The sequence below is a fragment of the Dreissena polymorpha genome, chromosome 10, assembly GCF_020536995.1.
Source record: "Dreissena polymorpha isolate Duluth1 chromosome 10, UMN_Dpol_1.0, whole genome shotgun sequence".
Classification (NCBI taxonomy): domain Eukaryota; kingdom Metazoa; phylum Mollusca; class Bivalvia; order Myida; family Dreissenidae; genus Dreissena; species Dreissena polymorpha.
The window spans coordinates 73627623-73699711 of record NC_068364.1 but is presented as its reverse complement, the minus strand read 5'-3'; the positions used below and the strand labels follow the sequence as shown (position 1 = coordinate 73699711).

The window sequence follows — 72089 nt, the reverse complement described above, 5'->3', positions numbered from 1 at the left end:
CAACAACAAACTCGGACTTTATGCATGTGCGTACATTGCCGTCACAGTTTAGCTTGTGCTTGACTTGGATGACACTTCCCGCATTAACTGGATTTTGGCTAGGAAAATACTATATTTAAACATACAATTTCATAAAGCGGAAAGTGTCGCACCTGGTTAGCCTGTGCATACTAAACAGGCTAATCTGGGACGAAACTTTACGCCCATGCGTTAGCCCAGTTTTCCAAGTACGCGGCTCTAGTGAACAAATAAGTTGAAAACAACTTAAGTATACATTTTGTCCGTATCATGTGATGCTACTATATAAATATCACTGGCAATAGAGGGCTGTGAACTGTATTATAAACCCTTGAATGGTGATGTAAACCGCGACGTTAGTGTTTAACCCATTTATGCCTAGTGGACTCTCCCATCCTTTTAAATTGGATCAATTTATTTCAAAAATAAGGGATGTCTAGTATATTTTTTCTATATTAAGAATATTTCTTACATAATTTTCTTTTAGCAAACAGCAAAGACCCCGATGAGATGCCGCATCATGCGGCGTCTCATCTGGGTCTACGCTGTTTGCCAATGCCTTTTTTCTAGACGCTAGGCATAATGGGTTAACATACATGTATATTTAATAGCACTTCGAGGCTGATGTCGGCCCGATACAAAGGTGCCTGATTATTTTTATATCGAGTGAGTGTGCGTTGATATAATTGAATGTTTGGAGGTATGTAAAATAACTCGGAATAACCTATAAAAGTTTCATTTTCGGTAGAAACGAATAATATTTAACAAGACAAAAAATCTTACACGACTAAAAGTCGACAGATATATCGTATTTACTATTTATCAAATATTATAGCGCAAGTGTTAATGGCGTCATTATTAATAAGTCAAACGTCATTTAAACATACTACTGGGTATTAGTCATTCCCACCCACAAAATCAGGGCATTAACGATCATATTTACAAGTGGGGACCAAGAGGTATGGTGAAAAAAACATGTCTCTGTCCTTTCGATTTGAAAAGTTTCATTAAAAAAAATATGCAGAGCTATTAAAGTTATCGCAGGATCCAGAAAAGTGTGACAGACTCACAGGCAGACGCACAGAGCGCAAACCGGTAGGGGACAACAAAGAAAAAAGGTAACCCTCAGCAGGGCTCGAACCACTGACCCCTTGAGTCCTGGAGTAAAAATTCTACCACCTTAACCACTCGGCCATTCTTCCGAATACAATGTTCAATGTATTTTATACTTTATATAAGCAATCCTTGTACCAGCTCTGACATCGACATTCGGCACTAGTCCCAAATATAGGGCTGGGGCGAATATTGAGCAAGCTCTGACATCGACATTCGACACTAGTCCCGAACATCGAGTTAGGGCGAATATCGAGCCAGCTCTGACATCGGCATTCGGCACTAGTTCCGAATATCGAGCTCGGGCAAATGTCGAGCCAGCTCGGAAATCGACTTTCGACACTAGTTCCGAATATCGAGCTGGAGCGAATGTCGAGCTAGTTCTGACATCGACATTCGGCACGAGTCCCGAATATCGAGCTGGGACGAATATCGATCTAGCTCTGACATTGACATTCGAAACTAGTCCCGAATATCGTGCTGGGGCCAATGTCAAGCCAACTCTGACATCGACATTCGATACTTGTCCTGAATATTGTGCTGGGACGAATGTCGAGCCAGCTCTTACATCGACATTCGGCACTAATCCCGAATACAGTATCAAGCTGGGACGAATATCGAGCTAGCTCTGACATTGACATTCGGCGCCTGTCCCGACTATCGAGCTAGGGCGAACATCGAGCTACCTCTGACATCAAAATTCGGCAAAAGTCCCGAATATCGAGCTGGGACGAATATCAATCTAGCCATGACATCGATATTCGGCACTAGTACCGAATATCGAGCTGCGACGAATTTCAAGCCAGCACTGGCATAGGCAGTCGGCGATTGTCTCGAATATCGAGCTGGGACGAATATTGAGCAAGATCTGATATCGACATTCGGCACTAGTCCCGAATATCGAGCTGGTGCGAATACCGAGCAAGCTCTGACATCGACATTCGACAGTATTCGCGAATATTGAACAGGGGCGAATGCTGAGCTATCCCTGACATCGATATTCGGCACTTGACTCGTATATCGAGCTGGGGCGAATGGCGGGCTAGCTCTTACATTGACATTCGTCACTAGTCCCGAATATCGAGCTGGGGCGAATGGCGAGCCAGCTCTTACATTGACATTCGTCACTAGTCCCGAATATCGAGCTGGGGCGAATAGCGAAAGCTCTTACATTGACATTCGTCACTATTCCCGAAGCTGGGGCAAATGGCGAGCCAGCTCTGACATTGACATTCGTCACTAGTCCCGAATATCGAGCTGGTGCGAATATCCAGCCAGCTCTGACATCGACATTCGACACTAGTCCCAAATATCGAGCTGGGGTGAATGTCGAGCCAGCTCTGTCATCGAAAATCGACACTAGTCCCGAATATCGAGCTGGGGTGAATGTCGAGCCAGCTCTGACATTGACATTCGTCACTAGTCCCGAATATCGAGCTGGGGCGAATGGCGAGCCAGTTCTTACATTGACATTCGTCACTAGTCCCGAATATCGAGCTGGGGCAAATGGCGAGTCAACTCTGACATTGACATTCGTCACTAGTCCCGAATATCAAGCTGGTGCGAATATCCAGCCAGCTCTGACATCGACATTCGACACTAGTCCCGAATATCGAGCTGGGGTGAATATCGAGCCAGCTCTGACATCGACATTCGACACTAGTCCCGAATATCGAGCTGGGGTGAATGTCGAGCCAGCTCTGACATTGACATTCGTCACTAGTCCCGAATATCGAGCTGGGGCGAATGGCGAGCCAGTTCTTACATTGACATTCGTCACTAGTCCCGAATATCGAGCTGGGGCGAATATCGAGCCAGCTCTGACATCGTCATTCGACACTAGTCCCGTATAACGAGCTGGGGCGAATGGCGAGCTAGCTCTTACATTGACATTCGTCACCTAGTCCCGTATAACGAGCTGGGGCGAATGGCGAGCTAGCTCTTACATTGACATTCGTCACTAGTCCCGAATATAGAGCTGGGGTGAATGGCGAGCCAACTCTGACATTGACATTCGTCACTAGTCCCGAATATCAAGCTGGTGCGAATATCCAGCCAGCTCTGACATCGACATTCGACACTAGTCCCGAATATCGAGCTGGGGTGAATATCGAGCCAGCTCTGACATTGACATTCGACACTATTCCCGAATATCGAGCTGGGGTGAATGTCGAGCCAGCTCTGACATTGACATTCGTCACTAGTCCCGAATATCGAGCTGGGGCGAATGGCGAGCCAGTTCTTACATTGACATTCGTCACTAGTCCCGAATATCGAGCTGCGGCGAATATCGAGCCAGCTCTGACATCGTCATTCGACACTTGTCCCGTATAACGAGCTGGGGCGAATGGCGAGCTAGCTCTTACATTGACATTCGTCACTAGTCCCGTATAACGAGCTGGGGCGAATGGCGAGCTAGCTCTTACATTGACATTCGTCACTAGTCCCGAATATCGAGCTGGGGTGAATGGCGAGCCAACTCTGACATTGACATTCGTCACTAGTCCCGAATATCAAGCTGGTGCGAATATCGAGCCAGCTCTGACATCGACATTCGACACTAGTCCCGAATATCGAGCTGGGGTGAATATCGAACCAGCTCTGACATCGACATTCGACACTAGTCCCGAATATCGAGCTGGGGTGAATGTCGAGCCAGCTCTGACATTGACATTCGTCACTAGTCCCGAATATCGAGCTGGGGCGAATGGCGAGCCAGTTCTTACATTGACATTCGTAACTAGTCCCGAATATCGAGCTGGGGCGAATATCGAACCAGCTCTGACATCGACATTCGGCACTAGTCCCGTATAACGAGCTGGGGCGAATGGCGAGCTAGCTCTTACATTGACATTCGTCACTAGTCCCGTATAACGAGCTGGGGCGAATGGCGAGCTAGCTCTTACATTGACATTCGTCACTAGTCCCGAATATCGAGCTGGGGCGAATGGCGAGCCAACTCTGACATTGACATTCGTCACTAGTCCCGAATATCGAGCTGGCGCGAATATCCAGACAGCTCTGACATCGACATTCGACACTAGTCCCGAATATCGAGCTGTGGTGAATGTCGAGCCAGCTCTGACATTGACATTCGGCACTAGTCCCGTATAACGAGCTGGGGCGAATGGCGAGCCAGCTCTTACATTGACATTCGTCACTAGTCCCGAATATCGAGCTGGGGCGAATGGCGAGCCAGTTCTTACATTGACATTCGTCACTAGTCCCGAATATCGAGCTGGGGCAAATGGCGAGTCAACTCTGACATTGACATTCGTCACTAGTCCCGAATATCAAGCTGGTGCGAATATCCAGCCAGCTCTGACATCGACATTCGACACTAGTCCCGAATATCGAGCTGGGGTGAATATCGAGCCAGCTCTGACATCGACATTCGACACTAGTCCCGAATATCGAGCTGGGGTGAATGTCGAGCCAGCTCTGACATTGACATTCGTCACTAGTCCCGAATATCGAGCTGGGGCGAATGGCGAGCCAGTTCTTACATTGACATTCGTCACTAGTCCCGAATATCGAGCTGGGGCGAATATCGAGCCAGCTCTGACATCGTCATTCGACACTAGTCCCGTATAACGAGCTGGGGCGAATGGCGAGCTAGCTCTTACATTGACATTCGTCACCAGTCCCGTATAACGAGCTGGGGCGAATGGCGAGCTAGCTCTTACATTGACATTCGTCACTAGTCCCGAATATAGAGCTGGGGTGAATGGCGAGCCAACTCTGACATTGACATTCGTCACTAGTCCCGAATATCAAGCTGGTGCGAATATCCAGCCAGCTCTGACATCGACATTCGACACTAGTCCCGAATATCGAGCTGGGGTGAATGTCGAGCCAGCTCTGTCATCGAAAATCGACACTAGTCCCGAATATCGAGCTGGGGTGAATGTCGAGCCAGCTCTGACATTGACATTCGTCATTAGTCCCGAATATCGAGCTGGGGCGAAGTGCGAGCCAACTCTGACATTGACATTCGTCACTAGTCCCGAATATCAAGCTGGTGCGAATATCCAGCCAGCTCTGACATCGACATTCGACACTAGTCCCGAATATCGAGCTGGGGTGAATATCGAGCCAGCTCTGACATTGACATTCGACACTAGTCCCGAATATCGAGCTGGGGTGAATGTCGAGCCAGCTCTGACATTGGCATTCGTCACTAGTCCCGAATATCGAGCTGGGGCGAATGGCGAGCCAGTTCTTACATTGACATTCGTCACTAGTCCCGAATATCGAGCTGCGGCGAATATCGAGCCAGCTCTGACATCGTCATTCGACACTTGTCCCGTATAACGAGCTGGGGCGAATGGCGAGCTAGCTCTACATTGACATTCGTCACTAGTCCCGTATAACGAGCTGGGGCGAATGGCGAGCTAGCTCTTACATTGACATTCGTCACTAGTCCCGAATATCGAGCTGGGGTGAATGGCGAGCCAACTCTGACATTGACATTCGTCACTAGTCCCGAATATCAAGCTGGTGCGAATATCGAGCCAGCTCTGACATCGACATTCGACACTAGTCCCGAATATCGAGCTGGGGTGAATATCGAACCAGCTCTGACATCGACATTCGACACTAGTCCCGAATATCGAGCTGGGGTGAATGTCGAGCCAGCTCTGACATTGACATTCGTCACTAGTCCCGAATATCGAGCTGGGGCGAATGGCGAGCCAGTTCTTACATTGACATTCGTAACTAGTCCCGAATATCGAGCTGGGGCGAATATCGAGCCAGCTCTGACATCGACATTCGACACTAGTCCCGTATAACGAGCTGGGGCGAATGGCGAGCTAGCTCTTACATTGACATTCGTCACTAGTCCCGTATAACGAGCTGGGGCGAATGGCGAGCTAGCTCTTACATTGACATTCGTCACTAATCCCGAATATCGAGCTGGGGCGAATGGCGAGCCAACTCTGACATTGACATTCGTCACTAGTCCCGAATATCGAGCTGGTGCGAATATCCAGCCAGCTCTGACATCGACATTCGACACTAGTCCCGAATATCGAGCTGTGGTGAATGTCGAGCCAGCTCTGACATTGACATTCGGCACTAGTCCCGTATAACGAGCTGGGGCGAATGGCGAGCCAGCTCTTACATTGACATTCGTCACTAGTCCCGAATATCGAGCTGGGGCGAATGGCGAGCCAGCTCTGACATTGACAATTGTCACTAGTCCCGAATATCAAGCTGGTGCGAATATCCAGCCAGCTCTGACATCGACATTCGACACTAGTCCCGAATATCGAGCTGGGGTGAATGTCGAGCCAGCTCTGACATCGACATTCGACACTAGTCCCGAATATCGAGCTGGGGTGAATGTCGAGCCAGCTCTGACATTGACATTCGTCACTAGTCCCGAATATCGAGCTGGGGCGAATGGCAACCCAGTTCTTACATTGACATTTGTCACAAGTACCGAATATCGATCTGGGGCGAATATCGAGCCAGCTCTGACATCGACATTCGTCACTAGTCCCGAATATCGAGCTGGGGCGAATGGCGAGCCAACTCTGACATTGACATTCGTCACAAGTCCCGATTATCGAGCTGGTGCGAATATCCAGCCAGCTCTGACATCGACATTCGACACTTGTCCCGAATATCGAGCTGGGGTGAATGTCGAGCCAGCTCTGACATAGACATTCGGCACTAGTCCCGTATAACGAGCTGGGGCGAATGGCGAGCCAGCTCTTACATTGACATTCGTCACTAGTCCCGAATATCGAGCTGGGGCGAATGGCGAGCCAGCTCTGACATTGACAATCGTCACTTGTCCCGAATATCAAGCTGGTGCGAATATCCATCCTGCTCTGACATCGACATTCGACACTAGTCCCGAATATCGAGCTGGGGTGAATATCGAGCCAGCTCTGACATCGACATTCGACACAAGTCCCGAATATCGAGCTGGGGTGAATGTCGAGCCAGCTCTGACATTGACATTCGTCACTAGTCCCAAATATCGAGCTGGGGCGAATGGCGAGCCAGTTCTTACATTGACATTCGTCACTAGTCCCGAATATTGAGCTGGGGCGAATATCGAGCCAGCTCTGACATCGACATTCGACACTAGTCCCGTATAACGAGCTGGGACGAATGACGAGCTAGCTCTTACATTGACATTCGTCACTAGTCCCGTATAACGAGCTGGGGAGAATTGCGAGCTAGCTCTTACATTTACATTCGTCACTAGTCCGGAATATCGAGCCGGGGCGAATGGCGAGCCAACTCTGACATTGACATTCGTCACTAGTCCCGAATATCAAGCTGGTGCGAATATCCAGCCAGCTCTGACATCGACATTCGACTCTAGTCCCGAATATCGAGCTGGTGCGAATATCCAGCCAGCTCTGACATCGACATTCGACACTAGTCCCGAATATCGAGCTGGGGTGAATGTCGAGCCAGCTCTGTCATCGAAAATCGACACTAGTCCCGAATATCGAGCTGGGGTGAATGTCGAGCCAGCTCTGACATTGACATTCGTCATTAGTCCCGAATATCGAGCTGGGGCGAATGGCGAGCCAACTCTGACATTGACATTCGTCACTAGTCCCGAATATCAAGCTGGTGCGAATATCCAGCCAGCTCTGACATCGACATTCGACACTAGTCCCGAATATCGAGCTGGGGTGAATATCGAGCCAGCTCTGACATTGACATTCGACACTAGTCCCGAATATCGAGCTGGGGTGAATGTCGAGCCAGCTCTGACATTGACATTCGTCACTAGTCCCGAATATCGAGCTGGGGCGAATGGCGAGCCAGTTCTTACATTGACATTCGTCACTAGTCCCGAATATCGAGCTGCGGCGAATATCGAGCCAGCTCTGACATCGTCATTCGACACTTGTCCCGTATAACGAGCTGGGGCGAATGGCGAGCTAGCTCTTACATTGACATTCGTCACTAGTCCCGTATAACGAGCTGGGGCGAATGGCGAGCTAGCTCTTACATTGACATTCGTCACTAGTCCCGAATATCGAGCTGGGGTGAATGGCGAGCCAACTCTGACATTGACATTCGTCACTAGTCCCGAATATCAAGCTGGTGCGAATATCGAGCCAGCTCTGACATCGACATTCGTCACTAGTCCCGAATATCGAGCTGGGGCGAATGGCGAGCCAGTTCTTACATTGACATTCGTCACTAGTCCCGAATATCGAGCTGGGACGAATGGCGAGCCAGTTCTTACATTGACATTCGTAACTAGTCCCGAATATCGAGCTGGGGCGAATATCGAGCCAGCTCTGACATCGACATTCGACACTAGTCCCGTATAACGAGCTGGGGCGAATGGCGAGCTAGCTCTTACATTGACATTCGTCACTAGTCCCGTATAACGAGCTGGGGCGAATGGCGAGCTAGCTCTTACATTGACATTCGTCACTAATCCCGAATATCGAGCTGGGGCGAATGGCGAGCCAACTCTGACATTGACATTCGTCACTAGTCCCGAATATCGAGCTGGTGCGAATATCCAGCCAGCTCTGACATCGACATTCGACACTAGTCCCGAATATCGAGCTGTGGTGAATGTCGAGCCAGCTCTGACATTGACATTCGGCACTAGTCCCGTATAACGAGCTGGGGCGAATGGCGAGCCAGCTCTTACATTGACATTCGTCACTAGTTCCGAATATCGAGCTGGGGCGAATGGCGAGCCAGCTCTGACATTGACAATCGTCACTAGTCCCGAATATCAAGCTGGTGCGAATATCCAGCCAGCTCTGACATCGACATTCGACACTAGTCCCGAATATCGAGCTGGGGTGAATGTCGAGCAAGCTCTGACATCGACATTCGACACTAGTCCCGAATATCGAGCTGGGGTGAATGTCGAGCCAGCTCTGACATTGACATTCGTCACTAGTCCCGAATATCGAGCTGGGGCAAATGGCGAGCCAGTTCTTACATTGACATTTGTCACAAGTACCGAATATCGATCTGGGGCGAATATCGAGCCAGCTCTGACATCGACATTCGTCACTAGTCCCGAATATCGAGCTGGGGCGAATGGCGAGCCAACTCTTACATTGACATTCGTCACTAGTCCCGATTATCGAGCTGGTGCGAATATCCAGCCAGCTCTGACATCGACATTCGACACTTGTCCCGAATATCGAGCTGGGGTGAATGTCGAGCCAGCTCTGACATAGACATTCGGCACTAGTCCCGTATAACGAGCTGGGGCGAATGGCGAGCCAGCTCTTACATTGACATTCGTCACTAGTCCCGAATATCGAGCTGGGGCGAATGGCGAGCCAGCTCTGACATTGACAATCGTCACTAGTCCCGAATATCAAGCTGGTGCGAATATCCAGCCTGCTCTGACATCGACATTCGACACTAGTCCCGAATATCGAGCTGGGGTGAATATCGAGCCAGCTCTGACATCGACATTCGACACTAGTCCCGAATATCGAGCTGGGGTGAATGTCGAGCCAGCTCTGACATTGACATTCGTCACTAGTCCCAAATATCGAGCTGGGGCGAATGGCGAGCCAGTTCTTACATTGACATTCGTCACTAGTCCCGAATATTGAGCTGGGGCGAATATCGAGCCAGCTCTGACATCGACATTCGACACTAGTCCCGTATAACGAGCTGGGACGAATGACGAGCTAGCTCTTAAATTGACATTCGTCACTACTCCCGAATAACGAGCTGGGGAGAATTGCGAGCTAGCTCTTACATTAACATTCGTCACTAGTCCCGAATATCGAGCCGGGGCGAATGGCGAGCCAACTCTGACATTGACATTCGTCACTAGTACCGAATATCGAGCTGGTGCGAATATCCAGCCAGCTCTGACATCGACATTCGACACTAGTCCCGAATATCGAGCCGGGGTGAATGTCGAGCCAGCTCTAACATTGACATTCGGCACTAGTCCCGTATAACGAGCTGGGGCGAATGGCGAGCTAGCTCTTACATTGACATTCGTCACTAGTCCCGTATAACGAGCTGGGGCGAATGGCGAGCTAGCTCTTACATTGACATTCGTCACTAGTCCCGAATATCGAGCTGGGGTGAATGGCGAGCCAACTCTGACATTGACATTCGTCACTAGTCCCGAATATCAAGCTGGTGCGAATATCCAGCCAGCTCTGACATCGACATTCGACACTAGTCCCGAATATCGAGCTGGGGTGAATGTCGAGCCAGCTCTGACATCGACATTCGACACTAGTCCCGAATATCGAGCTGGGGTGAATGTCGAGCCAGCTCTGACATTGACATTCGTCACTAGTCCCGAATATCGAGCTGGGGCAAATGGCGAGCCAGTTCTTACATTGACATTTGTCACAAGTACCGAATATCGATCTGGGGCGAATATCGAGCCAGCTCTGACATCGACATTCGTCACTAGTCCCGAATATCGAGCTGGGGCGAATGGCGAGCCAACTCTGACATTGACATTCGTCACTAGTCCCGATTATCGAGCTGGTGCGAATATCCAGCCAGCTCTGACATCGACATTCGACACTTGTCCCGAATATCGAGCTGGGGTGAATGTCGAGCCAGCTCTGACATTGACATTCGGCACTAGTCCCGTATAACGAGCTGGGGCGAATGGCGAGCCAGCTCTTACATTGACATTCGTCACTAGTCCCGAATATCGAGCTGGGGCGAATGGCGAGCCAGCTCTGACATTGACAATTGTCACTTGTCCCGAATATCAAGCTGGTGCGAATATCCAGCCTGCTCTGACATCGACATTCGACACTAGTCCCGAATATCGAGCTGGGGTGAATATCGAGCCAGCTCTGACATCGACATTCGACACTAGTCCCGAATATCGAGCTGGGGTGAATGTCGAGCCAGCTCTGACATTGACATTCGTCACTAGTCCCAAATATCGAGCTGGGGCGAATGGCGAGCCAGTTCTTACATTGACATTCGTCACTAGTCCCGAATATTGAGCTGGGGCGAATATCGAGCCATCTCTGACATCGACATTCGACACTAGTCCCGAATAACGAGCTGGGACGAATGGCGAGCTAGCTTTTACATTGACATTCGTCACTAGTCCCGTATAACGAGCTGGGGAGAATTGCGAGCTAGCTCTTACATTTACATTCGTCACTAGTCCTGAATATCGAGCCGGGGCGAATGGCGAGCCAACTCTGATATTGACATTCGTCACTAGTCCCGAATATCAAGCTGGTGCGAATATCCAGCCAGTTCTGACATCGACATTCGACACTAGTCCCGAATATCGAGCCGGGGTGAATGTCGAGCCAGCTCTGACATTGACATTCGGCACTAGTCCCGTATAACGAGCTGGGGCGAATGGCGAGCTAGCTCTTACATTGACATTCGTCACTAGTCCCGAATATCGAGCTGGGGTGAATGGCGAGCCAACTCTGACATTGACATTCGTCACTAGTTCCGAATATCAAGCTGGTGCGAATATCGAGCCAGCTCTGACATCGACATTCGACACTAGTCCCGAATATCGAGCTGGAGTGAATGTCGAGCCAGCTCTGACATCGACATTCGACACTAGTCTCGAATATCGAGCTGGGGTGAATGTCGAGCCAGCTCTGACATTGACATTCGACACTAGTCCCGAATATCGAGCTGGGGCGAATGGCGAGCCAGTTCTTACATTGACATTTGTCACAAGTACCGAATATCGATCTGGGGCGAATATCGAGCCAGCTCTGACATCGACATTCGTCACTAGTCCCGAATATCGAGCTGGGGCGAATGGCGAGCCAACTCTGACATTGACATTCGTCACTAGTCCCGATTATCGAGCTGGTGCGAATATCCAGCCAGCTCTGACATCGACATTCGTCACTTGTCCCGAATATCGAGCTGGGGTGAATGTCGAGCCAGCTCTGACATTGACATTCGGCACTAGTCCCGTATAACGAGCTGGGGCGAATGGCGAGCCAGCTCTGACATTGACAATCGTCACTTGTCCCGAATATCAAGCTGGTGCGAATATCCAGCCTGCTCTGACATCGACATTCGACACTAGTCCCGAATATCGAGCTGGGGTGAATATCGAGCCAGCTCTGACATCGACATTCGACACTAGTCCCGAATATCGAGCCTGGGGTGAATGTCGAGCCAGCTCTGACATTGACATTCGTCACTAGTCCCAAATATCGAGCTGGGGCGAATGGCGAGCCAGTTCTTACATTGACATTCGTCACTAGTCCCGAATATTGAGCTGGGGCGAATATCGAGCCAGCTCTGACATCGACATTCGACACTAGTCCCGTATAACGAGCTGGGACGAATGGCGAGCTAGCTCTTACATTGACATTCGTCACTAGTCCCGTATAACGAGCTGGGGAGAATTGCGAGCTAGCTCTTACATTTACATTCGTCACTAGTCCCGAATATCGAGCTGGGGCGAATGGCGAGCCAGCTCTGACATTGACAATCGTCACTAGTCCCGAAAATCGAGCTGGGGCGAATGGCGAGCCAGCTCTGACATTGACAATCGTCACTAGTCCCGAAAATCGAGCTGGGGCGAATATAGAGCCAGCTCTGACATTGACATTCGTCACTAGTCCCGAATATCGAGCTGGGGCGAATGGCGAGCCAGTTCTTACATTGACATTCGTCACTAGTCCCGAATATCGATCTGGGGCGAATATCGAGCCAGCTCTGACATCGACATTCGACACTTGTCCCGAATATCGAGCTGGGGTGAATGTCGAGCCAGCTTTGACATCGACATTCGGCAAAAGTCCCCCCGAATATCGAGCTCGGGCGAATGTCGAGCCAGCTCTGAAATCGACATTCGACACAGTGTCCCAAATATCAAGCTTGGGTGAATGTCAAGCTAACTCAGACCTAGGCATTTGACAATAGTCCCGAATATCGAGCCAGCTCTTACATCGATATTCGACACTTGTCCCGAATATCAAGCCGGGACGAATATCGAGCTAGCTCTGACAACGACATTCGGCACTCGTCCTAGTTTCGAATATCAAGCTGGGGCAATGTCGAGCCACATCTAACATCGACATTCGGCACTAGTCCCAAAAATTGAGCCTTGGGCGAATATCGAACCAGCTCTGACATCGACATTCGGCACTAGTCCCGTATAACGAGCTGGGCGAATGTCGAGCTAGCTCTTACATCGACATTCGGCACTTGTCCCGAATATCGAGCTGGGGCGAATATCGAACCAGCTCTGACATCGACATTCGGCACTAGTCCCGAATATCGAGCTGGGGAGAATGTGGAGCCTACTCTGACATCGACATTCGGCACTAGTCCCAAATATCGAGCTTGACCGATTATCGAGTCAGCTCTGACATCGACAGTCGGTTCTAGTCCCGAATATCGAGATGGGACGAATATCGATCTAGCTCTGACATCGACATTCTGGTCTAGTCCCGAATATCGACCTGCGGCGAATGTCGAGCAAGCTCTGACATCTACATTCGGCACTAGTCCGGAATATGGAGCTTGGGTGAATGTCGAGCTATTTCTGGCATCGACATTCGGCACAAATCTCGATATCGAGCTGGGGAAATGTCGAGTCCGCTCTAACATCGACATTCGGCACTAGTCCCAAATATCGAGATGTGGCGAATGTCGAGCCAGCTCTAACATCGACATTCGGCCCTAGTTCCGAATATCGAGCTGGAGCAAATTTTGAGCCAGCTCTGACATCGATATTCGGCTCTAGTACCGAATATCAACCGGGGAAAATATCGAGCCAGCTTTGACAACGACATTCGGAATTAGTTCCGGATATCGAGCTGGGGCGAATGTCGAGCCAGCTCTGACATCGTCATTTGACTTATGTTCCGGATATTAAGCTGGGGCGCATGTCGAGCTAGCTCTGACATCGACATTCGGAACTAGTCTCGAATAATTAGCTGGGGCATTGTCGAGCAACATCTAACATCGACATTCGGCACTAGTCCCAAAAATTGAGCTTTGGTGAATGTCGAGCCAGCTCTGACATTGACATTCGGCACTCCGAATATCGAGCTGGTACGAATGTCTAGCCAGTTCTGACATCGATATTCGGCACTAGTACCGACTATCGAGCTACGGCAAATGTCGAGCCAGCGCTGACATCGACATTCGGAATAAGTCTCGAATATCGAGCTGGGACAATGTCGAGCCACATCTAACATCGTCATTCAGCACAAGTCCCAAAAATTGAGCTTTGGCGAATGTCGAGCCAGCTCTGACATCGACATTCGGCACTCCGAATATCGAGCTGGGACAAATGTCTAGCCAGTTCTAACATCGATATTCGGCACTAGTACCGAATATCGAACTAGGGCAAATTTCGAGCCAGCTCTGGCATCGACATACGACACTAGTTCCGAATATCGAGTTGGAGCGAATGTCGAGGTAGCTCTGACATTGACATTCGGCACAAGTCCCGAATATCGAGCCGGGACGTGTGTTGAACCAGCTCTTACATCGATAAGCCCAGCCTGTGTATTTGGTAGTCTAGTCAGGACGATGTTGTCCGCTATACAATCACTCAAGGTGTTATGATCTTGTTATGTATCTCCTGACCAGACTGAGCAATGCGCAGGCTGGGTGGGCTAAAGCTATGGTTGGCGCATATGGCATTTAACCCATTTTCGCATGGCGCGGGTCTTTTTAAATCTCATTTCGAGTTGTATATGGCATATTTGAGCACAATGCATTTCGATGTAAATTTGAATTCAAAAAAGCAAATACAGCATACTGGCATACAAGGGTAGCCTATTCAGGCGTTCAGGAACGATTTCCAGACGCGCTGACCGAGAACGGCAAACATTTGCGGTTAGATAATTAATCTATTGTTTTTCTTAACGTGACACTATACTATATTTTTTTCTCATCTTGAAAGCAAAACTGTGTTTATCGATATTTAATTATGTCCTCCCCTGAAGATTAAGTGACCGACTACAGACCCTGAACTTCGGCGAAGTGGATTTTAACGCGTAATTGTAACTGGGCCACAATTTGTGCTTACTAGTATGAGTCGTTTGAACATGCAAAGAGTAGTCTTGAATTCCGTACATTGAACTGTTTTACATCCTTACGTTGCGCACAGACAACGTAATGCAGCCAAATTTCAGGGGATTTCTCTCGAATCAGCCTATAAAATATTCGAATGTATTCATTCGTGACTGCTGGGGTATGTAGAGGTCATTTAAGGTGAAAAGCTGGGTAAAACAGCTTCACCGAAAAAACGCACGAGTGTTCTATACCGATGTTATGGTAAGAGACTGGTTGACACCCTGTGACCTACTAAGGTAACAACTTCACCATCAACAACAAAGAAAGGCTAAACAAGGCTGTCTTTATGACTACCTATTTCGTGAGAAAAAAAACTACTAACGCCGCCGTCGGGGGCTGACGTCATATTTACTTAATTACGTGTTCGTGTTCTTTACCATTCAGCTTAACCACTTACATTCAAGAAATTTATATTACCCTACAATGGAAGCTTTTTAAATTGAAGTAAGTATTTTGGTTAACAAACGTGTCATGTCAAATAGCTTGTATTCAGAAATCATTAAAAATAATAAGTTTAAGGAACGTAAAAAATGCTTGAACTATATCACATTGGATGTATCTGCACTAAGTTTTAACCTTGTATTACCTATACCTGATTGATGTATAAGTAAAAAAGCATTGGCACGCATCCATACCATTTTTAGCTCACAAAGAACCATTGTTTTTAACAACAGGACGGTTATATTGTCTTGTGTTTGAGTCCAATGTATACATGAAATACTAAGTTTTGTCCGGTTAATTTAACATATTTCATTTAACATGCATCACGTGGCTAACTGGAATACTATTCAAATTAAAATTTCTACCTGTTTTAATTTGATGACTAGTACTATGTTGTTTTTTTAATGTTAATGCGATATTAATATGTTCTTTTTATATTTATGTGTGTTTTATATTATTTAATAATCGTTATTTCCAAACCCTTAAGGAAAGCCAAAAAATTATATACTTTTGTGACATATAAACTTGGGGAGTATAAAAAAAGTACAGCGTTAGCGTTTTTATTAACCCTTTCCTGTTCAGAGGCAAAGAAAAATGGCCATGTGCAAACAGCATGAAACCAGGACAGCCTGCGAGTAACTCGCAGTCTGTTCAGGTTTTATGCTGTTTGCTGCTCATCAGCATATAAGGATTTGAAATAAACCTTTAAAACTTGAATCTAGTAAGAAAGGTCTTGAATCAAATTTTACTTTCTAAGGAAATACAAACGCGTCAAAATACGTATCTAAGTGGCAAAGGGTTTACAGTTAATGAAACTTGATACCAGTATTTGCGGTGTGGTATTATGTTTGCTCGACCATTCTGCTGTCCCACAGCATCGGTGGATTGACTTTATTTGCATTTAAAGAGATCTCTTCACGTTATGGTAAATTTACAAAATAAAAAAAAAATGTTTCAGATTCGCAAATGTTCGTTGTAGTTATGCTGAATATTTGCTATGCTTTAAAATATCTACTGTATTATTATGCATCTTTTGACGATTTAAAAATCTGAAAAATTATAAAGCGTTGCAAAGCGAGACGATTGAATAATTTGGAGAGATCTGTTGTTATAATAATATATTACATTGCAAGGCGAAAAAAGAAAATTTAGAACGACGCACAATATCTGCTCGATTGACTGTCGTGCGTCCTGTATCAGTTTTGTATGTCGCATTGGAATCTGCGCGTCTTGTTTAGGCAATACATTTCGACGATTCCACGATATTTGCACAATATAATTTTGGAAGTATGAACATTTATATCATTTTAGACAACTAAGCCCACAACATTGTAGATCAACCCTTGCTTGAATTATCCCGTATTCGTCAATATCAAGAGTCTACACTAAATTGCATGCGATGGACCATCAAAGAATGAAAAGAAAGACACGCCTTCGTAGAAAATAGTATTTAATCACTTAAATCGTACACTCAGTGATCACACAAAGCGGATCAACTAGATGTGATCGAGTAGTTGAGGTTCAAAAACATTACTAAAGGAAGCGTTTCCGAACATATCAAGACAATAATGCAGGACTCGGAATTAACATTCGATAAAAAGTGCATAGTATTTAATGGTCTCAAAAATTATATTTGCATGCACAAGTCATATAATGACCCCCCCCCCCCCCCCTCGTTGCTTTATTCATAAGTAATCAATGAAAATGAAGAGTTACGTTACAATAAGAATAAAATATAGGGTCTTCAAGTGCATAAGTTTAATACAACTCCGTTGTTATAGTCCTAAGTAAAAACAAAGGCGGTTTAACTAGCACATTTTGCAAAGTTATACAGGTAAGTTCTAAAAAAGTACATTTACGACACGATGTCAGAATTTTTAAATCGCATACAATTTTGAATTAGATTCTCACATAGGTATGTTCAACCTTATAATAAGTGTTTATCAATGAAAAAAATTATCGAACATTTACAAAAAAGTCGGGAATACAATTCAAAAGTGCGTATATACATAAATAATGAATGTTCACTTCAAGTGTTCACGACGGCCGTTGTTGGGCTATGTGCGACCTATTTTCGTAAAACACGATCCCGTAATTCCATGATGGCGGGAGACAGACATTTGTATACCGTTAACTGAAATGATAAATAGCAGTAAGTAAAGTTGTGCCATTAAAATATAACGTTTTGTCATATCAGTTTGGTCTTACATTTTTACTGAAGTAGGCAATACAAGATTGTCACAATTTCGCTTGTTGTTATATACTTCAATTTATATATTATGCATGCTATAAGTATGTATGTCTTGACCAATTTGATGATGCAGATTTTTCGTGTGACAATAACACCTTCGTTCGTCACTCAACACAAATGACATTCAACATTTTTTTGGTCCAATATAAACCCGACTGTCACTAGAACTAGTTTTGTCTTATTACTGTTAATTTGTTTTGACTAATTAAAACAGCGTAAGTGACGTCACTTACGTCGTCCATTTCTCCGCTGAAGCTCTGGAATCCCTCGCACGAGCCAACGAGCAGTCCCGTCTGCCGTGTCTCCACGTTACCTGCAAAACAGTCACGTGACAATTAAGTAGACATCGCGTTAACCAACTGAGCTATCAAGATTGATAAATAACGGATTCCAACCTATGGATATTAAGAGTTCTTACCAATTACTTAAGATTGTAAATATAAAATGCGAGACACAAACAGGTACAATATTCATCTCCTAAATGTATACATACTTTTATTATAATATACACGCTAGGAATGACAATACTTCGATAACGGCCAGCACTTCGATACCAGAGAAAAACAAAAGTCACGCGCGTAAGATAAGTTCCTCGTTGTTTTTTTATAAGTGTATCCTTAATATAAGTTTTTGAGACATGGTTAATTGCGGAGTTGATACATTGTATATCTTTTTGTATTGCGAAGAAATATATCAAACAAGTATAGTCGATTTTTGTCAAATAATAGAAAATTCAATCGGAAAACAGCATACACTGAATAATCAGTGCACATTTCACGAAAACTGAACTTTTGATAAGTATTCAATGACATATAAACTAAGATAGAGCATGTGTTAATAGGTGATGTTAATCATTGTGTAAACACTTTGATTCCCGATAAAGGACACTTCGGATAACGGTGACTTTTAACAAATCGGACACTCTGATATCCGAGTTTTATTTTCTTCCTTAAATTCATTTATGTATATGATGGCTAGTCTTACCACATTCGAAAGAAATAAATCAATGTGCATAGTCAAACGCGACATATCAGAAATGTATGCATAGCTTATTTACAAACTAATGCCAAATATATAGAAATATACTATTATTTTATTATTAATTATAGTAAATTAATAATATACTATTAATGTTATAATTTCATTTTTTATAGAAGATCTAAATCCTTATATCGAAGAAATTTTTTCAAGTGACGGCAGAAATAACAGTCTACATAAAGAATTTATTTTAAGTGGTAACTTGAGATTTAAAGAGAGGAAAATACAACGGATCATAGGCTCCATAACCGGAGAGAAAGGGGTCTTTAATTAAGTGGAAAAATACAGATTTGTTCTTCAAAACATCCTATGTCGTTGCTGTTCATAAGGTTCGTATCATCAAGCCGATTTTAATGCGTAGCCACACAAAAATATAAAAGAGGTTGCGAATGGAAAACTCACTTTCTCTCATGGGGATCACATCCCTTCACGCAAAAGTTTGCTCGAAGTGCGATTTACCTGACCCTTTATCACTTTATATGTTGAATAAAAAGAAACATTGGTAAGAAATTTGAATTAAAGAAAACTGATTCTGGGCAAAAAGATATGCTTACATTAAATTTTTACATGTCATTATATGGAAACATATTCCTTCTTCTTTCAAATGCATTCTTGTTTTGTCTTTTCACAGGATCTGAATCGATGAATAAGAATACTGTTCCAAAGTAAAGGTGCTTATAATGTACATCGCCTACATACAGAACAGTGGAATATTCCGAAATCTTGGAGCATTGTGTCAAAGGCAACAAGTGCCCGACTTAAAGTCTCTATAACGCTCAAAATCAACGAAAATTTCGTAAAGTATTTCGTAAAATAAAGTTAACACCTAAACAATCAGTGTTCCTTATAGCAATAGCCACAATTTCAACTATAGATGTCGTATGATTGCATAGATTTTTATAGATACAAAATGCTCGTTTTTATTTATTTGTAACCACAATAAATTCCATGTTTATTTCCTGCGATTATATCTATTGATACGACACACGAACACTAAAATAGTACCATGTTAAAACCATAATAAAAACGAGCATTTTTTATCCACAAATATCTATTTTACCAGACCACATCTGGCGTTGAAATTTCGACAATGGCCATGAGGAGCAATGTTTTTTAATTGTTTAGCTTTATTTTACGAAATATTGTAAGAAATTATCTTTGATTTTGAGTAGTAATGGGGCTTTAAACTATAGATAACTAATTGTTTATAGCGAAGTTGCATTGCTTTTGTAGTGTCCGCTTACTATAACAGTAACCCACAGCGAATTCCGCATCTTCGATTCACTAAAAAGAATGTGGTATATCTGGTAAAACGTGTCAAGTAATCGGGAATAAAAGTGCCCTCGTCATTGAGATTATCGGTAAAAGAAGTGTCCAAAAAAATTGGCATCCGACTCGAAAACATTTGAATTAGGTAACTCAAATGTAAAATGATGTAACATAAATTGACACATTGATCTTTTATTATAAATAATGAGCGCGTTCTGATTTATTTCGAAATATTTTCATTTTGTTAAAATGTGCACTGATCATCCAATTCATGCTGTTCATCGGTGTAATTTTTTTCACATATAACCCACCGTTCTTTCATGAATTTCTTTCCTCGCAATACGACGTGCTATACCATTAATCGACCAAACAATGTTCCGTGAATAACAACCAAATGAACAGAACATACCGAGCGTAATGTAGCGAATGGTTACAGTAATTATAAGATATTTTTTTCAAAATCTGATTTGAAAAAAGATTATCGCTGCTTACAGGCCATTTTAAATTAACTAGTCAATGTTATATGTGAGTTTATGACCTTCATTAAAAACGAGTTTTAAGAAATATTAACAAAGTGTTTGTAGTTTTTTTCCCCACAAGTTCTCAGCATTGCAAATTGGGGTATAGTATATCACAGATACCAATATATATGTATTTCAAAATATATCAAACACGTTTGGCTCGAACGCAATATATCATTTTACTAATGTCCGTTTACTTCCAAGCAATGCACGGGTATCATGTAAACAAATCACGTGCAGACCCGCTACATTTACATATTACAATGCACTTGTTGGTATTTCGATCAGATATGAACCGCGCTCTGTGAAAAGGGGGTTTAATGCGTATGCGTAGTGTCGTCCCAGATCAGCATGTTCAGTCCGTAGAGTCTAATCAGGGACGACATTTTCCACTTAAACTTGAATTTTGCTAAAAAGAGACTTTCTTAAAAAGAAAAAGATCATTAATGCGCAAAGTGTCGTCCCTGATTAGCTTGTGCGGACTGCACAGGTTAATCTGGAACGACACTTTACACACTTGCATTAAACCCCCTTTTCACAGAGCCGCCCATTTGGCACGATTCTTGTGTCGTTTCATTTAGACACAATAACGAACCGCTGCGTTAACACCACAGCACATACCTTTCAGCGAAGTAGAAGCCCTGTTGAACCCCTGCCAATTCTCCACGATCCCTGTCAGAGTCTTGCCGTCGTATATCATCGTTACGTCATTCCAGCCCTCCACCTGCAGCAATGAAACATAACACAATGCCACTCGTATGGATAGTTTTCATACTGATTGTACACGACTGTCATAAGACATGCCCAATACATCATCACTGAGCTTAAGACAAAAATATTAGTTTTTATTTTATTTTATGCTTTCCGGTGGTTTATAGAAAAATATCAGTGAAATAAAACTGGTATTCCACTGTTTTAAACAGTGAAAAATAACAGTGAAAAATATTTGTCACTGTTTTACTGTGAAATGACGTCATTTTTTCAACGAAATGACGTCATAAATCCAGCGAAAGTATCCAGTTAAACTCATTTACAATGTAAATAAACGGTGAAAAAAAGCAAAACATAAAAAGAAAATTTGTTGGATTCGATGGAATATCGATTTTATTTCACTCGAGATCATATAAAATATATATTTTCACTTCGGCTGCGCCACTCGTGAAAATATTGTTTTCTATGAACACTTTTTTATAAACAGAATTGCATCTTGTATAAATATTAATTTACAAGCCATAACAAAAGTGTGCCTGGTATAAAAAAAACAATAACACTATGTTATACGGTAAAATGAAGCTAAGCAAAACACAGCAAAGAATAATTTCCTTGCAGAAGATATGGATGAATCATATGCGAAACATGAAAACTAAATGTATTTTTGAAACGATTTGACATTCACGACTAATCCCTGCGTCAATTGTGATAACTTGTGCAACATGCGTTCTTCGCAGTTCTAAACAAATCGAGTTATTTATGAAAGTTCAAACTAAAAGCCACCATCTTTCGCAGAAAAAGTTTTAGACCATTAAGGGTACGTACCGCGGGAACGTTAACCACCACTGGGTCATTATGGTACGTCTTCAGCGCCATCTTGACCTCGTTTTGATTGGCAACCACCATGATGGAGGGTCCTTGACCTCGACCTTGACAGTTGGTGACCAAGGCTTGAAACTCTTGTTTCCTGGTGTTGCCCACCTGACGTTTATTTCTGAGCGACCTTGTGAGAAAATAAACAGAGTCTCATAAGGCATATTGTATTGCGTGAATAAGCTGAGCATTACTGTGTGTATAGTAAATATAATTTCACCCATTTATGCCTAGTGGACTCTCCCATCCTTCTAAATTGCATCAATGTATTTCCAAAATTAGGGATGTCTAGTGTATTTATTTCTATATTTAGAATATTTCTTACAGAAATTCCTTCAAGCAAACAGCGCAGCCCTGATGAGACGCCGCATCATGCGGCGTCTCATCTGGGTCTACGCTGTTTGCCAAGGCCTTTTTTCCCAGACGCTAGGCATAAATGGGTTAAACATGTGTACATGTGAACGCTTTTACCGTCAAGACAAAGCCGCTCATAACGTATGTGTTTAAATGTACTCGTTTATTTTACTTCAATATAAATGTAATGGGAACAAAAAATAAAAAAAGACACACATTATAACTGGAAGTTTATTTTGACAGCTGTGTAGACGAATTTATAAGGAACAAGCAATATCTCTAAAGAAGACAATCGGCGTTGAAATTAGTAATCAGATGGTATGGCTAAAATATAAAATATATAAATGAACAAGATGATCGGTAGCATAATTTCTCGAACCAAATATAACATTATATCACGCCATCTACAAAATACTCTTCTCTCATTGGCTGTTTGACGTCACATGCTGACCCCATATTTTCTATATGGTGTCAATAGACTATATGGGGCAGTAGAAACATTCAAAATGGCCGCCCGGAATCGTCGATTAAAGTACTTAAAGCACTCAGCCCCTAATATATTAAGCTCCCTTTTTCGCCAATAACAATAGTGCAGTGTAACCACAACAGTAAGGTTCAATATTTGAGCGTACATAAATAACAACTTTGAATATTTTCAAGCTACAATGGGCACCGAAAGCATACTTATTCGAAATTATGGAGGATTAACACAATACAAACGCAATTCCTAATGGCAATAAGTAAGTTTCTAATCCTTATTGTCTTTCTGAGTTGTATAAAAATAACGGTAGTGGATCCAGTGTGGCTGGAATGTTATACATATATATTTTGCATAATTTCGCGACCTGTCAAATTGTGTTCCTGCATCATGTAATGTCTTGAAAGCATCTGTTGTCATATGCTAAGTTTAAATGCTACTTTGTTCCTATACTTTATCGGTAATATTGCCTTCATATTACCACTTTCCCCTTCCTTAATAAAATAATTCTCCTGGATTATACTATTAACTCAAAACAAATGTATTTATCTATTAACAACAACAATTATTAAAATTTAGGCTACTGGTATATTATAAATTGTTATTGATTTGTTAAAAACCGACAAAATCCAGTGATGAATACATGTATACAAAGGTTGGACATGATTGTTATACAATAACGAAAATGTGTATTTTACATGTACATTCCTTTTTTCAGGATTTTTCCTGAAGTTTTGTTATTGTTATATAATGTTCTTGAATTTAATATTTTCAATAATATTGATTATAAGAAAACCATGGTTTGCCCTTGTTAATTTGATGAGATGAAAAGTAGTTGACGTGATATAATCGTTTCAGGGTTTCGGTCTCGCCCCGATACGGTTTCCACTGAACCGTATATCCCGTATCCGGCCAGTAACTAACCCTGTAACTATTAATACAAAATATTTTATTCGTAGTGCAAATACGATACCATGATGAAATGCAAGTTGAATACAATTTCGAGCTATTATGAGATTTCTATTAATTCATATAGACAGATTTGGTAACCTTTAAAGGGATCTTTTCACGGTTTGGTAAATTGACAAAATTGAAAAAAGTTGTTTCAGGTTCGCAAATTTTCGGGTTAGGTTTTGAGTTATGATATTTGTGAGGAAACAGTATTACTGAACATTTGCCATGGGCCAACTTTTTTTCCTTGTTTAAATTTTATATTTGATTTTATACTGGAGCTTTTAAAATTTAATGTTTACATTTATCAATATAAAGCATTTAATGACAAACTTCAAAACATGCCAAAATCTGTGAAAAGGCCCCTTTAAACATTTAATAGCCTATATTGTAGACATCGAAATGAAATTATAACCGACTCTTTAACAAATGAAACCACAAATCCATAACAGAGATTATTTAGAATAAGAGATAAAACATTTTTAATTTCTCATTTATTGAAATAATTGGTTTATGATTTTTGTTCGGTTATTGAGACGTGTAAAACTGCACTTTTACTAGTATAAGTACAACGATACGTACAACGATACCGCGCAATATTCGAAGAAAGAATAACTGATCCTAGTCATGTATACATGTAGATTAAAATGCTTGTTTTACTAAAAAAAGCTTAATGTCTTTTACTCTTACTTTATCGTCTAGTCATTATAACTACCGACTTTGACCACTTTAAAGCGTGTTAATGTACATAAAAAACAACAGCTTAATTAATAGTACTGACAGGTAATTCTGTGAACGTTATAATCGACGTGGGTCTCTCTGTCAGCATTGTCATTGTAATTCGTGCCAGTACATATAGGCTGTAGCAGAACTTAATGTACTACCTGTATATGTACCGCGTTCTAGGAAAACCGGGCTATATGCATGTACGTACAGTGTCGTTACAGATCCGTACAGGCTTATCAGGGGCGAACATTCCATAAAGGCGGAAAGTGCTTGCTCTAAAAAGCCTGTACGGATTTGAGACGCTTATCTGGGACGACACTTTACGCACACAATTTAAGCCCAGTTTTCCCAGAACGCGGCTCATATGAACACGCATTATACGTTCTGATTATTAAATAAAATGGGAACAATGCGCAATATTGTCGTCAGTTCTACAATGTAAGTTATGTTATAGTTGCTCGTTTTCATTTATTTTTCTCCTAACTAAAACAAGTTTGCACACTTAAATCATAAACAATATGCCATGTATTTATTACTGTCCAATAACTGCACTATGTTTCTATTTCATAGATTTGGATTATTCGCTCAACTCGATCGGCATTTATTATTGAAGTCGCATAAATTAGCGCATGGCATTTAGTTTAAAAGTAAACTTATAGTTCGCTTAGCAAAAGAAATATCACACACGCGGTTATTCTTTGCGTTGTCATTCGCGATTTACTAAAACATGTTGCTAAGACTCTGAGTATGATTTCTACCTCTTTCTGCGACGTTTGGCTGTCATGCCGTCCAAGACGTTTTCTGTGGCTAACAGCGGTAGAAGTTCGTTCACATTGAGGTTGCCGGACTGCCATCCGGAGACGCCGCCAGCTCTTCCGGAAGCCGATCCACCGGCGACCGACATCCCTCCTCCGGCCGACATCGAGCCCCCGCCGCCCGTAAAACCTCCGCCGCCAGATCTACTTCCGGAACTGAATGAAAAGCCACCACCCTGTCCTCCGCTAATCTGGCCCGAACCACCCGAAACGAATTCACCTCCTTAAATATAACAGACAATAAAAATGCCTTGAATAGTTAACAACAAATGTATTGTACTGCCTAAACAACTCAATTCTATTACTGAATGATGAAACCAATGTTAAGTGTTCACTACCTGAAATTTTATAAGCCTCGCTTTAAGCACTTTAACCTCGGCGAATGTAATAACATGAACAAGCAAAAGTTTTGCGCTATTTGCAGCGTGTTTTTTTCTCTCATTTGCCTCTCATTAACAATGGCATTATGTAAACTTATAACAGAGATATATTCAAACACTACCTCCTCCCTCTATAGCTCCGCCCACTATCTGACCATCTCCGGCCGACTCGATTCGCACCGATTTTCGAATGATATTGGCGGCGTCCTTGCCGTCGATTCCGAGAGAAGCCAGATTGACGCCGCCGTCGGCATTGAAACTGACATCACCGGCCGGAAGTCGCTTCATGTTGGTATCGATGACGCGCCTTATACCGCCGCCTGACCCTACGACTTTGCCCATCTGCGTGAAGTCGCCGCCTGACATTCCACTTACGTCGGTCAGTACCTGCCCAACAACAAATGTTCGTGTTGGTTTATTGACATATTTTCGGCGTATGTAACAGTATTTGAGTAATATCACAGATTTACATTAGCTCACAAAGCTTAGCCGATCTGCACGCTTAATGGGTATAATGTTGAATAAAAAAAGAGAATTAATATAAATACCTCGAATTTAAACAAGCTTAATCTTAAGCTACATGCGTACCTGTGTACCGGAAGCTCCTCCCGATGACCGTGACAACGAAGAGGACCCGGAAGCTGACCCGCCACCTAGGTAGCATTTGTTATGTACAGTCAAGATTCTTAAAAGGCAAACATTTAATTGTTGATTTAACTGTCTAAGCTTAAAAGGTATTTACGTTGTTTACTTAAACACGTGTTAGTTTTTAGTTCCACATATATCAACTCAATCACTATAGAAGCCTATTTAATATAAAGATCATGTTTTATATGCTGTTTCAGACACACTTCTGAAAAAATTCTATCGAAGTGGGCCAAGAAGTTTTCCAAAAATTGTTACCAGTTCAGTATTTGTATAACTCAATAGGTTTCGAGTAAAGTTCAACAACCCAGAGTGTTCTTCTACAATAGTTTTCACATTAAGTCTGTGCTAAGAATGACTCATAAATGTAAGTACAAACAATAAAAAGAAACCTTTAAATACTGTACTATTATTATCTATGACATGTTCTTTGTTATAAGCATCAAGAGTCAATTTGAGAGTCGAATAAAACCCCTAAGATTCCAACAGCATGTTTAAACGATTCAAACATTAAGACAACCGTGCGATCTTACCAACAATGGAGGCACCGGAAATAAAGCCCGAGTTAGATTCCGGCACATGTATACCCATAAACCGCCCTTCCTCGCTCCTGCTGACACCCCGGGCTCCCGCACCACGGGGAATCCCTGACATGTCTGCGAAGGCACTGCCTCCACTTCCGCCTCCACTTCCGCCTCCGCCCTGTAAACAATGGCATTTATACCATATTTGTTGAAAGAAATAATTAATGTACGAGTGTTTATCGCAGAATTGAATATACACAGTTTAAGAGCTGGATAAGCACTTTTCTTAAAAATATATATTAAAATTAAAAATTTGATAAAATATTGTTTTTGGTTTTTCTTATGTTTTAAAGCCGAACATGCTTAAAATAAAGAAGAATAAATCAGTAAAAGAAAGGCATATGGCAGGTGCTTGCAGGTAAAATCTAAGAACAAATCGCCAGCGAGCATGCGCATAGCAAGCGGCCTTGCAGCAAATAGGAGAAATATCACAACGTACATGTAACAATTATGTTTTTATAACCCATATGACAGTGTATCGAAATATACGTTTGTAACAAAAGAAATCAGTGGTTCATGCAGCTGGTACAAATGTGTATGTAGTGTGAGAGTACACCCTCATCGCGTAGAAAATAATATGCTTAGCTATAAGACGCAAATGTAGTCTCAGTGCTTAATATATTGTGTCTTGTTTTGACAAAACTGGGCTTAATTCATGTGCGTAAAGTGTCGTCCCAGATAAGCCTGTGCAGTCCGCACAGGCTAATCAGGGACGACACTTTCCGCTTTAATGGTATTTTTAGTTTCAAGGAAGTCCTTTCTTACCGAAAATCAAGTTTAGGCGGAAAGTGTCGTCCCTGATTAGCCAGTGCAGACTGCACAGGCTAATCTGGGACGAGACTTAACGCACATGCATTATGACAAGCTTTCACAGGACAAGACACTATTTATCTCGAGTGCACCGGGACACTCTTCCGTATTACCTTCGCCCCATGAATTGTTAGTTGCTGAATTACGCGTATTTCAGTTTATGAACCAGTGTTTATTGTTATGCAGTACATGTACGCTTTAGGAGCTAGGAACAAAGATAACCCGTATACAAGGCCAACCTGGTCATACCCCATGTGAAACCTTTGTTAAATTCATTAAACAAGTAGTTCATGTGTGGCAGGGACTCGAGCCCGAGCCGACAACACATGAACTGTGAACCCTGTACCAACCCTGTACCTTACTACTAGACAGCATCTCAGCTAAAAGCCTGCCTTTGACGTGAGTGGATATACAACACGCAAAATGCGATGTCACACCAGCAAACACCCTCCTCATGTTGTATACCTTAATATGTTTACTTTGCGCACTGTTAGTTATTAGTATCTAATAATTTGTAGTTATGAAAAGGATAAATGGCCCTTTAACAGTTACGTGCACGTTCTGTCAAGTATATATTCGTTACCTATTTGCTTTTCTGCTGCATATCCTTCATGTTTTTATAGATGGTTGTATCCCAATCAAAATACGGTTGAAAGCTCTCACCATGTACTTGAAAATTTGAAATACCGGTACATTTAAAGTAGTATAAACGCACGAAAAGCGTAAAAGCGTTTTGGTAACGTAACATTTGCTTTATCAAAACATGTGCAGTACCTGAACAGATTGCTTTATCGTGACGACATTCCTTGAACCAGACACTGGTTGGTCTTTCCTTTCGGAAGTGAACACGGTATTGCCGCCGTTGGCGCTCGAATTTATTGTGAAGGTACCACCGCTTCCGGTTCGCGATGTTGACTGAATCTTAGCCATGCCCTGCGAAGTGCTGACATTCTCACTGGGCCTATTAGCAATTCTAGCATCACTTCCGCGTATCACTGTAGCCTCTATATTATTGATTGCCCGCGAAGTGCTTTGTGAGGGTCCATTAAACGTTCTAGCATCATTTCCAGTTATCACTGTTGTCTCTACATTATTTACGGCCTGCGAAGAGCTCACATTGGGAATATTTAACATTCTAGAATCACCACCGGACGTGAATGTAGCCTCTAGAGTGGTAGAGCCCTTCGAAGAATTAACAGTAGGTACATTTAATATTCTAGAACCCCCGCCGGATTGGACTGTAACCTCTACAGTGTTAGAACCCTTCGAAGAGCTTACAGTGGGTATATTAACAATTCTAGCCTCACGTTCGGTTTGCACCGCGGCTTCAAAATTATTACCGGTTTGCGAAGTGCTTACGGTGTCAGTTGGTCTATTCAACATTATCGAAACACTTCCGGTTTGCATGGTCCCCTCTACATTATCAATATCTCTTGAAGAGCTTGCAGGGGGCTCATCGAACCTTACAGAATTACCTCCGGTCATCACTGTGGCCTCAACATTATTGACGGCTTGTGGAGAACTATTTAATGCGGCACCTCCGCCTCCGCTCTGCGAAAATGTTTGTACTCGTTTAACATTGTTCGCAGTATTCGTGGGCCTAACATTTGAAATCCTAACAGTTTGAGAGATAGTCTTTACTTCGCTTTGCGCAGGGCCAGCGACGGGTTCAGTGTTCACGGGGAACACTACAAAGTCAATTCCTGCCGCCTCAATAGCGCCATTTGCATTCGAACCCTGCTCAAATGGTGCGCCTACCGTTTGACTGAATGTCTGTGAGCCCTGGGAAAACGCACCTTCGCCTCCGCTGCTGCTGCCACCACCCTCACTTCCGCCTTGGAATCCCACTTGAATCATAAAGCAAAAACATTCGTAAAAAATCTAGATACATATGGACCTTACAAAAAAAATTAAGCTAGTTTGTCGCATTTTACTCTGTTTTGATTGGATGAATTAAGGGAACTCGTTGATAAATTCGTTTCACGGCTTCCAAACGGTTTATATATACAAGTATATACTCGCCTCCAAAAGAACCGCCCACGACCCGGCCTCCTGCGATCTGATTATTCGGGACAGGCCTTTCATTTTCAACGCGCACCTGCACGGTACGTTTGGAGCCACCTTCGAAGTTATTTCCTCCCATATTGCCTGGAACAATTTTCAAATGATACTGTAGGATTATTGCAATACAAAATAGCATAGATTTACATAAAATAGTACCATTCATGTAGCAACTGCATACATACACATGCAATAAGTGTTATTGATTGATATAAAACAAATCAGGCAAGTTTGATTCATATCCTTTGACGACACCGTATATATAATTCAGAAATTGCCATAACTACAGAAGCAAGTAATGAACCATCATGTGTTATATTTCTCGCCGGACGGTGATAAAAGTGCGGCCAGTACGGGACTCGAACCGGGGACATCTCGCTGACAGGGCGAATGCTCTCTCGACTGAGCTAACCGGGCCGCCACACATCTTTTTACCCATCCCGATTTAATTCGGTACCGTGACAGTCTCCCCTGCCAAGTTGGAATTCGTTCTCGAATTCGAGACAGAGAACAGTATATAACTTATCTCGACGAACAACGGGCAAAATCTATGGCGAACTGTAACCGCCACGGTCCCCCGTTGGGCGACATTGTCGCCGGGTGGTGAAAAGTGTGCAGCCAGTCCGGGACTCAAACCCGGGACACCTCACTTACAGGGCGTGTGCTTTCCCGACTGAGCTTACCGGGCCGCCACACATCTTTCCACCAATCCCGCGTTAGTTCGGTACCGTGACACATTGATCTTGAATAAAGGTGGCTGACTGATGTTCTTTACATGTCAAACATGTTAGATTAGTTTAATGACAATCTATAAAAGGCATAGGAGCGCTTAAACAGCAAATGCTACACATAAAGTAGAGACATTGGACCGTCAAATGTGATCTTGGCCTTGTACCAAGGTAACTGATATCCTATGTGTGATGCGCACTATGATTCATGAATATCACCCACATACTTGTAATATTGATGCATGGGAAATCTGAACCAAACACGCAAGTTTTACGGACTGAGTGACTGAAGGATTGAAAACTGTTTTACCCCCATAGAGAAACATGGTTTTGGAGAGCAAGATAATGCAAGAGATCTTAGGTACCTGTGTTCTGTCCCTTATTGACTCGTATTAGGTCAGACAGTTGTTGAAGAACAACGTTCAGTCTGTTGACGTCAAAGCCTGCAGCGCCACCAGTTGCACCACCAGTTGCGCCACCAGTTGCTCCCCCACTTCCTGTTCCGGTCGCTAAGAAAAGTAAAGGATATTGTATGAGTGTTTTATTCAAATAAAATATACCGTGGATGGCTTCGAACGAGATGATCGCAATGCCTGAAAGGCTGGTTAAATCGATGGCACACTTATGTTCATTAAGCAAGGACCGATGCTTTAATTGTCCAGAATTTTCATTTTCCTGTATGTAGGCTTTGTGAAATCTTATCAAAAATGTGTGTGGTACCTGGTGGTTATTAAAAAGGCAAAACAAGACAAATGAAGTCTTCCGTATCAACCCGGCATGTTGTTACATTCTTTTTATTTTTAAACTGTGTCATCAGCAAGAAATCTGTCACTTGATTAATGCTTCATTCCCGGCGGCCTACCAGTTACGTATATTCCGGATGTGTCCAACATGCCGGGTGCAATGCCGTATGTGGCGGCCAGACGCTGCAGGATGGACTCGATGCTTCCCGACTGATTGCCCTTGCTGGTTGCAATGGAGCCACCTATATTTAGGAAATATGGAAATGCTCTTAAAGATGGCTATTGACAACAAAGCTTTGCCTTTCAATATTGGATAATCTTCATGAATTAATTTACAAAAAACAATATGTAAGGCTATGCAGATACGTTGAAAACTATGACAAACATTGCGTTGTTTTAATTAAAATATCGTAGCTGTTCTCGTTGTTTTAATGGTTCGTGCTGTTGAAGTAACGTTTGAAAGTACATTCAAACAAGTATTATTTAACTAATACAAAACACATAAATAAAACCGGACAATTAATATCGTCTTTTACAAAGAATGATAAGGATTACCCATTAAATATGTACAACCAATATGAATTAATAATACAAATGTAGTGAAAATAAAAATAAATATCCGAGTGAAAAATAAATGAAAACCTCACATGGCCAACACAGTTTAATATTTGAATAGCGCCACAACACTGGAGTCAATAAAAGCATAATACACGCCCGCCACGAAAGTTGCGCTGAACGTTGTCGGCTCAAGTACTACTTAAAAGTACCCCGGTACTCCAGTGTATACTATTAATGTACCCCGGGTACGGAACATGAGTGGAAAGGCATCCGGTCATACTCCGGGGCACTTTTAAGAATATCGTCCTTACCCTATGTATTTGTAGAATAATGAGTACCCGGGGTACTTTTTAGTTGTATCTGAACCGGCAATTACACTTACTACTTGCGGATCCGCCGGTCGACATAAACTCTCCGGACATGTTGAAGTACCCAGAGCCGCCTGCGTTCTCACGCGCCATTTCCTGCAGGAGGCTCTTAAACATACCCGTGTCGAGACCCGTGCTTTCTACGTTGCTTCCTGTCGGTAGTTTTAGAGGTATTTGAAAGAGGTTCGCCAAGCAATGACACGGACGTTGACGGTTGAAAGAGTAAATAAGGTGTACCGTATGAAAAGAGTACTACGAAGACGTTTGTGATTAATATTGTTATGTTTACTTTATTTGTTTTGTAACTCAAATCCATTTAGACTTGAAAATATATGATACAGACAGACTTTTAAGGACCGACTTCTCAAATCTTAATTGTGAACTTGAATTTGGTGACAGCGGTAGTGCATTACACTATTTCACCGTACTCATCTGAGCTTTTTTCACAATCAATACATGATTTGTGTAATTCTCAAAACATGGTTATATTTCTGAGTTTCAATTTCGACCATTATATCGGACCTATGGGTCGGGATTTGATAGCGACACGTAGCATCATGCTCATTTATTTGAGTCGCGTTCTGAGAAAACTGGGCTTAATGCATGTACGTAAAGTGTCGTCCCAGATTTGGGGACGACACTTTCCGCCTAAACTTGATTTTCGGTAAGGAGGGACTTCCTTGAAACTAAAAAATACCATAACAGCGGAAAGTGTCGTCCCTGATTAGCCTGTGCGGACTGCACAAGCTAATCTGGAACGACACTTTACGCACAAGTAGTATGTCGAGTTTTCTCAGAACGCGGCTCATTTAGTGCGCCCATGCATGCAAGATAAAAACATACTCCGGACAACGTATTAAGAATCGATGTGTTATACTTGTATCATGAATGTGACATTGTGGTTCTAAAACGCGTGGTGACAGTTCGCCACATTATGGTTATTAAAATATATCCGTGCTTGAAACAGTAAAGTGATTAGGATTGATTTCTTATATCTGACCACTGATTTTGACTTGTGACCTTCAACCTTGGCACGCAGGCATTAGTTCTTACATGCGACAGTCCGTCTTAGCATATGAGTACTCATATTTTTTGTGTTTCATATTCATCCGGAATGGGCGAAGGTAGGCTCAAAACGAGGCGATTAGGATTGTTTTTGCTATATTTAAATTTTGACCATAAATAGAGAATTGACTCATTGGTATAGAGTGAAAGTATTCTCTCATGACTATATTTTTTTTGCAAAGCTAAGTAAATATGTTGGACAAAATTAGGTTATAGTCAAATGTTTCTGTCCACTAACAAATCCGCAGCCCATAATACGACTCGTCTTTCAACCGCGTTAATCTTATTAATATCTGATTGCATATATATGTGTTGCAAATATATTTAATGTTTGTCTGTCTATAGCATGCGGTGACAAAAACACTAGTAGAGATTACATTACCATAATAGTAACGCACTTAACCGAACCTGTGAACGTGTTTCCAGAGGGAGAGAACTCTCCAGACAAGTTGAACGACGTCTGAGCAGATCCACCAGTTGCGCCCCCTTGCATGCGCGCTGCCATTTCCTGTACCATCCGCTGGAATTCTTGGATATCAAAGCCTGACCCGGCCATCCCTGAAAATGAACATACCTTACAATTAATGCATGCACTGCAAAATATCGAAAGACTGTTAAGACACAGCGTACATATGAACGCTTTTATTTATAAATTAAGAGTTACATCATACATTCATATGACGATATAAACTTACCGGATTTAGTGCCACCAGTTGTTCCACCTGTCTGGCCAAACCATCCGCCAGTTTGACCAGAGGCCCCTCCTGTCTGACTCGACATGCCACCGGTTTGACCTGCCATTCCACCGGCATTTAAAGTCCCTCCTCCTGTCTGAAATTCCCAGCCGCCGGTAACACCTGCCTCTCCACCAAACTGACCAGCCCAACCGTCCGTCTGCCCAATTCCACTACCAGCCTGATTTGCGCTTCCGCCGGTCAGGAAATTCCATTCTCCGGTCTGACCCGCTCCGCTCTCAAGTTGTGAGGCCCCGAGTCCTGTTTGGAAGTTCCACCCATCGATCATATTAGCACCTCCAGTTTGACCTGCTCCTCCGCCCGTTTGGAAGTTCCACCCATCGATCATATTAGCACCTCCAGTTTGACCTGCTCCTCCGCCCGTTTGGAAGTTCCACCCATCGATCATATTAGCATCTCCAGTTTGACCTGCTCCTCCGCCCGTTTGGAAGTTCCACCCATCGATCATATTAGCACCTCCAGTTTGACCTGCTCCCCCGCCCATTTGGAAACCCCATCCATCGGCCTGACCGACACCACCAATTTGACCGGTTCCTCCTAAATTCTGCGTAACTCCGCCTCCCGTCTGGAAGTTCCAACCACCAGTTAGCGAGGCCCCTAATTCAGCAAGGCGGGCCTCCTCCACTCGACGTCTGAGTTCTTTCAACATAGCCTCGAACGTTGATTGGTTAAACCTTGACTTGTCGGGCGGTCAACTGAAGTGACATCATAGTAAGTTTAATACGAAACCGTTGCATGAAAACGTTCATTTTACGAGTTGAACAATGGGCTATTTAAGACTGCAAATGGTTTATAAATGGTTTTATGTTAGTTCTTAAGATTGAGTTATTTGGAGCAAATAAAAAATCTACCCCACAAAGAAACTAAAAACAAGAAAATGTTTTTTTACAAAAGAGATACAATTATGAAAGATTGAACCACTGAACGTGAGTTAAATCAGAATATACTTTGTATATGTATGTTTTAGGCAGCAACTCGTGATTTAACAAATTAATTAAGTTATTTAAATATCCACATGAACTTCCTTTACCTGATGCGTTCCACTGCCACGTTGCGCTGCCACCGACACCGCCACTTCCTCCGCCACCAATATTGAACTGCCTCATTAACGCCTCCAGAGCCTGCTGGTTTGCTGCGCGCGTCGTGTCACCGGATGTGCCGTGTGTTGTCCACTGCCACGTACCGGAAGTGTTGTTCTACAAAAGCAATATTAATCACAAATAAGCTATTTTTTAATGAACGTATATGAGAACATTACATAGCTTGTGAAAAAATCAAGGAATGGCGTGTGTTCAAAGCACGTTTCTAGCGCTTAATTACAGGATTTATATAAGCAGTTTTATCATTTGTCTATACCTGAGCATCATTTAGCATATTGAGTATATCCTGCCAGGACATGCCAGCAATCCCACCGGAAGAGTTTCCTGTTGCGGCGTAGGACCCGGTACCGTTTACGGACGTTGACGCCCGAATGGGCTGCTGGGAGCCAGTCGCGTTCCATTGCCAGAACTCCACCCCAGCATTACCTGAAACAGAACCGAGTTACAGTCCACTTACTTTTTTTAATACTTTTTATTAAACAAGACATGTACCAAATCTATGTCCAACGACTTCAAGCAAAGTGGTCCCTTTGACCGTTAACTTTGAGATATTAATTTGAAAATCATAAGACGTCATTCTACGTAAAAACTCACCAGCATACTTCTTTATATGTGACTGATTTGTTGGGTTAAACTATTATTCAGCAAAGCGCATTATTATGGCGGCAACTAAGGGTAGGTAAGATTTCGATATCGATATATACAGAAACGTTCAAAAGTTTAATACTAATCTGAATAAGTCATATTTCGCAATGTCGACGCCAACAATAATAAATATACCTTTTTAGCGACTATTACTGTTACAGATTAGACATTAAATTTTCGAGACCTGAATGTTTGGTTTTGACAATAATTTAGGTCAGCTTTGCGATATTGGACGCTATGTAAAATAATAAGTGTTGCTTTCTACATATAGTGTTAGGTAGGTGAATGTTAAGTGCGACATGGAGCGCACGTGCAACATTTAACATGACTAAGCGAATATTCTTACCGGAAGTCTGCGAGGTCTGCTCCCCGGCGGCTCGCGCGTCGGACGCGGTCAGCCACTCGTACTGTCCGTGATGACCTCCGCCGATGTCGATGGCGGCGTAGCGCTCCCACTGACCTGCAGCGGTTATGGGACATTGACAATGGTGAACTGTAGTCCCATGGGACATTGACAATGATGTACTGTAGTCCCATGGGACATTGACAATGATGTACTGTAGTCCCATGGGACATTGACAATGATGTACCGTACTCCCAAGGGACATTGACAATGGTGAACCGTAGTCTCATGGGACATTGACAATGGTGAACCGTAGTCCCATGGGACATTGACAATGGTGTACCGTAATCCCATGGGACATTGACAATGGTGTACCGTAGTCCCATGGGACATTGACAATGGTGAACCTTAGTCCCGTTCATTGACAATGATGTACCGTAGTCCCATGGGTCATTGACAATGATGTACTGTAGTCCCATGGGTCATTGACAATGGTGAACCGTAGTCCCATGGGACATTGACAATTGTGAACGTCCCATGGGACATTGACAATGATGTACTGTAGTCCCATGGTACATTGACAATGATGTACCGTAGTCCCATGGGACATTGACAATGATGTACTGTAGTCCCATGGGACATTGACACTGATGTACCGTAGTCCCAAGGGACATTGACAATGATGTACCGTAGTCCCAAGGGGCATTGACAATGGTGAACCGTAGTCCCATGGGACATTGACAATGTGAACCGTAGTCCCATGGGACATTGACAATGGTGTACCGTAATCCCATGGGACATTGACAATGGTGAACCGTAGTCCTGTACATTGACAATGAAGTACCGTAGTCCCATGGGTCATTTACAATGATGTACCGTAGTCCCACGGGACATTGACAATGATGTACCGTAGTTCCATGGGACATTGACAATGATGTACCGTAGTCCTATGGGACATTGACAATGGTGTACGGTAGTCCCATGGGACATTAACAATGGTGTACCGTTGTCCCATGGGACATTGAAAATGGTGAACCGTAGTCCCATGAGGCATTGACAATGGTGAACCGTAGTCCCATGGGACATTGACAATGGTGTACCGAAGTCCCATGGGACATTGACAATGGTGAACCGTAGTCCCATGGGACATTGACAATGGTGTACCGTAGTCTCAATGGACATTGACAATGGTGAACCGTAGTCCCATGGGACATTGACAATGATGTACCGTAGTCCCATATACTATATATTGTGCAAATCAATTATTTAGTCACGGCAGTCTCGTCTCATAATGTAACGTTATTAAGAGAAATACGTCCAATTTAAGAAAGACGGGCATCTGACGTCTCAAGGGGTAAGTAACTTATTTCTAATCTCCGTAATGCACACAATTCAAAGTGAACTTTAATACGGCAACGCCAACTGAAAAATACGTTAGTGTCTTTAACGGCATTTTTTTTGCTGCACCGATATTTGCGCTTTCAATCCAGTTTCGGTATACATATCTGAAATTCGTTCGTAGTCCACGTAGGTAAAATTAGAGTTATACAAATACACAAATAGTTTGCGCGTTGCCATCATCGAAGTGAATTAGGTCGACATACTGGGTCCCTATATACTTTCCGCAGTTTGGCGTTGACTATATAGTATGTGTTGACAGTATTGCTGTGATGTGCAAGCCTGGAATAGCTACAATTTGCTAAAATGTACAAACAGTAGTTCATATAAGCTTATGCTATGACCAAAATGTGTATGATTAATATGCTAATCTGTTACGACGAATGATATGCATCACTGCATATTACCTGATGTTATGTCTGCAACTCACCAGATTTCTCGTTGAAGCGCCACTCTGACGCCGTTTCGGTGCCGCCGATGTTCAGGAGGTGTTCGTCTGCACCCTGCCAAGTTACGGTCGGTGGTATAGGTAAAGTACCGGAAGGAGCGGTCCGGATCCACATTGAAGACCTGCCGTCCCAGAGATACTCGCCAGTTCCGGTCAGCTGAAGCGGTTAATGATTAATTTGAAGATGCTTACATGGGTTACAAAATATTTAATACCTTTATTACTGTAAGTTTTCGGACACTTAAAAATACTGTTTTCATGTCCAAAAATGTATATACAAGGATAAATAATGAGGTGTTCAGTATTAATAGTGACTGTTTAAATATTGTATCGCCGCTAGGATACGGGAATGTAATGTGAATAATGTAAATTGTTTCAACGAATTGTGGTTGTAAATTACAACGCCTTTTAGTATAAATTACTTTCAAACATGTTTCACTTTACGCTTGTGTGTGAAACGAGTGTCTATTACCGGTATACATTGTAATTTACCAAATAACACTAATATTACGGTCGAATGCCTTTATGCATTCGTCGGCAAGGTTTTATGACTCTGCTCCGGTTGTAAGCAAAGATAACGCAACATTTAGGAATTCTAGTAATTACACAGTAAAATAAGCCGTCAGAAAATTTAGTACTAAATTATGAACAAAACCTGTATGTCCGAAAATACCGCGCCACGAATTTTGTTAACAGGTTGTGTGCGGAAATTAAGCGCCCGAAAACTTAAAAAAAATCATTTTACATGGTTTGAAGATTGAAAAATATTGTTTTAAGTGTTGTAAATTATTAATATAAGTAGACACGTTCACATATTTGCATCGCAGATGCGCATATTTGACTTTTTACATTTTAAAATAATACAAAACACGCATTATCAAAATAGTACAGATTATCATAATAGAAAAATGGTACAATAATAATAAGCGTTTTCTGATTTTGGGGAATATTCATTCGTGCTTCATAAACTTATTTGTATTTGCGTTCAAACACTTGCATGCTGAAGCTATCGATTGGTTGACGCCCGGGAATTATGGTCGCAAAGTCAAGGATTTTATTTCCAAAGCCTTTAAAAAAAATAATTCCATGAATGTGTTCATTCGATATTGCTTAATTTCAATCTAGATATTATAGTTTTGATTTCAAAGAAACCAAATATAGTTCGGATTCTAAGAAATACGTTACAAAACGTTTCGCGCAGCGGTTATCAGATGGCTTACATGCGCAATGGCGTTAGGTGGCACGGTGACTGTCTCCTCTCCTCTTAGTCGCCGCGTTATCAAACCCCAGTCTATCACATCCCTCATTGACCGAAGGAGCGTAAGGATCTCCCTGAGGCCGCCGGAAGTTGCCCTGTCGATGTTCACATCGGCATTCAGACGCCCCTGCATCTGGTCTAGCAAGATCTGGAACTGGGCATATGCTTCAGGTGTGCTCAATATGCTCAACACCTGATGGGAGTTTGATGTTCCGGGTTTGAAACCGAGCGTTCCCAGAAATATATAGAATGTTCGCGACTGGCCGAATTCGTTCAGTAGACGCCTCCAATCTTCGAGGGACCGGATCTGACGCAAGCGGTCCCAGAGCCGCCAGTCAATGTCAGTCATGTGGTAGTCGCTGACGAGGCCAAGATCCATATCCGGTCCACCGAGGTCGACGGGAATGCCGCCGTAGTCGACGAGTTTATTGCTGAAGTCGAACCGGAACTTGAATTTAATCACCAGTTGGTTACCCCAGTCGCCGCCAGCAAATCGCCAAAGGTTCATGTTGCTGGTTCCGTTGTGGTTAAAGTGAGCGGTACCGAGGTCTGTCCGTCGCACCCCGTTGATTCCGACATTCGAGCCGAATTGAGACTTGTCCATTAGGTCAAGGTTAAATGGGAACGATGCGGCGGGCTGACATTGGACTGGACATAAAACGGACATAATTAACCCATTTATGCCTAGTGGAATCTACCATCCTTCTAAATTGGATCAATTTATTTCCAAAATTAGGGGTGTCAAGTATATTTATTTCTTTATTTGGAATATTCCATAAAGAAATTCATTTAAGCAAACAGCGCAGACCCAGATGAGACGCCACATTATGCGGCGTCTCATCTGGGTCTACGCTGTTTGCAATGTCCTTTTTTCAGGACGCTAGGCATAAATGGGTTAACATAAGTAAATGCCGTTTAAAAAACATGGAAAAATATAAAAGAAATCAATGAAACATCGATCAAAAGCAACATTTTTCGTTCTATTGCATATTATTATACTACAAGTTAAATTTCACCAAGCCAAACATACAAGGTTAATAAAATAAATGTCATTTACATCTGTCTATCTGTCTATACATACTGCCAATTGCCCTTTAAAGCATTATAGGCAGAGGGACATTATCAAGTCCGTTTCCTGGGAAGAACCAGTACTAGGTGTCTATGTGGGAGATAATGAGAATGCTCCCCGAATGGGGAGCGAACCCACGAACTCCCGATCGCTAGGCGGACACCTCATCCACTACACCACCGCGATCTCACTGTTTATGTTATGATATAAAATGATAATACTTGAAACATAATCTCAAAGCAGATCCATGAAATTTACGAGTTATTAAAATCTATTACAATTTTCTACAACACGAGTAAAAGTACGAACATAACAATAGCAGCAAAAACCATCTTTTAACAACAATCCTCACCATGCGGTGTGGCGGGAAGCAGACCGGACAAGCCGAAGTCGCACTCGCATTTCTTCTCGTAGAAAATAGTCCCAGCCGGACATGGACGGACTATTTCTCCGCGGCCGTATACAATCTCGATGTAGTAACGCGAGTCCCAGTGAGGTTTCCTGTCACACGTTGCTAGGGACGAGATATCAAATATATCTGTGAACGTGATGCCGCAAAACGATCATTACTTGCACATCAGACGGTTTCATTTAAATAGTTTAGATCCTAAATCGGTAAATTTGTTTCTATAACTAACTCTCTGCTCTCGCAAACAAATAGTTATATGATAAGAGGTCACTACTGTTCATGGAGAACATTATTTAAAATACCAATTTAAAATAACGAACCCCGATAAATAAACACATTATAAAATAACCGATTTAATGAATAATGTAGGAAAACAAAGCCGCTTACAATAGTTATGAAAGCAGTTTATTCTAAAAAAGAAAACAGAACAAGTGGGATTTTTTAAATACAAAAAAATGAACCTACAAATTATCCCCATTAATACTCACGGTTTACGGCCACGCCCCCTCTCGGCGGACACATCTCGCTGCATGTGCTCGTCTCTCGGCAACCCATGCCGTCCACGTAGGCACTTCCGGCGGGGCAGCAGTGGCCGACGCTGAAGCCGTCAATGCACTTCCAGTAGCCTCGACATCCGTATTCCGGCATGCTGTATGTGAACATTGAGTCCGCGGAGCGGCACGGATCTGAAAAATTAAATCTGGTGTAAAGGGATTTTGTTCACAGTTGGTAAAAAACAGATTATCTAATGAATTTTCAAATATTATATCAGAAATATATGCATTCATACATGTGGTTCATTCACGGATAATAATCACTCGAAATCAGTAATATAATAAAGCTTTTGTCACGTTATAGCGTTTAAACGCTTTGCATCGATACTGTGTAAAATACGTCAAGTAATAGCATAGCGGTTATGGTTCCCGTCAATATGAAAGGCGGCGTGGTGAATTGGTAGCGCGATGGCTTTTATTCCAGAAGACGCGGGAACGATATTATTTTGCATTCATTTTTTCTTGCAATTTAGTTTAAAAAATTTATATATTTGTTAGTTATTATATTGAATGACATTTTTCACGATTACGAAAATATTGTTAACACGTCCGTTTAAAGGCTAAATGTAATTTCCTAGCTACTCGCAAAACGAATGTTATTACCAATGGATTTTGGACGGAGAAAGCAATTAACGTGGTTGATGGATGGGTTACATATCAAATAACATTTATATTTCTGAGTTCAAAATATATATAAAGCATTGGTGTATGCAAATGCGATAATACCGTTGAAAGGACAACCATATCGACCATTTACCTTAACGTTGCGACCTTGACTCTAGGGTGGCCTGATTGTTTCCAATCTTATGCACTTTTGAAATGTAATAAGCATTTAATACCATTTTCTTAATAATCCATTAAAGAACACAAGAAATAGCGTGCATGTAAATGGACGTTCAAAGCTTTCGAGGTTGACTTTAACCTTAACACAAATCTCAATGAGCAAGACCCTTGGAACCACTTTTCATGAAAACCATTCAAAATGTTTATGGAGTATGGAGCGGACAAAAACAGTTGACGCGTAATGGGGCTATAATTATATTACAGTTGCAGGTCGACATAGAGCTGGTGTGATATTCCAATGTCTTCTTCATATCGATCGTAAACATCGGATCGAATATCTTTAAGTTTCGCCTGATCCTTCGAAAATCATGCAATGCTTATCTTTTTTGTATACCGTCTCAATGACGCAAACAGTGCAGAAAAGGTTTAATGAAAATATATGACATACGGAGCGGAGAAGAAAATGGCTCAACATTTGACCTACAGGTTTGACCGTAGGCTTAAGATAGCATGACTAACTGACTACTGCCTCTGCGAAACGGACTACTTCCTCTGCGAAACATCTAACTTCACATAAATATGCTAAGAATGTTGCATCAGAATCGAAAGATATCTTACCTGCAGAGCATCGCACTAGGAAAGACGGCCTGCACGTGATTGCGTCGGCGTCCCAGAACTGTCCGAATGGGCACGAGCGCACGAGGGCCCGGATATGGGGGCCATCTCGCCAGCACTGCACGTAACGAGTGCAGTCCCCTGCCACGGGGTTGTAGCCCGTCCCGCTGTCGATCAAACAACCTGCGCAAAGATCACCTAGCCGGTGAAATGAGAGTCCGGTATTAATCACCCTGGTTACCACCGTCACCGTGTGTACATAGGCGACCCCATTCACAGTATACGAAACCATACATGGTACTGGGCGCTCTCAAACATTGACCCGGCACGAATACTCTATATTGCACTTCAAACTCAAGGAATATTATCATAACGCAGGCATGGGTGCATGGACATTTGGCATGGGATACTCATGCGAGGTATAATAATGCCATTTATCTCGTGCACGACACTACTGGAGTATTTATATGTGACTAAGTGAGTGTCACGGTTATTTTTAGCGACCTTTATAGAATGTTGATACCATTTATGCCTCGTGGACTCTCCCATCCTTCTAAATTGGATCAAGTTATTTCCAAAATTAGGGATGTCTAGTATATTTATTTCTATACTTAGAATATTTCTTACAGAAATTCCTTTAAGCAAACAGCGAAGACCCTGATGAGACGCCGTATCATGCGGCGTCTCATCTGGGTCTACGCTGTTTGCCAAGGCCTTTTTTCTAGACGCTAGGCATAAATGGGTTTAAACTATAACCTCATACTGTCTTCTATGCATCAACGTATTGAGAATTTCACGTATCAACCGAATACTATGAGGACCTCATAGTATTCGGTTGATACGTGAATATCATCAACAGCCCTGGGCGCGCGTTTAACATCGTGGTTACGTGCACGGAAAAACGTGTTTACGTTCATAACATATGCGATCGTGCATATTATACAAACAGAGCGCATGAGTGCCAGGTTAATATTTGAGAGCTAATCATAGACATTAATGCATTACAAGTTACATTACAATGTTCGCGAACAATTTCCTTTAATATTAATGACGACGTCGCATTGCTTGATTATTATTTTTCTTCCCTATCCAACACCAAATTCTAAGAAGAAAAACACTATGTGGTGACTTCGAAAAGTTGTCACATATTAATTTTGCAAACATCTAAAGATGCTAAAAATGGACACATAATTCAGCTTAAATACTATTTGACCACATTTAAAAAAAATTGAATTTTGTCATAATTTGATATGGTTTGATGTAGTTAGACCCCTCCCCAATAGATAATGAGTATACACTTAAAAACACATCCAACAAGCACATAATCTCACCTCAAATCACCTTTATTACGACAAAAAAAATCAGTGTTCCAGCCCGACGCATGTTATAAACATACTTATAGTGTATATTAATCAACACAACGTTGCGTACAAGAACATACACTTTACTACGGTCACCTGTCTATGGCCCACAACTACTACACATATACGTAATAATCTAACTTGAATGACCTCTATGCGTACATTCCACAGTGTATTAATAGTATAATTACCCATACAGTTAATATTCTACTTACTAACCCATAAGGCGCCTGATTTTCCCGGAAATGCATTTCACACAGATAATTTGTGTGTCCCACATGTTTATTTTAACCCATTTATGCCCAGTGTACTCTCCCATCCTTCTTAAATTGGATCAATTTATTTCCAAAATTAGGGATGTCTAGTATATTTATTTCTATATTTAGAATATTTCTTACAGAAATTCATTTAAGCAAACAGCACAGACCCTGATGAGACGCCGCATCATGTGCCGTCTCATCTGGGTCTACGCTGTTTGCCAAGGCTTTTTTCTTGACTGCTAGGCATGAATGGGTTAAGAGTCGCTGTCAACTAAGACAGAAGTTTTGGTATTTATAAAGAATTTCATCATCATAACAACAACACTTAAATTGTGTAATTTTGTATTCTTACAACATCATTAGACGTGCCATTTTGGAACAGAAACACCGAAAATATGTGCATCTAATATCTGTCTAATGCGTGTGCATTTTCCAAATCATGGCGTCGCTTCCCTTTTCTAAAACGTTATTTAATATTGCCAGAAATTCTTAAGACTTAAAATGTGAAACGTCCATGTTATATTTATAATTATAATCGCAACGTCCATGTTATATTTATAATTATAATTGACAATTTGAAGCACCTCGTTTGCAGCAAGATAGGAGGACTTTGCTTTCAGACAGTATGCATTAAGAGTGATGTCCCTTTGCTAGTTACGAGCATTCTATGAATAAATCAGGCGCCCACAATCTTCTAAGGCATATGTCAATACAAACCCGCATCTTCATCACACATTTTACAAAGTTACATCAACATATATGACATAGATTTAAAGTATATGCTACAACACCACAGAAACTCCACTCAACAACATATAAAGTTATATAAGCAAAAATATATTGACAAAGTTTTACCTGTTTCGCTGTATAACAATTCTCTTAAACTTGTTTTTATTATAAGATTCAGAAGGTTTAATGTACAAACAATCCAATAGATGGTATTGTCAAATCGTAATACAAAAGTAATACATAATATTTTAAATATTAAGTATTCAAAAAATATACTGTGAAACCAATCAAATGTTGCAAGATTGTTCATTATGTACATAGACATGTGCGCAACTAATGCTCTGGTTCGCATGAAATCATGAACAGCGCAATAACTTTTGAGTACGATTGTATGTTCTAAATGATAGTGTTAAAAATTTAAATATAATAGAGCTTGAAACATATATATATATATATGAACATCTGAGAGGGTAATCACATGATGATCGTAAGGAAGTCAAGATGGCGACGTCCATGCTGAGACAAGTATTTTTCGCCGTTGTATACCCTTTATTACGGTTTTCATATTTTTAAATGCCGCTCATTTTCCAGCCATATCAGAAAGAAAGTGAAGTCTAGACATAAAGCAAATATTAATACAAAATAAACGCATATCACTTACTTCCTGATATGGCTGGAAAGTAGGCGGCATTTAAAAAATGAAAAAAGTATTAAATTGTATAAAACGGCGAAAAATGTCGACTTCGCTATCTTGGTCGTCCCATGATTACCACCTCTGTACATATACACGTAAATAATGTTCCAGAAAATACCATTTATAATTTTAAGAAGAAGGCTTAAACAAGTTAACCCATTTATGCCTAGTGGACTCTCCCATCCTTCTAAATTGGATCAAATAATTTCCAAAATTAGGGATGTTTAGTATACGTATTCCTATATGTAGAATATTTGTTACAGAAATTCCTTTAAGCGACGTCTCATCTGGGTCTACGCTGTTTGCCAATGCCTTTTTTCTTGACGCTAGGCATGATTGGGTTAAGAGTCGCTGTCAACTAAGACAGAAGTGTTGGTATTTATAAAGAATTTCATCATTAACAACAACAACACTTAAATTGTGTAATTTACAAACTATGCATTTACAGACAGACATCCTTGAACGACTGTTGCAATTGTTATCGGATTTAGAACTGTTTAAAAGATGCCAGGAAATGAACTGTAACATTAACAGACCGCATTTCTGAAGCATACTTATTTATCGGATATAATTTAGAACTATTCAACAGATGTCAAGAAATGAACTGCGACATTTATAGACCGAACTCCTTTACAACTGAGGATAATTATCGTGGTTTTATCGCGTTATCGCGTTATTGTCAGTATCCGATGACGAAATGTTGAACAGATACTACAACTTTCCGCGTATCTCTAAATGTGCACACAGTAACACACACTTCATAACCCTATCGACTTACTTGGAGTCGTTGGTGCTTGTGTTGTTGTTATTGGCTTGCGAAGAACTGCAATGGCGAGTACACTATTATCAGAAAATTTAATTTGTTTCATTTGTGAATGCATGGCAACTTCTTATTTGACTGAGAAATTACATCTATGAAATGACGTCATGTTGGTAAAACTCATATGGTAAAATACATGTATAATACGTTGTCATACGACTCTTGTCGAACATAAAAACAAGTGAATACATAAAACAAGAACAAATGACACACACAAACTAGTTGCAATTGTTCATAAGCTTTATGAAATGTGTAACGGAAATAAAGATAATTGTTATAGTACGTACGTTCGCAGACGGCGCGCTGCAGTTCAGGCAGACGCCGGAATGAGCTAACGCTGTCTGGGCTGCTGAAAGTTAAGGTCGGCTTGGACGCCAGGGCCTGCAGCTCTGCGCTGTTCAGCCGGTTGCCGATCCCCATGGTGACGATGTCCACGCCTTTGCGCTTCATGATGTCGGCTTCCTGGTTGACATATAATGAGGAGGGATATAATTTGGCGGAAAGAGCATCTTTTGATTACACCATATACAAATAATCATCGGTGAGGCTTGTTTAATATGGCGTCCGCTAAAAAAGTTTATGTAATCGTTCAATACTCTTCGAGAATGTTCAAGATGGTAGCAAGAATGGGTTCTACCCATGAAATTAACATATATAAGTAGAGGATAAAAACCCAATTGGTTTAAGATCGGATGTGTTGAAACCTGTTGGCGTATTGTGTCGATTTAACAAGCATGATACTAATCGATTAAAATTTTACGATAAACGCAAGTAAGATTTCTCGATCGCAAATCGGAAACACGAAATCGACAATAAAGAACAATGAGGCTGCAGCGCAAATTAAAACAATGCCAAACTCAACAAGTATTCGCCGATTCATGACTTACCCTGGCGGCATCTGCAGGAGACGCCGACGCGCCGTTCGTGAGGTACACGACAAGTTTCTTCGAGCTGGGGCGTCCCGAGGCGTCAAAGAAATTCTGTATCTTGCGCAGCCCGGTCGCAGTATCCATGTCGCCATTCGGGTGGAGTAACCCGCGGAACATTTCCTGTAAATATTTTCTGGAACACAAGGTAAATAAATATGGTTTCAGATAGGCATTCAGAAGGTCACACGTGTTTGATCCACACTCTTCGAGCGTTGTGAGAACAAATAACACGTTTTTGGCGAACGGCTGAATTTTCACTTTTCATAGTACTACCTTATGGTATTTTATAGACAGAACATGCGATCTTACTGTGCAATGATGGTCAAACGGGGACAATTAACGTTCGAAACCCCAATTTTGCAGTTTTCTTCGGTGACTGATATATTTGTGCAAAATTAACCGTTTTAATAATATATATTTTTTATTTCTATCCAAAAATCAAAAGACACAAAATATATTTTAACGCCTTCGCGAATAAATTCTATAAAAACGTCGATTCGACATAAATTGGCAAAAAACAAAAACACAAACGGGATTTTATTCGAAAAGAGCACATACTTGGCTTTAAATGGCGACATTCCGATGGTGTCAGACCGGCCAGAATCCGACACGACGACGCCGACGTGCGAGAATTCTCGAGCGATCGCAAGCCCATCCAGAAAGTTTGCAGCAAGGTGCTTGCTCATCATCCAATCGTATGGGCTCATTGTTTTAGTACCGCCCACCAAGAACATGATATCTGCCTCCGTGCGGCTCTCGTCGCCTGCAAGTTCATAAAGTACCATATCAACCTCGCTCTTGGAAAACGGGGTTTAATGTATGTGCGTAAAGTATCGTCACAGATTAGCCTGTGGAGTGCGCATTATACCAAACAAATCCACATGGTGCACATGTGTAGTCAAGTCGTGGCAGACAATAAATAAATACGATAGCTACTGGCCAGAAAACAACTGAATTTGAAAAAGCGATGTCATTCGCCTAACAATGCGACGACCTGGAATGTGTTGCCAATCATATAAGTGACGTTTTGAGAAAACTGGGCTTAATGCTTGTGCGAAAAGTGTCGTCTCAGATTAGCCTTTGCAGTTCGCACAGGCTTATCAGGGACAACACTTTCCGCTTTTATGGTATTTTTAGTTTCAAGGAAGTCACTCCTTACCGAAAATCAAGTTTAGGCGGAAAGTGTTGTCCCTGATTAGCCTGTGCGGACTACACAGGCTAATATGGGATGACACTTAACGCACATGCATTTTGTCCAGTTTTCTCAGAACGTGACTCATATAATGGTCGTCTGTCTGCAATTATTATCGGCACCAGACGACAAACGAACGAATTTATCATCTTTTTCAGTCGGATTCACAGCCGTATGCTCAAGCGGTCATCAACCAGGAATTTATGTAAAATTCTACCCTAACACAAGACGTGTTATGTCCACAATATATATTGCTCATCGTCTTGTATAAATGTACACTTGAATTACGATATTATCTACTAAAAGTATGTTAGAAGGTTTAGAATTATTAATTTACTGATTTTAAGTAATCATTCCACGGTATGAATTGTGTTCATTTCATAAGTTCTGTGTCCACAAAGAATTGTGCTTTTGTTTCTATGTCCACAGCGTATTGATCTACGTCTTGTATACACTGAATTCGAGCTTTACAAAAAATAAGTTGTAGATCTAGTGGAAAACCATTTAACCGAAGGCCAGTATAATTTGAATATTCAGCTACGCCATAAATAATGCCACAAAGATATCAAATCATACACGTATCCAAGCCTATATTCGTGTCTGGATTTCTTCCACAGGAAAGTTTTACGTTTGGATTTTACTCACATGGATAGAGCTGAACTAATGACGGCGTCACCATCACCGTCGTGGTCGGCATCGTCGTGGTCGGCATCGTGGCTGGGGCCGACGTAGTCGTTTGCACGACTGCCGGCAGAGGAAACAAAACGTTATAAGAAACATGTCATGTCAAAAAGAAAACGTCACAAGGTACAAGCCTATGTCAACATACATGAGTAACTGCTTGGAACAAAACAATTTTGGATGTGTGTATTAAGAAGTTTATGATGTCCAAAATTGATAGACCCTAACGTATATATACTGTGACATAGAGGTTACATTCAATACTCTTTTTATTGCATTGTTTAATGCACCGTCCTTTATTTACAGCACCGCTCTTTTTTTATTTAGTTGTGCACACCTCTTTTTTCTATCTCGTTCCCTCGACTTAGTAAGTCGTTCCCACGACAAAGCTAACTCGTTCCCACGAGTGAGTAAGTCGTTCAATCGGGTTAGTAAGTCGTGGGAACAAGATAGAAAAAAGACGAGTGAATGTCACCTCTATGCTTGTGTATATATACGTTTATATGTTGTTAATGGTGATGCTGTTATTTAGGATTGGCAGAGGACAACAACGGCGCTTGTTTTAAATATAAACGCAGGCTTCAAGCACGATACATATAAAGGTTTGGGGGTAATTTGCTGAAATCTTTTATCATTTTTCGTTATAATTATATAGATTTAACGTCAACACATCCATGGTACATATTAATCCACTCAACTATGCCGTTTTCTTGCTTAATATGCTTTCAACATTGACATAACTATCCAAACAGGGATATATACAGAAATGCATAGTTGAACTATCTTTTATTTAACTAAATAGTATTGTTCTCGCTAATCAGATCTCACGCTTGATACATATTTGATTCCTAAAACAAGAGGTATATCCTCGCTGAATCTCACAACACTGACCTTGACAAATCTTATCCCTTAGCACTTTTATGATGCTCTGGAGCGACACGAAGTCTGCGACCTTGAACACTTGAGCACCGGATGATGCGATGTTGTGCATCTCGTCCTCAAAGACGTCAGGACCGACACCGACGGCGAACATTGTGACTCCTGAGCAGACATACGACTTTTAAATGCCTGTAGCTCGTATGGGGATTATTCTTAGTAGCATTTTTTGCAAAATATTATACTATTATTACAATGTAATAAGTCCAAAGAATAACATGTGTTATAAGATTTGCGGTTATTTCGGACTGCATAAAGCCTTCTGTGACCTAAATACGACCGTCCATCGTAATTACGACTAAATGGATGTTTAACTCAAATTATTTTAGTTGGCACATATTCAACTTACCTTTGATATCTACGTTATCATAATCTTAAAACATCATTATCTATGATCCTCGCTGTGGAAAAATGGGGTTTAATGTATGTGTCGTCTCATATTGCACAGGCTTAGAACGGACGACACCTCCACCTCAACTGTTTTGTTTTGCTAAAAAAAGACTTCCTTTAAACGAAAAATTCGATACAAGCTGGAAGTGGCGTCCCTGATTAGCCTATGTGGACGCACATGCATAAAGCCCGGAATTTTCAGAGCTAATCAGTTTTCATCGAACGTGGACACCGACGATGTATGTATTCCTACCATCAGCCTTCGCCATCATCGATTGGATGTGCGTCCTGTCGGGGTGTGTGGACTTTCCGTCGGTGACGACGATGACGACATTCGGAGCGTCCTTGCGGCCCTGGTCCGTGAGGATCTGTCGAGCCCTCTCGATACCTGCCGGAAGTGGTACACAGAGGTTGGCAACAGATTGTACGCGGACAATAACGGTCGTGATAGTTTGTACTATTATGCTGAACGTGTTAAACTATGGCGGCCTTCTTAAAAGTCCCCGTTTGCGGAATAGATCGTCGTTTTGCATATAATCGTATAGCGAGAACTTAACTTTACCTAAATTTATTGAAATATATTTGTTATCGTCGTTGATATCGAAAACCTGGTAAATTCGATCAAATAATATATCAATGATCATAAAACATGCAATAGGCGAAAATCATTTCAGCGTCGCGAGTTATGCAAAATATATCTATATTTAGCTTTCGCTATACATTATTAGCATATGAAAGATAAATACATAGATTAAGCAAAAACGTAGCGTTGCAACTCAGTTTCCGTCTATAACGGGTGTATTTGCATTTGTTCATACCTTTAATAAGAATAATAAGGTGAACGATGCTGATGATGATATTTCTTCTGTTTTAATGATAACGATGGTGTAAATGATGATGTTGATGATGATGAAGATAACGAGGATTTTCTAAGGCGACGATGTACTTAATGACGAGGACTATGAAGGTGGGAAAAAGGGGCTTTTCCTTACCCAGGGCTGTGTCTGTTCCGTAACTGGGCTGGACTAGCTTCCCCACGCGGTTGCTAAGTACTGACTGTGGCTGGAAGGGGACCAGCGGAATGACTTCACCGATACCGGTGCTGTATACCACAACCGCGACGTGAATATACTGGCGACCGATCTACGAGCAAATATGAAATGTTTTCGAAATTAGTTTCTTTTTTTGCATTTACGAATCGAAAATGTGATAATTTGATTTTAAATAAATGTTTGTATCACGCTAACGGTTTTGTTGCTAAAAGAGGACAGCGTACATGAGGTAGCGCGTTATAAAACGTGTATGTCATTGTATAAAATATATGTCCTTAACCCATTTATGCCTAGCGTCTAGAAAAAAGGCCTTGGCAAACAGCGTGGATCCAGATGAGACGCCGCATGATGCTTAAAGGAATTTCTGTAAGAAATATTCTAAATATAGAAATAAATATACTGGACATCCTAATTTGGAAATAAATTGATCCAATTTAGAAGGATGGGAGAGTCCACTAGGCATAACTGGGTTAAATATTATGCGTTTCGGGACTACGATTATTTGCGGATTGATTCATAACATAGGACTGGTTTTCTGAATAAATGAAGGCGTCAAAGAAAACATTAACACATATAAACAATCTCAACCTTTTAATGTCAATATTAATACACAACAATAACTAGTAAACGAAAACGGTCCGATTAACCGAGTAACTTAAATTTAACATTTTAAAGCGCGCTCTTTTTAAGCCAACCGCGAATGCACAGTGGGTCACATGGTTTTCATACCTCAAGGTTATTTATAAGATTGGAGACGAAGTTGCGCTGTCTGATCCAGTCATTCGGGTGGATGCTGTTGGAACCGTCCAGTACGAAAATGACGTCACCAGGCACCGTACAAATGAGTCCTACAAAAAATTTCAGTTAATTAAAGGGGGTGGGGGTGGATCGCCGATATTGTGCATGGAATTATAACTTCACAATTCTTAAAAAAAATGAACTAGAATGTGGCTGTAGGACACGGATGCCAAAAAAAACCCCGCTTTTATTTGAAAACTATACACTGATGTCGAAAACAATGGAACATGATTATTTGTAAAGATTCACTCCTGTAGCAGCAATAGTTATTAGATAATTGAGACAGATGTTACAACAAGGTCATTCTCCATGGAAAACATATCGACGTCAACAGCGGACTGCATCGTTTCAAAGAACTTTTACAAATAACTTTATGTACGACAATTTTGATTCTTTGTAAATTAAAACAATTATTAGACTAAGAAAATATTTAATCATATAATTTTCTTCGTTTTAGGTTTACCACTGTGAGTTCATGGTTGTCCGAGCATTATCTAGTATTACGTTGCGTGCATAAATAGTACAACTGAATTTCAATGAAACACATTTGGGATATATAAAAATTGGACGTAGCTTCGGTTGTGTCGAAAACATCCAACTCAAAAAATGGAGGCACGAAACTTTACATGCTGGTGTAAAGTTCAAGCTCTATGGCAGCAATACGTTTTTAATTCTTTCAGTGCTGGAACCGAATTTTGAAGGCCTTTGCAAACAGTTTGGACCCAGATCCAAACTGTTTGCTATTCTGATAGTATTCTTTGAAAAAAAATCGAAGAAAATGCTTATTTATGAAATTGAGCAGACGACATTTTAGCAGACGACAAACTTCCAAGCATGCAAAGGGTTAAGTAACGAGCTAAACAAGTAAAAAAACATTTTTTGTTATTCTTATTAAAGGACAACAACTCCGGTTGTGTCGAAAACATCACATGATAGTCAATATTAATGTGTTTTCAGAATTTCATCCCTAAGACAAACATACTTTTCGATTTAGGTGCGACGCAACTAAAAGTGTTTTTAAATACATATAAAAAGGGAACTACTGTCAAAAACCTTCGAACCGAACAATGGAGGAATGAAAGTTTAACAATTAAAAATGGGGTGTGGAAGTTTAAAAAACGACGTGATAAGCTAAGTGAAACAAAGCCGCTAACACTTGAAAACCTACCGGAATCTGGCGGGTCAATGGAAGGCGGTGGCGTTATAGGCATCATCGTCGTAGTTATCGGCGTCGGCGTCGTGATGGCTGGAAGATTTAAACAATGGTATCTATATATAATAAAATCTCAATTTTTCATACTTAAGACAGATGCTGAAACACATGAAAATCAGTCTTGGAAAAAGGGGGTTAACTCATATCAATCAATATCGTCCCAGTTTAGCCTGTGCCGTCTGTCCAGGCTAGACAGGAACGACAATTCAGCGCATACTTACTTTAAGAAGAGACGTCCTTAAAACGAAAAATCCATAAAAGCATAAGATGTCGTCTCTAAAGCGCCTGTGTCACGTCACAGGCTTGTCTAGTACTTCACCTTACACACATGCATTAAGCTTCCTTGTTCACATAGAGCGGCTCTTATATATTATTAGATCGCTACATGCAATCCGTTGGTGTTCAGGTTTGAAACGTAATTGAAAAGTTATAATTAGACGCTACTACCAGCGGCAGTTGATATTTTTTATATTGTATAATTGGATTTATATATATTACTGAAGCATTTTTAAACAAAGAAAACGTTGTATGGGATATATATTTTTTCAATTTGTGTTAAACATAAATGATATACATGTAAGCGTATCTAAAATAATTATATTTACAGTGAGGGTCAATACTAATGCGCGAAATTAATTCGGATATTCTAACTTCATAAACTGATATGCCCACAACACTCAAGCTGCATACAGCTTTAAAATAGTTATTCACAGCGAAACATTAGTGGAAAGCGAGAACAAAGACTGCAGGTTAACTTTACGGCCACTCCCGTGGCTCTCAGCAAGATTGAATTAGTCGGTCCTCTCTGGACGCAAAGGGCGCTGCACGCGTCAAATACGCGAACCATTGTTTAATAACCACTAAGCGAAAGTGTCATGTTTTATTAATGTTTGACCGTAGGCAACAGTCAACTTCATCTTTCCGTCTTTAAAGTGCCTTGTTTTGCTTACTTACGTGTAAGAGAAAGACGTCGTTAATTATCCCAAATAACATGTAGCTGCGAAAAGCATGCACATACAAAATATTAAAACATTATATCTTTGAGCTGCGGTTTTATTTATTTGTTTGCTAAGTAAGTTTATAGCAGGAATAAGGGTAATACAGAATAAGACGTTATTAATAAAATCTTGAATATTACAGATGACCGCTGTCTCTTTAAGCGAATTTTTTACGAAACAGTTATTGATTGAAGCGTACTAAAACGCTTTCACAAGCTACAGAGATGTGATACAGACGGTATTACTTTAGATTTTGATTAAAAGCAAATAGCTTTGGTAATATTTAAAGCAATATCAACCATATAAATGTCACCAAAATACATTTGTTAAAAAGTTGACGCATCTCTATTTTAAGTGTTATTTTGATACCAACTGCCCGACAGCTACAAGCGATTTAGACGACCCCGTGACACATAAGCATAAATATGAGACTGAGAAACATCGTATACGATCCATTAATTGTAAAACAGTTACAAACGCGGACATGTTGTATATTTAAAATCCTCTTTACGTTGGGCAATCGGCCACATCGATTGTAAAAATAAGAGGCTTTTTGGTGTATAAAGTTTGCGTTTTTACCATATTAGACTGGTAAAAAAATTGCTTCGTGTACCAAAGAGCCGACCGACAATAACAAACCATTCAAATTACCTCGTGCTACCTCTTGTACAAAAAGACCGACCGACAATAGGGCAATACATCAGATTACCACGTGCTACTTAGGACTAATACGGACCGACCTTCGTTATCAAACCGATCAGATTTTTACCTGTCATATACGTACAGATGAGGAATGCGTGCACGACATCATGAAAACATATCAGAATAGCACGTGCTACGCACAAAGTAAGATAAGAAAGACAATATGAAATAAATAAAACATCAAAGGTCATAAACATGCGCGGGATGACTGTCCACTGCTTTCAAATCAACATACCACCACCTAATACCGGTGGCTACTTACCCGTGCAGATGAGATCCCGCATGGCGTTAATAATGCTCTCCAGGGATGTGAAGTCTGCGACCTCGGACACGTACTTTGGGCCGCTGGCTATCACGTTCAGCTCCTGCGAGAAGATATCCTTGCCGACGCCAATGGCGATCAATGTGATGCCCTCTGCCTTCGCCTTTGCAGCCTGCAATTATATGAGACGCGTTCTGAGAAAACTGGGCTTAATGCATGTGCGTAAAGTGTCGTCCCAGATTAACATGTGCAGTCCACACAGGCTAATCAGGGACGACACTTTCCGCTTTTATGACATTTTTCGTTTAAATGAAGTCACTTCTAAGCAAAAGTCCAATTAAGGCGGAAAGTGTCGTCCCTGATTAGCCTGTGCGGACTGCACAGGCTAATCTGGGACGACACTTTGCGCACATGCATTCAGCCCAGTTTTCTCAGAACAAGGCTCATATCCTTGAACATGATGTCCAAACGATGCAATACGATGCTTTATAATATTTATTTTTTTTATATCTCAAGTAACTTCGCTGTGCATGTTGTCCTTAGAAAAAAACTAGTGTAAATTGATAAGCTTTTACACTGTTACCTTCTCATTTATATAAACAATTAATTACGGAAAAAGATAACTGAACGAATTTGAAACTTTAGATTAACCCCAAGTGTCTGAGACTTCCAACGTGTTTACAAATATTAATTAATCAAAGCTTGTATATTTTATTTCATTCAGAACATTTTGGAACTTCTGAAGCATACCCTTTCATTTCACGAGCAGCTCGCTAACCAGAAACATGAAACATGTTTTCAAAAATTACAGTAAATGGTCGGAACGTATCTTATACACAGTAGGTCCATGTTTTAGTCAGAAATGTACACGATTATAAAAATTGTTTAGTTGTCGCTTCTAGACACAATTCTCCAGCGACCTTATTCACGGCTCACCGAAACGCATATTGTTGGTCGCCATTCAAAATGTCAAACTTACAAAAACACAACTTTCCAGCAGGAGGGCTATTTTTTCATTTCATAACTATATGCAAAATAACGAAGTTAAAAATTATTCGGCTTCGCATTTTACAATTTATATTCAGCTTCGCATTTTTGAGTGTTCAGCTTCGCATTTTTGCATATTTTTATTCCCACAATCACAGTTCGGCATTTTATCATATGGCCGGTTTGGCGTGTTCTGATTGGTTAGGTGGTTCGCCGTTTTCTGGGCATGTGCGCACTGATTTCTCGCCCTACACAGTGCAAAAATCACGAAATGTCAAAAATGTAGGTTCGGCGTTTTGAATGGTGACCATCGATATGTGACATCGCAAACCCGTGCAATAATATAAACACTGACTATCCTAAAGTAGTTGTTAAAAAGTTATTTCCCTTCGTTGTTTTTGCATTGTGTAACTTTGTGGGGCTTTATCTTAGATACGCTACACTATTTCAATATAGATATCGATGGGGAGAGTTGCAATGCATACAAACAATTACCCTACAATTAAATATGTTCTTAGGATCATATCATATATCAAGAAATTTGCACCCATCCATAAACGAACTTTATTTGGCGGGTTTATTCAACAAATACGCCTTTTCTTGATAAAATAGAGCGTGATATCAAAAGCGGAAAATGATACAATTCATAATTTCATCGACGTTTAATTTTACTGTTTAGTTTTTATATGTTTCTTAATGCATGTTTATATGTAAATTATATTGACTTTGGTGGCTGAACTTGCACCTTTTGCATGTTTTAATTATAACTATTGTCTTTTCTTTTGTTCACGGCGATTCAAACGATAGGGGTTTTCACCTGTAGTCGTAGCCGAAGTGAATTTAATCTTTGAATTTCTACAACGTACTATCAAACAGTTAAATGAAGTGTCACTGACCACTTCACCAGTTTAAGCCGAGCAGGGCATGACAAATGAGACAGTCAGAATTGGTCAATAACCGTGTAAGACCAAATGTATTTTACACTGCGAATTAATCATATGGAAGTTGCTAAGTTCTTTTTAAAGGGATCTTTTCACATTTTTGTAAATTGACAAAATTGAAAAAAGTTGTTTCTGATTCGCAAATTTTCGTTTTAGTTATGATATTTGTGAGGAAACAGTAATACTGAACATTTACCATGGTCTAATATAGCCATTATATGCATCTTTTGACGATTTAAAAACCCGAAAATTATAAAGCGTTGAAGAATTTGGAGAGTTCTGTTGTTGTCATTTAATTTTGTGAAACTACGAAGATTGCTTATATAGAGTTTAAAATACGTCTCCTATATACACTTGGCAGGATAGCCGAGCGGTCTAATTGGTTTTTACTCCAGGACCCCGGGAGTCACTGGTTCGAGCACTGCTGCGGGCTACTTTTTTCCCTTTTTTAAATTTTATTCTTGATTTTTTTACTGGAGCTTTTTAGATCCAATGTTTACATTTATCAATATAATGCTTTTAATGACAAACTTCAAAACATGCCAAAATCTGTGAAAAGGCCTCTTTAAGCAAATATGCTTCAATGGGAATCACGTGGTTCTATGAGTAATACATGTTGAAAATATATTAGTATTTCTGATAAAAGTCTTTGAATTGGAGAACGTATATTATATAATAAATATACGAAAGTGTTGCCCTTTTTCGCCATACAGAACGGCCATTAAAATCTCATTTGAAAGCTCAACGTGCAATACAAGAATGAACAAGATAAGTATTGATGCAAAGCATCAAAGGGCATCAGGAATTTCTGTGTAAAAGGCATTCAATGAAGTTACATGGAACGATTTTTTGTCTTCTGTAAATATTAATATATTGGCAGATTATTTACACAAAATAGAAAAAGATACTGGTATAACCATTATCTATGATTTTGTGTTATAACCCCCAAATAACCATTTTCTATGATGTTGTGTTATAACCCCCTAATAACCATAATCTATGATTTTGTGTTGTAACCCCCAAATATTTCATAGTTCATTTTATTTACCTTGGTTTCTTTTTTTACTGGCATCCGTGTGCAGTTTTCATTAATGGAACAGAACTGTGTAGGTTTTAAAAAATCTGCTTCATCTTGTAAGCGTAATTTCATATTTTCTCAACTTCAAGGGGAGATGATTCTGAACTTATTCTTACGTTGCTCATTTACGATAGGGGTTGAGTACTCATTGATATGAAAAAATGTTGAAGTTTTAATGTGTGTACGAACCCCACACCCTCTCACACATATATTTCATGTGCATAATAAAAACAAAAAATGGTTACAATAAAACAGCATATTTATTTAAACTAAAATGTCTAATCAAAACAAAAAGTAAATATAGAACACAAATAAAATAATTTTATTCAACTGGGGCTCAAACCTTGGGCCTCTCACATATGAAGCGAGCGTGTAACCACTACACTACGGAACCGCTTGATCACCTTCTAACTAAAATAGTAATAAGTGACTGTAGTGTAACGGTTATCAATAAAGCAATAAACCGTGTAATCGCTGTCGTCTTGTAAAATTGAAGAAAATACGCTTTAACCAAACCTCGAACAGCACAAGTCTGCGCTATTGTTAGAAAAACCACAAAATAAATATATTTTGATTATGTTTTGTTTTTATACAAAACCAGAAAGTTTCACCGGTTTGCGTATTTGCCCAGTCCCTGTGATCTTTTATTATTGCCCAGTCCCTGTGATCAGTTATTAATGTTGTAGTAAATGTAAAAGGCACAAATGCAGTACTTATTTACACTTATTTACACACAAAAAATCAACACTATGCAAGATATTCTGACAACAAAAATATATACATTGATCCGTAAAATAACTTCTCCTCCGATAAGCGAAAAATACGTATCACATACGAGTCGCCGCACTTCAGTGCGACGCCAATAAGTTGTAGTGAGCTGTATGGTAATATATGTACGCTACATTTTGAACCGAGCTGGTAGTCTGTTTAACCGCGAATGTAAATCTTTAATTTGTATCGAATTTAAGATTTCATATCAAATGTTTCATATAAAATCCTTCGTTTTAAGCTTACATAAATGTTACAATGGGAACCAATTTGACAATATTTAATTGCGAAAGACATTTAGACGTATAACGACCTTAACAATTAAAAGCTAAAGACTTTAAAAATATAATTATTTTTTTGTTTACATTTTCTTAAATTTATTGACCAAAACTAAGCATGTAAGACGTCATACGAGTTTTCTGCATACCATATTCCTGATTTTTACATTAACTCCACCTAGTATTAATAAAACTCGTTGCCTGTTTTCGCACATCAAATAGATGCCTTTAATTTACTATTAGAGAAATAACTACAATGCCGCGAACATTGACCATACCGCCTTACAAGACTTACACCCGAAATGTTCGGCTTTAGAGGCCGATAGATCAACGGCTGCTACTGACAAACACATAAATTACTGGGAGGTCTATCCGGAATAATGTTCTACTTTGCCATGGGCATTTATATTATTTGTGTTTTTTATAACATGATTTGGTGAATTCTATACTTGTACAATTATCATTATGATATGGTCGGACTCTGTCGGTAAACTGAGCACAACGTTTTTTTGACATTTGTTTTACATCAATACATAACAAAAACATTCCTTTTACGCTAATACACGCTGGATTCCAACATTCGTACTCAAAAAGACCGGGTTTGTGAGAACAATTGCTGAAATTCAAGTTTAAAGCGATGATTGTTTGATCCCATTGATTACTGTGTTCAATTTCTGTGGATTTAAAATGTTGAACAAAACTGGTGTTCTTAAAGCTATATCGAGTCTAGTCTGTTGTAAAAAAACAACAACAACAACAAAGAAAAAACATCAGTACTCACCTGCATGATAGTCTTATAGGGAATGGTTGAGCGTCCGTCTGTAATGACGACAATCATCTCCGGGACGTTTTTACGCCCTTGTTCCCTGATCAGACAGACATGCAGAATGTTTTAATGACGTAAATTTAACAGTTAATGCATTATGTCAACGCGAGTAAAATACGTTTCTCTTACTAATATATTGGTCGCGTAAAGATAATTATGCAAACATAATTAAATGTGAATATTAAATTATACACAAATTATTGATTTTTACAAATAATAAAAATGAAATATAAATTTCAGTGTTTGCCTAGACTGATCTTTACAGATGATGAATGCAATGAATTTAATTTTTATTAACCTTATCATGTTCGAGGCGGCCTCCAGCCCTCCGCCTGTGTCCGTACCGAGCCGGGGGTGGTTCAGGTTCCGAGCCAGAGCCTTGAGGAGGAACTTATTCTTGAAGGGGGAGAGTCTACGAAAAAAATGTAACAAAACGGGTATATACTAACTTAATCTTGAAGGGAGAGAGTCTACGAGGAAAATGTTACAAAACGGGTATAAACTAACTTATTATTCAAGGGTGAGAGTCTACGAGAAAAATGTAACAAAACGGGTATAAACTAACGTATTATTCAAGGGGGAGAGTCTACGAGGAAAATGTTTCAACACGGGTATAAACGAAATTAGTATTCAAGGGTGAGAGTCTACGAGAAAATGTAACAAAACGTGTATAAACTAACTTATTATTCAAGGGGGAGAGTCTGCGATAAAAATGTAACAAAACGGGTATAAACTAACTTATTCTTGACGGGAAAGAGTCTATGAGGAAAATACAACTTAATGGATTTTAACTAACTTATTCTTAAACGGGAAGAGTCTACGATAAAAATGTAACAAAACGGATTTTAACTAACTTATTATTGAAGGGAGAGAGACTACGATAAAAATGTAACGAAACGGGTATAAGCTAACTTATGCTTGAAGGGAGAGAGTCTATGATAAAAATGTAATGAACGGGTATAAACTAACTTATTCGTAAAGTGGGGAGGGGGGGGGGGGGGTCTACGAGGAAAATGTAAAAGGCGGATTTTTAACTTACTTATTCTTGAACGGGAAAAGTCTACGATGAAAGTGTAAAAACTTACTTATTCTTGAACGGGGAGAGTTTACGGGGTAAAGGCAACTAAACGGGTTTAATGTAACTTATTCTTTTAAGAGTCTCCGATGAACATGTCACAAAACAAATTAAAAATTTACTATTCTCGAACGGGGAGAGTCTACGATCAAATTGTATCAAAACGGGTTTAAAAGTAACTTATTCTTGACGGGAGAGAGTCGACGATGAAATTGTATCAACACGGGTTTACAACTAACTTATTCTTGAAGGGGAGAGTCTACGATAAACATGACCCAAAACGGATTAACACTATTTGTTTGAGCTTCAATTGCGATCAATGATGTTTTCGTTTCCTGAGTAGAAACATTTGTTGGTGACTTCTGAGAGATTTCGTGAACGCTCGCAGGGCGAAAATGTATTCTAAAAAGATAAACCGATGACTATTACGAATATTAATATCGTTCAGATTCTGAAGATAGTATTATATACCTTTACATTGAATGCCTAATATTCAACTGACCGATAAATCACAAAAAACAATCACAATTTCGTACAAATACAATACGTTATGATCAGATATTGTTTATCTTTTGTTTTTTGTACTTTTCAATATGATTCAAGCCTACGTGTGAATCATCAGAAAATGCCAAATTCAAACGTCGCTACAACATCTTTAAACCGTTTGGCTTCTGTATGTTCTAACTTTTTTTAACGACATAAATTAATAATTAACGAACTATCCTTTCTTAGACAAAAAACCACAACAACACTATTTCTTATTTCTTTAATCAGGCTATATTGCCCACAGGTGGTTAGCGTGTTGCTATGATATTAATTAGTGAAAACATCATTTTGAATGATAAATAATCATATTATAACGAAAAATTAACTTTTCATAAAAAAAAAAATCACTATCAAATATATATATAATGAGGTATGCAACTCAAAATCACCCCAAAACGGGGCGCATCGCTTTGAACAGCCATATCTTCATCAATTGTGCAGCGATTTTTCACGATCTCGGTCTTATTCAACGCAGAAATGAATTTCCTTTCTGGAAATGTATAAGTCTTTCAATATTTTTACAAATGCTGGGTCAACTTCTAAGAAATAACACGATACACAACTCGCATGACCCAGTTGACAATAATCATGCAGTCTTTATGAATGAAATCTCCAGTTGAAAAGACACACCTCCGCATTGGACCAATGAAATCACTCGTGTGTTTAAAATGTCAGTTAGTTTAAATGTATGTAAACAAAGGTTTCAAACGGCGCTGGACAGTTAGTCTTGATGCATAATGTAACGACAAGAACGGTCATAATGTTTATTTATACGTTTTATTGAATTATGGTATCGAGGTACATGAACTTTGTAGGGAAGATGCCCTTTACTCCATGAAGATTTCAGTCTTAAAGACTGCATGATCATTGTCAACTGGGTCATGTTTCATACACTCGAAAGAAAGACTCGTTGTTTAAATATAACAAATTTATGACATATAAATGTATTTATGAATTATAGTTAAAGAGTTATTTATTATCTGCATATAACATAATAAAGTGATTAAAATGTATGCAAATAAGAACTCTACTTAATGACCTTACTATATAAATTATTTTTAAACATTCTTATTTATAAAGATGGGAACATTTCGTCAACTTTAGGTGTTCAATCCCAACAACAACGTATTCATAGTTTAAATGTTTTATACTATAAGTTAGTTAAGTGTAGCCTCTTTACTCACGGTACTTTGTCACCGATTGCGCTACTATAGACGATGAGGCCCACGTGGATGGCTTGTTGGCTGACCTCGAAGTTTTCTATCAAAGTGGCGACGAAACTCTTCAGTCTCACATAGTCCTGATCGCTGATGCTGTCGGAACCGTCGATGAGGAAAATTATGTCGGCCGGGTTGTTGCAATTTATGTCTAAAAAGGTACGAAAAACCAGATATGCGGAACAGTTTCACCAAACTGAATAGCGGACAATCATATGGAGTTTATGGTAATTACATAAATCAATCTCGTAACGCATTGTATATTGAAATTTATATATTATCAATAATTTTGCGTATAATTATTTTTCATGTAGTACTATTCCAAATAGTACGATAGGATGGTAGTCATGTTGGTCATGGTTAAAGCGGCCGTGTCACAGATTTTGGCATGTATTGAAGTTTGTCATTTACTGTTTTATATTGATAAATGTAAACATTAGATCTAAAAAGCTCCGGTAAAAATCAAGAATACAATTAAAGAAAGAAGATAAAGTTAATCTCAACTGGGCTCGAACCACTGAACCCCGGAGTAAAAGTCTATCGCTTACACCAACCGTGCTCACACATTGAGTGATGTATTTTATACTTTATATACACCTATGTAATTCTCGTAGTTTCACAACATAACGACAACAACAGAACTCTCCAAATTATTCAATCGTTTTGCTTTGCAACGCTTTATAATTTTCAGGTTTTTAATTCGTCAAAAGATGCATATAATGGATATTTGAGAGCAAGGTAAATGTTCAGTATAACGGTTTCCTCACAAATATCATAAATACAACGAAAATTTGCGAATCTGAAACAATTTGTTTTAATTTTGTCAATTTTTTCAAAAAACGTGAAAAAGGCCCCTATAAAGAATGACTGGTAGTGGTTTGTCTATCACTAACGACACGTAATTCAAACATGCCATCTTTTATCTAATACGACAACACAATTGAAAAACAGTTACAATATTTGTTATCAATCATTTTACGGACATCAATATTGTAAAGGAAAACTAGCATACGCCCAAATACTTATCTCTCCGTGCAAAATCAGATATCTGATAATTAATAATCAGTTTATTCAATGGTAGAATATTCGTTATATATTATTGTTATCGACTTACTTCCTTGTATAGGTACCAGAGACGGCGGTTGGGTTGGTGGAACGAAAATAGGAGCTCTCGTCGTTGTAACGACTAGAAAAAATAGAAACAATATTTTACAGGTATATTCTTTGTTTTACCACTAAAATGAAACGGCATTAAATATAGACATGTTTAATGTTAAATTGATGTTTTTATAACATGCATGTCCGCTCCCCTCCCACAACGTATACACTAGAGCTTGATGCATTTTTGACAAAGTATATATTTAGGCTCGGCTCTGTGAAAAGGGGGGGGGGGGGTAATGCATGTTCGTAAAATGCCGTCCCAGATTAGCCTGTGCAGTCCGCACAGGCTAATCAGGGACGACACTTTCCGCTTTTTCGTTTACAAAAAGTATCTTTTTAGCAAAAATCCAGTTTTGACGGAAAGTGTTGCCCCTGATGAGCCTGTGGGGACTGCACAGGCTAAGCTGGTACGACACTTTACGCACATGCATTAAGCCCCCTTTTCACAGAGCACGGCCCATATTTATTACATGAAAGACACAAAAAGAGGCTATGTAAGAAACATGAGTGCCCATGTTTTTGAACATACATTCTGTTCATGCAACGGGTAGAGGCAAAACTCAAAAACATTCAAGCAACCACGACTACCTCTGCAGATGATGTTCCTAATCTGCGTCTCAATCCCGCGCAGCGTATCGAAGTCCGGCGCCTGGTAGTAGTGCTGCGGACTTGAGGAGATCTCGCGCAGCTCCTCTACGAACGCCGTGTTGCCGATACCGACGGCGATGATGGTGATGCCGGAAGCCTTGGCGTCCTGCGCCTGCCGGATGGTCTCTGCCGGGTTCACGGAAGTGCCGTCGGTGATCACGATCATGATCTTTGGGGCGTTTGCGCGCGTACGCGGCTGCTCCCTGAACGTAAGAAACCAATTAATAAAAGTATGCGTGATAATGCTTCCCTTAAGGCTATAAACCAGTTATATCTTTCTTACATAACTGTTTTATTATAAAAGTAAAATATGCCCTAATATCGTGCGCTTCTTTAAATATTTTTTTTTCAGTTGTTGCGAGTTCGGGTTATCTCAAATGTGCTATTTACAAGCGCGCAGTACGTTTACCTTGATTTTTGTTTAAGAAACATGCACCGCATGTCGCCGTATAAGGAAACGCATTTATGCTTAGGATTTATGAGATTGGTACATCAATTCCTATATTAAGCTCTGTGGATATTCACTGTTTATCATAACTAGCAACACTATTTTTCCTTAATGTGCACAGGCAAATCAGGGACGACATTTTCCGCTTTAATGATATTTCTCGTTCACAGAAAAGTCTCTTTTTAGCAAAAATCCAGTTTAGGCAGAAAGTGTCGTACCTTAGTAACCTTTGCAAACTGCACAGACTAATCCGGGACGACACTTAAAGCACGTGCATTAAACTCCCTTTTCATAGAGCGATGCTCATATTATTATCTCAAACTAAACGTAAGCATGGTTTGAGAATCTTTAAAACAGAAAGACCCGTGTATATAAATATTTTCAAATAAAGTTACAAATGGATTTGGGGATTGTATTCAGAAACATAGTTAAATCGTATCTTCAACCTTACATTATATTATTTACGTTTAACAGATTATTAAACGGGCCAATATTACACAACGAGTGTGTACCACGGCCTGTATTGAAACACATTTGAAATTAAAGACACAAGTTAATAAACATTTATTTGAAGCCATCATCATATATGGTCATATCATGATACAGATTTTAGCGCCTGGAAATAGTAGAAGCAAGTATCATCGGATGGAGAATTATATAGCCATCAACGTTAACCCTTTTATTATTAGTGGACTCTCCCATCCTGCAAAATTGGATCAATTTATTTCCAAAATTAGGGATGTCTAGTATTTTTATTTCTATGTTAAGAATATTTTTTACAGAAATTCCTTTGAGCAAACAGCGCAGACCCTGATGAGACGCCGCATCATGCCAAGGCCTTTTTTCTAGACGCTAGGCATACATGGGTTTCAAACAGTGTAAACGAATTGATAAAACTTATATTAAGATATACAAAAATGTATATTTCTTGTATGCATAGTCTATCGTATGAGAGAAGGCAAGACGAGGGTATTTCTTAGTAGGGAGAAGAAAAGCAGTAAAAGAAGGCCACTGGACATCATACCATGTGGTGCGTCAATAATTATAAGAAGCATTTTGACAACACTATACATCATTTGACAGTACCTCGATGTAAGGTTTTTACACCCAATCAGTAAGTTGATACTCGTTAGAGGATGTTACCAAACAGATAGTCTCGAAGAAATTTGTAGTGCTGACAATACAGATCTGCTGTCTCAATTTGAGTCGTGTTCTGAGAAAACTGGACATAATGCATGTGCGTAAAGTGTCGTCCCAGATAAGTCCCATATTAGCCTGTGCAGTCCGCACAGGCTAATCATGTACGACACTTTGCGGCTAAATAGGATGTTTGAGACTTCATTTAAACGAAAAGTACCATCAAAGCGGAAAGTGTCGTCCCTGATTAGACTGTGCGGACTGCACAGGCTAATCTTGGACGACACTTTACGCATATGCATTAAGCCCAGTTTTCTCAAAACGCGGCTCATTTAAATAATAGTCCACGGTGCCATACTCTGTCAAATGCCTTCGCGTTTTGGTAAATTTTGGTTAATTGACAGAATATTTTTTTTTCAGATTCGCAAATTTTCGTTTTAGTTATGATATTTGTGAGGAAACAGTAATACTGAATATTTACCATGCTCTTAAATAGCCATCATATGCATCTTTTGACGATTTAAAACGATTTAAAAACCTGACAAGTATGAAGCGTTGCAACGCGAAACGATTGAATACTTTGGAAAGTCCTGTTGTTGTCGTTATATTTAATGAAACTACGAGGATCGCTTATATAAAGTATAAAATATATCGTTCTGTATGACCACGGATGGTCGAGTGGTCTAAGTGGGAGACTTTTTTTCTCCAGGACTCCTGGGGTCAGTGGTTCGAGCCCAGTTGAGGGTAACTTTTTGTTTCTTTTTTAAATTTTATTCTTGATTTTTACTGGAGCGTTTTAGATCCAATTTTTACATTTATCAATATAAGCCATTTAATGACAAACTTCAATACATGTCAAATTCTGTGAGAAGGACCCTTTAAAATGTCGTAAAAAGAGCTCGTACCTCATTAAAAGGACGTATTAGTTTGTTAGAATTAAGACAATTGAAAAGATAATTGTATGCAAACTATTCTATTAGTCCAACTATGCAGTATGGAAACATCTTTTTGATGTGCATGACTGGTCGTTAAATTGAAAAGAAAAACATAACTTAACTTCAAGCGTACGATCTGCTGCAGCCACTTACGGTACTAACGACTTCATCCTCACGACGACGCATAAAAGCGAATGCTATTGAATGTACTATTTTATATATGTTGATAGCATAGCATAGCCTGACGTTATTTCAAACTTTGATTTTCAGATATTGATTTAAGCCTGACTTGAGTTGAGATGCTGTATATATATGAACAAAGTACCCGGTCATCTTACTTAAACGTCTTCGTCACGTGAGCGACGTCCATCGAGGTTTTAGTGATGATCGCCGTGGTAAGCTAACCGGAGCGTATTAATCCCATGTGCGATTTCAATGACAATATTGTTGGCTATCCTCGCGGAGTGCCCTTGGCGCGAGATATGTCTTTCCTATGCTGTGGAATGCATTCTTGCAACACGACTGCTTATTCTGCATTTTCATAGAATTCAAGCGACGTTTTTATACAAATGTACTAGGCGAATCAAATGTGTTCACACATACACATACAAATTAAAAAATCATACTTAAGCGTCTGCGTAACGTGAGCGATGCCCATTGCGGTATTGGTGGCGATCCCCGTGGGGTGCTCCACGTTTCTGATCTTCGCATTCAGGACGACCTTCGGCTGGAAAGGGTTCAGCCCCGTGTGTGTGTGAATGTCCGAGCTGTATACGGTGAAACCTACGTTGACAGTCGAAGGGCTGATATCCAGTGCCATCACAATGCGGGCCACGAAATCTTTCTCCTGTTGAAAGAGAGGCTTAGAAAGTAAGCTGTGTATGTTTTGTTACGTTAACACGATTGAAATAGAGGCTTAGTTACGTTAACACGATTGAAATAGAGGCTTAGAAAGTAAGCCGGGTATGTTTTGTTACGCTAACACGATTCATATAAAGGCTTAGAAAGTACGCCGTGTATGTTTTGTTACGTTAACACGATTGAAATAGAGGCTCAGAAAGTAAGCCGTGTATTATTTGTTACGTTAAAACGATTCAAATAGAGGCTAAGAAAGTACGCCGTGTATGTTTTGTTACGTTAACACGATTGAAATAGAGGCTTAGAAAGTAAGCCGTGTAAGTTTTGTTACGTTAACACGATTGAAATAAAGGCTTAGAAAGTAAGCTGTGTACCGTAATAACTCTATGTTTTCGGACACTTACAAATAATGATTTATTTTCGAGTCCGAAAACTTAGATACGAAAAATATTCACAAAATACAGGTGTCCGAAAACTTAGATTCGAAAATTAAAGTGTCCAATAATAGCGTCAATTGTATCAACGACTACCGGTAATGGCAAGCGCTTGTAAAATACCATGCCATGTAGTATACATTACAATTATTTATGTTTGCATTGCGTTTTAAATAATTTTAAAGGCTTAATTTATTTGACAGACAGTTACTACAAGGTTGTGTTTTGACCAACGAGTTCAAACATGAGCATGTCATGTGCCGATACTCGCTAGTATGAACCTGTAATTAACGCAATAAAAAAGCAAACTATGAGTTCTGTGTTTGTTCATTTCCGATAGTTGTTGTTTAACACCTTCCATTGTTCTTCTTAAAACTTGCAATAGGGTGCATCACACTTTGAAGCGTTTAGTATTTGTCACAGTTATTTTACTGAGAATGGGTAGTACAATTGCGGTAGATATTTGAACTGTTAATTGGCACTACCCTTGGTAATTGGCACAACGCTTACCGATATGCTATCGGGCGTAACCATTGTTTAATACCGGTTTACAAGGTTATTTACCCAATGAAGCAAATGTAATGGTCCGTTGCTCTCAGGAATGCAGGCACCTGCCATGTTTTATGGTGATAATCTGGTTGTAAAACCCCATGATCGAAGTGTTATTAGATATCGAAAACAGATATTTGGTAAAATAGCGCTGTGAAATATATGGGTATGTTTTGTTACGTTAACACGATTGAAATAGAGGCTTAAAAAGACGCCATGTATGTTTTATAACGTTAACACGATTTGTATCATGTTTTTCTCTATTATTTCATTAACTCGCATTTTTATAAACAAAACACATTTATAGCAAATACTGCTCAATACACACAATATGTATTAAAATCTTGTCAAATATAACGATTACCTAAATAAAGTATAGTAACGTACAACTTTGGTTTTGAAGTAATATATAGTGAAGGATATAGTGACATTTTCTGTGAAAAGCGATGTTGATACAACAAACGGACAATACAAAAAGCCTTCAGTTTTAAAATATTATAATTATAACTGTGAACATGCTATTCAGTCTCTTTCGGTCACTTAACTAGTGTTAATTTAAACGCTGCAAATTTATTTTGAATATACATTTATTTCGTCTAAACTTTATATTTTCATCTACTTTATAAAGGTCACGAATGGTTTGTTAACTAGTATTTGTTGGATTTTTGACGTTTTTGCAACCGTTTAGTTAATAATTATCACGTTGATCGTGTCAATTTAAATTCAAACACATGTCCTCGACACGGGCTCTATACGTATCAATCGCTCACAGAATATTGCCCTAATTCAATTACTGGTACGGGAAAAAATAGCTGTAGACGAACTTCCATAACAGATTTTTCAACAAGTGGCGTGGTCGCGATCGTTAGTAATTAGATGAACTCAGTCATTTAAGCGAAATTATTCTTTAAATGAGTAGCGTTCTAAGAAAACTGTGTTTAATGCATGTGCATAAAATGTCGTCCCATATTAGCATGTGCACCGGCTAATCAGGGACGACACTTTCCGCCTTAACTGGGTTTTCGTGTAGAGGAGACTTCCTTTAAACGAAAATTACCATAAAAGCGGAAAGTGTCGTCCCTGATTAGCCTGTGCGGACTGCACAGCCTAATCTGGGATGAAACTTTTCGCACATGCATTAAGGCCAGTTTTCTCAGAACAAGGCTAAAATATATCTGCATGTCTGACTACAAATACAGGATGTCATTAGGCTACGTACCTTACTCCATTCAGACGCGTCAATGCTGTCTGATCCATCCATTAGGAACATGACGTCAACGGGATTGGCGCAGTTGACATCTGAAAGCGAGGTCAAGTCAAACTGGCCGTATCAGAACGGTCAATTTGAAATTAGAATCGCCAAATATTTATAAAAGACTTACTGGTTAAATATTGTTGTTTTTTAAATATTTTTTGCAGATGAACAGAAATAAAAAACAATATATTCCTACAACATGGATAATTATGCAACTTTGGTAGTTTACCGATGGCTGTAACTAAATTCAAGATAGTTAACTGCACAAAAAGTGTTTGAATAATGAATATATTATATATATAATTTTGATTAAAAAATTTATTGTTTATCTTTTGGACAAATATAAGTTACATAAACTTTCGGATTGTTATAATGATCCTCTTCCTTAATTTTCATAACTCCCTACAATTCGCCAAACCTGTTTTCGAGTAGGTAACACTAACATGTTACTTAAACCAAATCGTATTTGTCAGTTGGTTTCTCAGGAAATTATTTACCGCCATTAAACACAATGAATATTTTATTTCTGAAAGATCGTTTTTTACGTTTTACCCGAAAGAGTTCCCCAAAAGTGCGCTATCAGAAAAGTTATTGACTCGGAATACCCGTCAGGGATTTTTCCCCGATTGTACTTACTTTGCGCCCTTGCACGTGTTGCCATAGTAACCAGAATGAATGCGCACGTGATCGTCAGCCTCATTCTTAGTTGCGATCTGTAAAGAGATAAGTATATGACATTATAACGACTATTAGTAAGGACAACCCCCTTACATGAAACGTATCACTACAACAATCACAATTATTGATATTATGTGCTCTAACGTACAGCACATAATATCAATTATTGTCATTGTTTGATGAACAATAATGTTATTCAACCTGTAATTTGCCATTTAAACATTTTACATGCATGTTTTATCACAATACAGAACAGTAATCATAGTAAACAGACTTGTGATTTGTATAGAATTCGGGATCAGGAATTATTTAGTCTTAAGATATTTATTGAAGCTCTT

At 40.3% G+C, this 72089-nt stretch overlaps 1 protein-coding gene across 1 annotated transcript; it reads right to left on the bottom strand.

The window, feature by feature from the left end:
• Positions 1–17042: 17042 nt before the first annotated feature.
• LOC127849230 (uncharacterized) lies at positions 17043–71773 on the bottom strand. The gene is made up of 42 exons (XM_052381950.1): positions 71710–71773; positions 71038–71117; positions 68604–68824; positions 65398–65660; positions 64763–64834; positions 63616–63799; positions 61109–61222; positions 60766–60850; positions 55933–56104; positions 53926–54003; positions 52689–52807; positions 51900–52050; positions 51161–51295; positions 50473–50622; positions 49546–49644; positions 48267–48471; positions 47667–47841; positions 47067–47241; positions 46738–46782; positions 42919–43113; positions 41452–41649; positions 40907–41068; positions 39448–40133; positions 38210–38384; positions 36385–36498; positions 35650–35819; positions 35324–35489; positions 34234–34932; positions 33947–34096; positions 32488–32625; positions 31667–31789; positions 31170–31313; positions 30038–30163; positions 28790–29862; positions 27155–27323; positions 26565–26629; positions 26099–26363; positions 25540–25819; positions 22225–22402; positions 21310–21412; positions 18094–18173; positions 17043–17743 (listed from the first exon to the last, which is right to left on the bottom strand). Exons 1-42 carry the CDS (start codon positions 71771–71773, stop codon positions 17678–17680), a joined length of 8112 nt encoding a protein of 2703 aa, XP_052237910.1. The 3' UTR covers positions 17043–17677.
• Positions 71774–72089: the final 316 nt, after the last annotated feature.

What these genes read in the sequence shown, in the direction of transcription:
- LOC127849230 (XM_052381950.1), bottom strand. Translation starts at nt 71,773, where the DNA reads ATGAGGCTGACGATCACGTGCGCATTCATTCTGGTTACTATGGCAACA. An exon ending in GCGGGATCTCATCTGCACGG is followed by an intron (nt 54,004 to 55,932) that starts GTAAGTAGCCAC and finishes TAAATCTTCCAG; the next exon opens with CCATCACGACGCCGACGCCG. An exon ending in CGGAGCTATAGAGGGAGGAG is followed by an intron (nt 25,820 to 26,098) that starts GTAGTGTTTGAA and finishes GTTATATTTAAG; the next exon opens with GAGGTGAATTCGTTTCGGGT.